The sequence below is a fragment of the Nicotiana sylvestris genome, chromosome 2 (assembly GCF_000393655.2).
Source record: "Nicotiana sylvestris chromosome 2, ASM39365v2, whole genome shotgun sequence".
NCBI classification, from domain to species: Eukaryota; Viridiplantae; Streptophyta; class Magnoliopsida; order Solanales; family Solanaceae; genus Nicotiana; species Nicotiana sylvestris.
In genome coordinates, this window is record NC_091058.1 from 198,573,487 (window position 1) to 198,645,575 (window position 72,089).

The following is a 72,089-nucleotide window of genomic DNA, read 5'->3' on the forward strand; positions in this document are numbered from 1 at the left end:
TTAAATCAAGTGATGACCTTTTGGGTCTCACATCCTCCACCTCTAAAACAATCGTTCGTCCTCGAACGGACATAGAAAAGAAGTACCCGGTTGGGGGAAAAGATGGGGATATCGGCTCCGCATATTGGACTCGGACTCCTAGTAGCTGCCTCGGCAGGCTGACCTCTCCATTGCACACAAACTGAAGGGAAATTCTTAGATCTTAACTGACAAACCTGCCGGTGTAGAAAAGTCACTGGCTCCTCCTCATAGGTCAAGTCCTTGTCCAATTGGACAATGCTGAAGTCTAACACATGGGATAGATTGCAGTGATACTTCCGAAGCATGGACACATGAAACACTGGATGCACAGCTGATAAACTCGGCGGCAACGCAAGTCTGTAAGCCACCTCTCCCACTCGATCAAGAATCTCAAAAGGACCAATAAATCTAGGGCTTAGATTGCCCTTCTTCCCAAATCTCATCACGCCCTTCATGGGTGACACCTGAAGCAACACCCGCTCTCCGACCATGAATGCCACATCACCAACCTTACGGTCGGCATAACTCTTCTGCCTGGACTGAGCTGTACGAAGCCTATCCTGAATGATCTTAACCGTATCCAAGGCATCCTGAACTAAATCTGTACCCAAAAACCGAGCCTCTCCCGGCTCAAAACATCCAATCGGAAACCAACACCGCCTACCATATAATGCCTCATAGGGAGCCATCTGGATGCTCGACTAATAATTGTTGTTGTGGGCAAACTCCGCTAATGGCAAGAAATGATCTCAAGAACCTCCAAAGTCAATAACACATGCTCAGAGCATATCCTCCAATATCTGAATAGTATGCTCGGACTGTCCGTCCATTTGAGGATGAAATGATGTGCTCAACTAGACCCGTGTACCCAACTCATGCTGCACTACCCTCCAGAAATGCAAGGTAAATTGCGTACCCCGATCAGAAATAATAGACACGGGAACACCATGAAGACAAACGATCTACGGGATATAAATCTCTGCCAACCGCTCAGAAGAATAGAAAACTATCATATGAATGAAATGCGCTGACTTGGTCAGCCTATCCACAATAACCCATACTGTATTGAACTTCCTCTGAGTCCGTGGGAGTCCAAAAACAAAGTCCATAGTTATATGCTCCCACTTCCACTCAGGAATCTCAATCTTTTGAAACAAACTACCAGGTCTCTGATACTCGTACTTTACATGCTGACAATTCAAACACCGAGCTACATACACGACAATATCCTTCTTCATCCTCCTCCACCAATAATGTTGCCGCAAGTCTTGATACATCTTAGCGGCGCCCGAATGCATAGGATACTAGGAAATATGGGCCTCCTCTAGAATCAACTCACGAAGTCCATCCATATTAGGCACACAAACACGACCTTGCATCCTCAAAACTCCATCATCTCCGACTGTAACCTGCTTGGCACCTCCATGCTGCAATGTGTCTCTAAGGACAAGCAAATAAGGATCATCATACTACCGATCTCGAATATGCTCAAATACTGAAGAACGAGTGACTGTGCAAGCTAAAACACGGTTGGGCTCAGAAACATCCAACCTCACGAACTGATTGCTAAAACCTGAACATCCAAAACAAGCAGCCTCTCACCGATCGGAATATATGCAAGGCTGCCCATATTGGCTGACTTTCTACTCAAGGCATCGGCCACTACATTGGCCTTCCCTGGATGATACAAGATGGTGATATCATAGTCTTTCAACAGCTCCAACCACTTCTTCTGCCTCAAATTTAGCTCCTTCTACTTGAACAAGTATTGCAAACTCTTTGATCCGTGAACGCCTCACATGACACGCCATATAAGTAATGTCTCCGAATCTTCAGTGCATGAACAATGCGTGCTAGCTCCAAATTATGAAATGGATAATTCTTCTCATGAATCTTCAACTGTCGCGAAGCATATGCAATAACCTTGCCATTCTGCATCAACACCGTACCAAGCCCAATACGAGGTGCATCACAATATACCGTATACGGTCCTGAACCTGTGGGCAATACCAATACTGGCACCGTAGTCAAAGCTGCCTTGAGCTTCTAAAAGCTTGCCTCATACTCGTCCGACCACCTGAACTGGGCACCCTTCTGGGTCAACCTGATTATCGGGGCTGCAACAGATGAAAACCCCTCCACAAACTAGCGGTAATAGCCCGCCAAACCCAAGAAGCTCTGGATCTCTGTAGTTGATGTGGGTCTAGGCCAGTCCTTGACTGCCGCAATCTTCTTAGGATCCACCTGAATACCCTCTGTTGATACAACATGACCCAAGAATGTAACTGAACTCAACCAAAACTCACAATTCGAAAACTTAGCATATAACTGATTGTCCCTCAAAGGCTGGAGAATGACTCGAAGATGCTGCTCATGCTCCTCCCAGCTGGGAGAATAGATCAAAATATCATCAATGAAGACAATCACGAAGGAATCCAAATAAGGCTTGAACACTCGGTTCATCAAATCCATGAAAGTTGCTGGGGCATTTGTCTACCCGAATGACATCACTAAGAACTCATAATGCTCGTACCGAGTGCGAAAAGTTGTCTTAGGGACATCAGATGACCTAATCCTCAACTAATGGTAGCCAGATCTCTAATCAATCTTCTAAAATACCTTGGCACCGTGAAGCTGATCAAACAAATCATCAATAATCGGCAATGGATACTTGTTTTTTATGGTGACTTTGTTCAACTATCGACAATCTATGAACATCCTCATCGACCCATACTTCTTCTTAACGAACAACATCGGCGCACCCCAAGGCGACACTTGGTCTAATAAAGCCTTTATCCAGCAAGTCCTGCAACTATTCTTTTAATTCTTTCAACTCTGGCAGAGCCATACGATATGGCGGAATATAAATGGGATGAGTGCCCAGAGCCAAATCAATGCAAAAGTCAATATCCCTGTCGAGTGACATCCCCGGCAGGTCTGAAGGAAATACCTATGTAAACTCACGAACAACGGGCACAGAATCCATAGAAGGAACCTTAGAACTTGAATCACGAACATACGCCAAATAAGCCAAACATCCTTGTCAACCATACGCCGAGCCTTCATATATGAGATAACCCTGCTGGTAGAATGACCAGGAGTCCCTCTCCACTGCAAACGAGGCAACCTCGGTAATGCTAAGGTCATGGTCTTGGCATGACAATCCAATATAGCATGATAAGGGGATAACCAGTCCATCCCCAAAATGACATCAAAATGCACCATGTCAAGAAGTAGGAGATCTACACAGGTCTCAAGACCCCAATAACGACCACGCAAGCACGATAAACATGATCTACCACAATAGAATCACCCACCGGTGTAGACACATATACAGGAGCACTCAAAGAATCATGAGGCACAACCAGATAAGGGGAAAAATAATATGATACATAAAAATATGTGGACCCTGGATCAAATAGAACTGAGGCATCTCTACTACAAACTGAAACCGTATCTATGATAACTACATCGGAGGCCTCAGCCTCAGGTCTGGCTGGAATAGCATAACATCAGGGCTGGGCCCTACCACTCTGAAATATATCCCTAGGACGACCTCCTACTAGCTGACCTCCACCTCTAGCTGCCTGGCCTCCACCTCTAACGGCCTGACCTCCACCTCTAACACCTCTACCCCTACCTTTGGCTGGCTAAGCGGGCGGTGGAACACCCAGTACTAGAACTATAGCACGAGAATCCTAGTGCTGAGAACTGCTCGAGGCTCGAGGGAAAAACCTAGCAATATGCCTCGTATCGCCACAAGTATAGCAAGACTTAGGCTGATGAGACTGCTGACCCTGAAACTGACCCTAACTGCCTAGATAACCACCCTGGAAACTCTGGAGCGAAGGTACACTAATAGGAGCTGGTGGTGCACTGTAGGGCAACTGATCAGAATACTGCGTATGTAGACCACAGCCACCTAGAGCACCGTGAGAAGCCTAAAGTGCTGACTAAAACGGCCTGGGAGGATGGCATCTACCAAAGGAATCCCTGCCTCTAGATGAGGCACCACTGAATCTGTTGGAATGATGAGGCCTCTTGTCTGACCCCTGATCGCTCCCCTGAGCTAGAACCATCTCAACCTTCCTGGCCACATTGGCTGCATCCTGGAAAGAGATCTCACTGTTTGTTTCCTTAGACATCTGCAGTCTAATAGGCTGAGTGAGTCCCTCAATAAACCTTCTTATCCTCTCTCTCTCTCGGTAGAGAGTATCATAAGAGCATGATGAGCCAAATCAATAAACCTCATCTCGTACTGGGTAACAGTCATAGATCCCTGCTGAAGACGCTCGAACTGTCTACGGTACTCCTCTCTCTGAGTGACGGGAAGGAACTTCTCGAGAAATAGCTACGAGAACTGGTCCCAAGTGAGAGATGGTGACCCAGCTGGTCTGGCCAAACAATAATCCCTCCACCATTTATTGGCGGAACCTTATAGGCGAAAAGTAGCAAAGTCGACCCCATTGGTCTCCAATGTCCCCATGTTCCGAAGAACCTCATAAGTAGTAGCGAACAGCTTGGTGAACCTGTCCAATCTCTACAAAGCATCGGCAGACATAGCTGCTCCATCACCGGTCTGAGCTATTACACTCGGCTGAAATACTCCAACTGGCTGAGCAGTTGGAGTCTAAAACTGGGGAGCCATCTGCTCCGGAGTGCGGGTAGCGGGAGTTTGTGCTCCTCCCCTAGCCTGAGAGACTACTGATTCTACAGGAAGTAAGCCTACCTAGGTGACACTCTCCATAAGGCCCACTAGATGGACTAGAGCATCCTGGAGTACCGGGGTAGCAATGAACCCCTCTGGGACATGAGCTGGGCCCACTGGAACTGTCTAGGCCGAAACCTCATCATCAAACTCTACCTAAGGCTCCGTTGTTGGTGCTGCTACTCTAGGCTGAGGTCTGCCCCTGCCTCGGCCCATAGCACGACCTTGGCCTCATCCTCTGCCCCTCGTAGGAGCTGCTGCTGGGGGATCGGGCTGCTGAAGTGGTATGTGTTCTCGCCATCTATGAAAGAACAGATTAGAAGTTCAATTAGCATTGCGAAACCAAACCGCACAACAGAGATGAATAGAAGTGAAATTGTTCCTAACTCTGTAGCCTCTAGGGATAAGCACAGACGTCTCCATACTAATCCCTCAGACTCTACTAAGCTTGTCTGTGAATTTTGAGACCTAAGCAACCTAGAGCTCTGATACCAACTTGTCACGACCCGATTTACCCATCGACGGGATCATGATGGTGCCTAACATTGAACCCGCTAGGCAAGCCAACGTTATTGATTATTCTACCTTTTTGCTTTTATATTTATCAATTTACCAAGTTAATTCAAGTAAATAGCGGAAATAGAAATGCGAAAGAATAGAATTTTAACAACTTAACTAATACCAATACAAATCCCATAATAACAATCCACTCAGAACTGGTGTCACAATCTCACGGACTATCTATAAAAACTACAAATAGGGTCTAAACAAAGAAAATACATGTCTGTCTCAGAAATAAAGAACAGAAAGAAACAAGATAGGAAGGGGACGCCAAGGCCTGCGGACGCCTGCAGGACTACCTCGGGTCTCCGATGGACTGAAGGCAGCAACCCCTATCTAAGGTCCGTATGCTCCACTACCGGGATCTGCACAAAAGAGTGCAGAGTGTAGTATTAGTACAACCGACCCCATGTACTGAGTAAGTGTCGAGCCTAACCTCGGCGAAGTAGTGACGAGGTAGGACACAACAAACAACATAACCTGCAATTAGACAATATCTAACAGAATAACAGTAATAGAAGCGAATCAAAAGTAAAGGGAAGGGGCAACATGCTTTAGGGGATAACAACATAAGGGAACACGAAAATGACGAAATGAAACAATCAAGACGCTTGAATCAAGAGCAACAAGAAATCACAACAAGTAGGCAAAGAATGCACGACACCACCCTTCGTGCTTTTACTCTCAATTCATACTATGCAATCAATAAAGAAAATGTGCACAGCATCACCGTTCGTGCTTTGTCTCTCTTCCTCACCAAATGAATATTAGAAATGTGCACGGCATCACCCTTCGTGCTTTGTATCTCTTCCTCACCATATGCATCAATATCAATGAAAATGTGCACGACATCACCCTTCGTGCTTTATCACTGTTTCCTCACCATATGCACAAGTATGAATGTTCACGGCATCACCATTCGTGCTTTATCACTCTTTCCTCACTCAAACAATAGTAACAATCAACATCCCGGCAAGGGAATCAACATTTAAGAATAAATACATCCCCGCAAGGGAATCAACAATAAGAATTAAATATGTCCCGGCAAGGAAATCAGCTATAACCAATCTTGTTCCAATAATTTACTTCACAAATGAACCTCAACTAGAGCCAATGCTCAACAATCGACAAATACTACGAAAAATGATCATAAGTCTTACTCAACATGTGTAATCAACAATTTAGGCATTTATAGTACTTATCAAGAATCACAATGATCACAATTTAAGACTCACGGTCATGCTTGACACCAATGTATAGATACTCGTCACCACACCTATACGTCGTATACTACACTAGCATATAGAAAATAAGGCACAACACATATTCCCTCAAGCTAAAGTTAGACCATACACTTACCTCGATTCCACGGCCACAAATCAAGCCTCAACTATCGCTTTCCCTCTAGAATTCACCTCCAATTCACTTGTATCTAGTCATAACTAGTTTAATAACATCAATAAATGCTAAAGAACTCACACCCAATGCTTAATTATAGTTTTCCCAATATTTTTTCCAAAAACCCAAAAATCGACTCTGGGCCCGCTTGGTCAAAACTTGAGATTCGGACCAAAATCCGATTACCCATTCACCCCCGAGCCCAGATATACAACTGGTTTTGGAATCCGACCACAATTGAGGTCTAAATTCCCAAATTTCGAAATTCCCAATTTTCGCCCAAAACCCCATGAAAATCCCTAGATTTTGTGATGAAATCTTGTAAAATAATGATGTAGATGGAAAGAAATTAGTCAAAAGTTGTTTACCTATGATTTAGGGAAGAACCCTTCTTTGAAAAATCGCCCAAGAGAGCTTAGGGTTTGAAAGAGTTTGGAAAATGAGGAAAATCTCGTCTAAGTTTCAATTTACCCAGGCGCAGTTAACCCATTTGCGATGCCAGGTTCGCAAATGCGGCCAAGGCTTCGCAATTGCGAAGGTTGGTCTGGCCTGATTTCTTCGCAAATCGAACCATCGTTTGCAATTGCGATTATTGTTGGATCGCATTTGCGACATGGAACTTCGCAAATGCGGAGGTCCTCCTCTCCCCCCTCCCCCCCCCGCCCCGCCCAGTCATCGCAAATGCGGTGGTTATTCGCAATTGCGAAGTGTGCAGACCTGCAACACACCAGCTGCTGCTCCTAAGTTCAAAACACTCTGCGGCCTATCCATAACTCACCCGAGCCCTCGGGGCTCCAAACCAAACATGCATGCAAGTCCAAAAATTATCATACGGACTTGCTCGTATGATCAAATTATCAAAATAACATCAACAACTATGAATTTAGCTTCAAAATCAATGAAATTCTCAAGAACACCTAAAGTTACTATTTTCACAACCGAGGGTCCAATTTATATCAAATCAAGTCCGTTTCCTACCAAATTTCACAGATTAGACTTAAACATTATTTTAGACCTGTTCCGGGCTCCGGAACCAATATACGGGCCCGATACCATCACATTCAAGCATTATTCAATTTCAAAACTTCCTATATTTTTTAGTTAAATAATTTTCTTCAAAAATTTATTTCTCGGGCTAGGGACCTCGGAAATCAATTCCGGGCATACGCCCAAGTCCCATATTTTTTTACGGACCTTCCGGAATTGTCAAATCTCGGGTCCGGATCCGTTTACCCAAATTATTGACGGAAGTTATCTTAATTCAATTTTAAAGTCATAATTAGCATTTTTCTCAAATTTTTCACACAAGGGCTTTCCGGATGTACACGCGGACTGCTCACGCAAATTAAGGTGAGACAAAGGAGGTTTTTAAGGCCTCGGAATACAGAATTTTTTTTTTTGTTTTCTAATTTTTATTTGAGAGAATTTAGCAAGTAAAATGTTAGATGATCAACTTTTAATTTGGTAATTGATTCTACTAGTGAAAAAAATCTTATGCACGTTATAAAATGAGATATTTATAGTGTTTTAAGGATGAGTTGATTAGACAATTTTATATCAAATAGGCGGCAGCTACATTTTGTAAAATTACTGTACAAATCGAATATTAGAATAATATTTTTCATGTAATAAGGTGACATAGGTACAAACAAAAAAGTAGATATAAAAAAAATTATCGAGTAATTTATCAGGTAGATGATATAGGATAAATTTTTACACATTGCACAATGTTTTTCAATTGATTTGGTGTAACGTATTTAGAAACGTGGTATTTATGCTCTCTTCCTCGAACATTTACAGCTAAACAGTGCCATCTTTCAACAGTGTTTAGTTAAATTTTCAAACATATGAACGCGACATACATGACCATAAGTAAATAAATTAGTTAGAACTACATAGAAAATCTTGACTTAATAATTTATCTTTTTGCTTTTCTGGGCACTTCTAATTTTAAAAAATTTAAAGAAACCTCAACAATATTATATTGCTAAACTAGTATTATATACTAATGAAGTTCCTCATTTAAAAAATTTAAAGAAGATCTGTTTGATGTATTTCTTGAAAACCGTGTTGCTGCTCTTTCTTGCTCTATGTCTCCTAATCATGGATGGAAAAATAGTTTACAGTCCATGATATCTTTGCTTGAAGAGCTATATATACCGTGAATACATAGATAAGAAATTTTGAAAGAAGGACCATGACACCGATGATGATGAGGAGGAAGAGCAAGGAAGCATTACGAGTGAAGGATCTATCTTTAGCGAGAAAGGTGACCGGATCAATGATCAAGGAGTACAAAACAATAGGAGAAGTAAGTTGCGGAAGAAGTACGTCCTTCAAACCTTAAATGATAACAAGAAAAGATCACAGGACAATAGAAGTTATCAAATGAGGAACAAGTTGAGATCAGGTGGAAAGGCGACATTTCAGGATTTCTTTATCAATAGATTCGAAAGGATCCAGGAGCAGCTAATATTTTATCTGACAAGTTTGTACACATATCTGATTTAGTTCTCCAAATTATAGAGTCTGTTACTTCAAGGCAAAAGGTTTCTGTTGGTTGTGTATCTCCTTACAAGGCTCAAGTTTTTGCGATTCAACAACAACTTGGACAGAAGTATGGCACATATGTTAACAGCCGCTTCTCAGTGAATGTACGCTCTGTTGATGTTTCTCGAGACGGTGAAGAGGACGTGATAATTATCTCCACTGTTCGTTGTAATGGGAGTGGATCAGTAGGTTTCCTTTCTAATCATCAGAGAGCAAATGCAGCACTGACTCAAGCAAGGTACTACTTTGCTGGACAACAATATTACCTGTAAAATAATTGGCTATTCTTATCTTATACTCCATCTGCCCTTATTTATGTGTCACTCTTTCTTCTTTAGTCTAGCCGAAAATGAATGACACCTTTATATATTTAGAAACAATCTATACTCAAACTTCTCATTTTGCTCTTAACGAGATGATTATTTTGTAGCCACATAAATATCTTACTTGTTTCATGCCACAAGTTTCAAAAGTCTTTTTTTTCCTTTATTAACTCCATTCACCATTAAACACCATTACATAAACGGGGACGGAGAGTGTAGTTGTTTTTTAGCTGTCATTCAGTGAAAATACAGGTTCTTACTTGCTTCCTTGGTTTTGTATGCAGACACTGGCTTTGGGTATTAGGGAATGCCACAACTTTGGTTAAAAGTGGTTCCATTTGGAAGCATTTAGTCATTTTTTTTTTTTTTAAATTTTTAAACCCCTCCCAAATTAGGAGGATCTATAGTGTTTCCACACTTCCCCTCCATGGTGACTCCAAGTCTGGGGGTTGTTTCTATGATGTCAATGAAGACAAGAGTTTGACTCAAGCCATTTTGGGTGCTACCATTGATCTTGGCCAGATTGAAACATTACTCAGGACGGACTCCCCTCTATGTAAAGCAACCAAGTGGAAGGTAAGCTGCTTCATCTGGCTTATAATTGATTTTTAAAGTTTCTTTTCTTTGAGTCAGTTGGATTACGTCGGAAAATAATGTAAAGGTCTTATCATAACCCCCTAAGCATATACTAGCAACTGCTGCGTAAATCCAGTGGCGGAGCCAGAATTTAAAATTTATGGGTATATAGAGTTTGGATTAAAACTGCTGGGTTCGACCAAACCATAACGTATGTTCTATCTTCCCCGTGTAAATCATTGGGGAAAAGTATTTTTTGCATGTTTGTTTGTTTCATGAATATTGATGGCCAAACAACAGATCTGTTGAATATTGATTTTGCTAGTAAGCCGAATATATTGATAGTTCTGGTGTTTGGTAGTCTTTACTTTGAGTTCTTGTTCTGTTATTTTGTTTGCAATTTGGAGAAATGACAGGTTCCTTGCTGTTATAAACTAACAGATTCTCTTTAGTGAGAATTTCTCAAAATCGATGGCCAGAATTATGGATGCCAAGATCTGTAAAGAAGTGATCTCACTTCTGGTGAAGCTTTCTAGTGGTTGGCCCAAGTCAGAAAAGCGCAACAAATTCAGCAATAGTGGTGGGGATTCATCTGAACTATTAGAGAGCTACAGTGTCAAGCACCTGATATGCTGCTAGAGAACTCTACATACATTCAAGTGAACTCTACATACATTCAATCTGGGACATCTTACCAGGATCTCAGCTACCAAAATTGACGAAGGACCTTGACATCCATTTCTACAGTTATTCAGTGCATATGATGAATTGTTGCAAATGCAGGCGCGTAGAGGGTTACAGATTTGTCTTCTGATTTGAATTGCTACATTTTCGGATTGTTGAAGAACTATTGAGATGCTGACTTCACAAGTCTTCAGACCAGTACTTGGCACGTGAACATGTAGCTATGTGTCTGTGGGATGAACCAGGATGTTCAAGAAGTTCCAATTCAGTGTAGGGTGTATACTAGAGGGTTCTTACTACTTCATGAATAAGAGAACAACAGAAGCTTCTGGTTTACACTTAATTTTTTGGTAGCTCACTTTTACAACAATTACCCTGTTATGGTTGCTGCTTGTTTCTTATTATCTTGCTGGTGGTATTGCTGTTGTTACTGCTTTCTTTTTCTTTCCTTGAGCCGAGGGTCTATCAGAAACATACTCTCTGCCCTCAAAGGTAGCGGTAAGGTCTGTGTACACACTACCATACCCAGACCCCACTCGTGAGATTATACTGTGTTTGTTGTTGTTGTTGTTGTTCACTTTTACAACAATATGATGAGTTATTTATTCCATATCAGATGACTTGTAGCAACCATGTAACTCCTTATGTTTACCAGTAATTTTCAGGAAGCCCAAGAATGGTTAGAGCATCCTGCTGAAGATTCTTGTAGAGCATCTTGAACATAACAAGTTCTATCTACCACTGCTGATCGCTACAGCATAACGTAGGTAAATTATCAAAAGGATATATACAATGGCATAAAGCCGCTGCCATGACTATCATGTTTGTACAGCTAGTCTTTTTCTTAGAGTAGTTCTAAAAAACTTCAGAATATCTTAGCACAACAAATACCTGAACATGACATTGTCTGTTTTGTACAGTTTGTGACGGCCATTGCTTGGAAAGCTAGGGGTCGCGTGGAAATGGCATCGGTTTTTGGCTCTTTTTGGTGTGTTTGTTGTGTTAATACTACAATGCTGGTTGTTGTTTGCTACCTTTTGATTCAGTTTTGTAGCACCTTCTTCCATCCAATATATGATCTTCCATTGCCACTTTTTGCTTCCATGTTCTCTGCAGGAGGCGGAGCCAGTGTACATGTTACGGCTTCAGCCAAACCCAGTAACTTTTGTCTAAACCCTATATTTATCTTAAGAAATTCATTGAATATGTAGAAATTTTTAATTTAGAACCAAGTAACTTAAAAGAACAAGAATTCCGAACCCTGTAACTTTATATCTTGGCTCTGCCTTTGGTTCTCTACCTAGTTTTTGTTTGAGTTGTACAGTCAATATATATTATCTGAATAACTATGTTGATCGAGTCATACCGGAAATATAGCAAAAGTTTAGATTAGTGTCACAGGGGATATCAAAGACAATAACCAATTCTAAGAAATCAAGTCTAAATTAAATTGTAATGGGCTTCCATGTCAAAATAGAAAAGTTATCCTATAATATTATATAAGCATATTCCAACTGCATATTTGTGCATTTGAACATTTGATGCTCTGTTAGTCCATGTGCAAAAGGGATTTCCTGGAGGAAGCATCCATTGGGTTGCTATTTACAATGTGGAATAAGCATATTTTACATCCTTTTTTCAATCAACTGCACCTCAATCACGAGTTTGTTGGAATCCCTTCTTTTTTGTGATAGTAATTCCTGTAACTTCTCAACCTTAACCAAATTGCCATAAGCTGATCTGTGGTGTAGACACCTCCAACCAAGTGATGTTATTCAATACTGCTCTGTGGGAAAAATAAGTTGTGTGTAAACAATATTTTTCTAAAAAAAATGTGTATGCGTTATGCCTACATCATTTGCAATATAATGTCAAGCATTAATTTTGATTGAAAGCAAAACCTTTAAACTAAATCTTGTCATATAATGTTTGGCAATGCATTATAATCACCAAGAACAACAGTGGAAATAAGTCTTTATAATTTGTACTCTAGCTTGAAGCTGACAAGAACTAAGCGATGCCACCAACTTCAGGCAACTGAGAACGTTGTATTCCTATACAGTTGTGGTTGTAAAAATCGCCTTTGGGGTGTGTGTGTGTGTGCACGCACGTGTTTTTAGTGTTCGTGAAACTAAATGTGGCAAGCTTTGGTAGCCATTCTCACCAACCAGGAAAAATTGGAGATATCGCCATTCTTTTGTTTGGAGAAGACATGTAGACATCTGGCATACAATGTGGAAATAATGTTTTGTGAGAAGTGAAGGATGACCAGTTGGTGGGATAGCTAGACTGATTTTGGTCCTTTGGCTGAAAGATTATTTGATCTCACAAAGCCTATAATAACTTGGATAGACACAAACATTTAACAAGGCCTAAAGGAAAACACACATCATATACTTGTACTTTTGGAAAATAAAATAAGAATGTCTTATCAAAATGTCCATATCTTGTAAATCTGTTCTTCATATGGTAATGGATGTCTTATCAAAATGTCCATATCTTGTAAATCTGTTCTTCATATGGTAATGGTATCTATGATTAACGAAAGCTTAAAAGCAGAGAAAAGAAAAGAAGTGGCTTCTTCAATCCACAAGTTAACAGGATTCAGCTGTGGACTTGTCTCTTCACATAGGCACGGGCACATAGTGTCACAATGAGGTTTTACCTACAAATATAACATTATGATCCAAGCGCATGCATTGAGATACATCATACCTGATCAGAACTCGTCAATATCTATCATTAAGTCAAGCTAAATGTTCAAGAGCTTAGATACATGTTTATTTACAGGCATAAGCTCTGCACAATTTGATTAGAACAGAATGGCCCATTCACCACCCCAAAACCCCAGGTTTGTCTCCCCTTTCCCCCAACCTTCTCCCCCTATATCCTGTATTAGCAAACTGGGAAAACTATGTTACTGCTCTCAATAGCTGGTGCAAAAAATGATGTCATGTACGAACAACAATAAATTGTATAAAGCATCAATTCCGGATCGGCGAGATTATGTCTCCTCAGCCTTGGGGATTTCAGCCAATGCATCTACGGCTCTTACTTTTTGCGGAACAAAATCTGCATAGGTAGCATCCCATAGATAAAGAATGAATCAGCAGAAATGTCGAAAATTTGGGAGAGCCAAATCATTGGTTATTGGGAAAACAGTAATCGATACCTGAAAGAAAGTCAAATCTGTGTCTTTTGGAAACAACTGAAGCTGAAACACAAAAAAATGTCTCGAGTCACTGAGAATGCAAATAAAATGACTTCTCGAGAACAAAATTGGTTATACTCATAAACGCAGCCCGAACCAAGTCTAAAAATAAGATGTTACAGAATACTGCATAGATTATATCTAAGCTGCTCCTTGTAGTTCTCTAAAATTGACACAAAAATCAAAAATCAAGAATATTACTTTTTTGTTTTCCGTGATGAATAAGAATACCAAATCCTTCCTTTTTGTCCATTAATCCTTCCTTTTTGTCCATTTTTTGTTTTTTTATTAAATAAACTTCTTGTTCATTTTAAATTTTCTTCCTCAAGTTTTTCATTTAAGTTTGTAGTACACTAGGGGTGGCGATTTGAGACATGACATTTGAACTCAACACGAGAACCTGAAATAAGTGGGTTGTTCTTTCTCTTTCTTTTATTTTATTTTTTTCTTTGGAGTGTGTTAGCCCATGAATCGGGGTTAAGAAGATAACAGAAGGGCAGGCCTTAGGTGGGATCGAAACCCTGCACCTATGTGTATTAAAGTAAAACAATAATGTCTTGATTCCAAACTAGTTGGTGGCAACTATATGATCTATATCTAGTCAGATCCATATAGGATGAGACTTAAGAAAAAAAGTAAATATTATTGAAACCAAAGACGACGACAACAACAACAACTCATTATAATTCCACTAGTGGATCTGGGGACGGTAGTGTGTACGCAGACCTTACCCCTACCCTGGGATAGAGAGGTTGTTTCCGATAGACCCTCGACATCCCTCCCTCCAAGAACTCCCCACCTTGCACTTAGGGTGACTCGAAATCACAACCTCTTGTGTAGAATAATTGTGTCATAATTAAGAATCCAAAGTTATAACAACATCAATAATGAATCGATTCTAAATCTAGTTGGGGCCAGCTATATCATCTATATATGTTCCTCTACAGTCTCCATAGTCTCCACTAAAAGTAAATACTGTTGAACATCAAAAATAATCGAAGAATGCAGTGTAGAATAACCGTAATTCTTATGTCATAATTAAGGATCCCAAAAATTAAGATATTTTCTTATTTCATGCAACTTACAACTCCTATATATGAACCTTTTTATTTGGTATCAAACTTTTTAATAAGATTTTTTTCTCTTTTATTGTCTCATTTTATTGCATCAGAGCCTCTATAAACTTACTTAATACACCTAAGTAGCTTTTGCCAACCTCTAGTGACCTTATGCCACCTGTTTGGCCCAAGTTTTTGCTCATATCTATAAGTTAATCATATAATCTGTGTCTCAGTCAAGGGAACGTGACCTGAACCCCCACCCACCCCCACCCCACCCCCCACCCCCCGGTAAGAATTCTGGCTAATTAATCTAATAGAAAGTATTACATTCTTCTCATTTTGGTAACCATTACAAAATTACGGTACCTCCTCCACTGACCATGGTCTCTTCCAGCCACTACTTTGATCATTTTATCAACTTCTCACAAAAAATATCTCCACAACTTGTTCCACCTCATTTTCTCCATGGTATCAAAGTTTAGACATTCAATATGCTCCTCTATAATGAATATCCGAGCATTGTTCTGAAAAAATCTTCTCTTTTTTTATATGGTCAAATGCCGATACAGAATATCGGACTTCTAGTCAATTTTTTGACTAATTCCTGAAACTTTTTCATGTACTCTTCAACTGCCAATTTAAGCAATGTCAATGATACCTTGGCAATTTGCATCACTGCACCTCTTTGAGCTGATTGAGAATAAATTGTTTACATGTTTGCTGCAAGATGCACCTGTTTTCACGAGCAATTACCAACAACTTTTAGAGGGAACAAGGTTCCACTACTGCTTTTAACTTTGGTGATTGTTCACTATTAGGACGATCCTATTCAACTAGTTGTTAGCTGTTCTGGTCAACTTTTAGTATTTTTATCAAAATATGTGAACTCAAGTTGTTTCACCATCTTTAGTTTGACGATTGTGTTCAATGTGAAGAGAGCAAACAACATTGCAGAGAATTCTTAAAGTTCCTACTTCTACTGAAAATTTCATTTTAGTTCACTAAGCAGTAGCATCATTAAACAAAAACCCCAGAAACTACCCAATGTGCAATACATTGGACTTCTTATTTGAGTTCTATCCATTGATAGTGTTATTTCTCTGGCCATAAAACATCATTACTCTACTACTTTATTAGCTTATCCCTACCAAGTCTTTGCACTTCCATGTGATAGTAAGTAATCCTTAGTCCACTTCTAAGGAATGCTCTCTATTTTAGAAACCTTGAAATAAAATTCAACAAGACTTATTATGTCATATCAACTTTTATACAGAATAAAGACTACTGTCAAAACCTTCACCAGTAATTTCACGTAAAAGCTTAGATTTCCGAAATTTGAAGTATAGATATATGCAAGTGGTATAGTGAGCTGTTAATCAATTTTTGGTGTTTCCAACTTTTTTTTTATAAGGTAAATTGTACTAATCAAAAGGGAGAGAACTCCCGTATACAGGAAGTATACCAAAAAGTATACATCAGAACATGATTCTCTACAAAAGACGCCCAATCTTCTATAGAAAGTTTCATCTAGTGAATTGGCAGACAGTCACTTTCCCACTTCCCAAAGAAGTGGGGTGGACTTGGAGTAAAAAATCTTAGGGTATTCAACAGAGCTTTGTTGGGGAAGTGGTTGTGGAGATTCGGGGATAGAAGAGCATGCTCTATGGAGGGAACTCATAGTAGAAAAGTACGATTCCACAGGAGGGGGTTGGAGGACCAAGGCACTGACAGCACCTTTCGGGTGTGACATGTGGAGGAGCATCATGAAGAATTGGGAAGCCTTCAGTGGCAACATCACTTATAGGGTAGGAGATGGAGGGAGAATCAGCTTTTGGAATCATAGGTGGTGTGGAGAGGATACTCTGAGGGTCTCCTTCCCCCACGTCTTCAGAGTTTCAAACCAGAAGGAATTGATGGTCCAACAGATTCGTAAGGAGCATGAAGGGGTAGTATGGGACCTCTCATTTAGAAGGAACATGCAAGATTGGGAAATTGCGGAGCTCCAAGATTTGTTGACACTGCTATATGGGCAAGACAGGCCCCAGCCATCTTGTGATTCTTGGAGATGGGGTTTGCGTGGCAATGGTTTGTTCACCGTAAAGTCCTTTTACCAGAGTATGTTGGTGAGAGAGGGGCCACTTTTCCATACTCCTCGATTTGGATTACTAAGGCGCCTACGAAGGTGTGCTTTTTTGCATGGCTAACGGCGAGGGGAGTGATTTTGACTGCTGAAAATCTGCGAAAGAGAAGAATTACACTTGTTAGTTGGTGCTACATGTGTAAAAGCTCAGGGGGAGAAGTTGATCATCTTTTGTTGCATTGCCCTGTGTCCTCGGCTTTGTGGAGGGCAATCCTGAATCTTTTTGGTGTTCAATAGGTGATGCCAAGCAATGTAAAGAAAATACTATATGGATGGGCCGGTTTCCGTCGAAGAAGAAAGCAAAAGGCGTGGAAGTTCGCCCCGTTAGCTCTCATGTGGATAGTTTGGGGGAGAGAAATAGGAGAGCTTTTGAGGGGATTGAATCTCCTTTTTCACATCTTAAGAATAATCTTTTATCCTTGATCGGTTTTTGGTGTTTCCAACTTTATGAATGGTAAAATAAACAATTTTGTACTGGAAAGATAGAAGGTAAGATAGAGCCCAGGTGCAAAGCATAGTACAACATTGAGTAAAGGCCTACCAGTTACAATAATACTCCCAGAAACACATTTTATTTGACCTAGTTACTGTTTTGAAAGTTAACAGTACCTTTTCCTAACTTCACTATTCCTTTATCCTTTTTATTTCAAGAAAATAATTCACAGTTCTATTTTTTGCAGTTATAAACATAAAAGTTTTTTCCCCAAAAGAAATAGATAAATTGAGGAATAATTTTAGAGGCCTCCTCTAGGTTTTATTTACCTTCGTGTGGTTTGAGATATTACACTAACCTCCCTTACTGCATTGGTCTTCTCTAACATTGTGATGACCTGATAGGTCATTTATAGTTTTAACCCTTAATTCTGTGTATTGAAACCTCAAATAGCTCCGTTTAGCCTTCCTCGATTTGCGGGCGCAGTCTGTGTCTTTTCCGGAAGGTTTTTATGTGAAAAATTGATTAAAATGTGAAATCGTCCTTAAAACTCATTTGAGTTGACTTTGGTCAACTTTTGAGCAAACGGACCCGGATTAGTGTTTTGACGGTCCCGGTGGATCCGTATCGTAATTTGGGACTTGGGCATATGCCTGGAATCGAATTTGGAAGTCCCTAGATCGAGTGATCGTAATTTGTTGAAAATTTGAAGTTCAAAGGTCTAAAGAATTTATAAATTTGACCGAAGTGTGACTTTATTGGTACTGGGTCCGAATTTTGGTTCCGGAACTTGGAATAGGTTCATTACTGTATTTATGACTTGTCTGCAAAATTTGGTGCAAAACGAAATCGATTTATCGTGATTCGGATGTGCGGTTGTTAAAATGAAAGTTCTTAAGTGCTTTGAAAAAATTCACTCGTTTTGGTGTTTTGATCGCGCGAGCGAGTTCATATGATATTTTTGCACTTGTGTGCATGTTTGGTTTGAAGCGTTTCCGATTAGCTTCGGAGTAGTTTGGACTTGGGACAAATAGCTGGTGAAAAACTGTTTCTGGTGCAGGTCTCAGACCTCACATTTGCGAGGTTTGGATTCGCATTTGCGATGTTACAATGCCTCTGTCAGGCTCGCAATTGCGAAGTGGGGTTGGGTCAACAAAGTTCGCATTTGGGATCAAAATAGTCGCAATTGTGAGAAGTCCAAGTTCGCATTTGTGAACAAACCATCGCAATTGCGATGGCAGCAGAAGTGTGAGATCTTCGCATTTGCGAAAGATTTTTTGCATTTGTGGGGTTCGCAATTGCAGACCCCACTATGTGGGATTTTACTGGGTAGTTGTTGTTGTTGTTGCGGGGTTCGCAATTGCGAACCCCAGGTCGCAATTGCGACATCTGCGCCTGGACATAAGAAGGGAAAACGGGATTTTAACTCCTCTCAACCATAAAAACCTTAGAGGCGATTTTCCCAAGAGATTTCTTCCTCAATTCATTGGTAAGTGACTCTAACCTACTTCCTTTCAATAACTCACCACATTTCATAAGATTTCAACCTTAAATCTAGGATTTTCATGGTAGAAATTGGGGATTTGGGTAGACTTAGGAATTTTGGTAAAATTGGAATTTAGGCCACGAAGTGAGGTCGGATTTCGAAACAAAGTGCATAACTGGGCTCGGGGGCAAATGGTTGATCGGGTTTTGGTTTGAACCTCGGGTTTGACCAAGCGGGCCCAGGGGCTGACTTTTGTTGACCTTTTCAATAATAATCTAAATTGAACCTCTTTCAGTCATGAGTAGTTTCTAAAATTTAATTTGAATCATTTGGTTAATAATTTGCTAGATTTGGTTGGTTTGGAGGCTTGTTCGAAAGGCAAGGCCATGATTGAATTTTGAGTGGATTGCGGAGTGAGGTAAGCGTCGGGTTTAACCTTGATTTGAGGAAATTAGGAACCCTTAAACTATGTGTTATGTGAAATTCATGTGTAGTGGCATATAGATCAGGTGACGAGTGTATATACACCACCAAAGTACTAGTTTCTTTGCTTTTTCGTATTTCATTTTCTTTCCATACCTTAACTCTTACACAATTTAAATGCTTCCCATGCCTTTACTTGCTACTTGCCATTTATTATTCTAGTGTTAAAAATATTAGGTTCTTCCATGCTTCCTTGATTGACTGCTACTTGCCTTAATTGACTTACTTGCACCCTTTACTTGTCATTTATTGGACTTGTCTTGCCGTTTAATATTAATTATGGTGAATCCTCGATTTGGCACGAGATTTCCTTTCTGGTTCAGCTTCATATTCGTTAATCGTAGATGTTCTTGTGATTCGAGTTATTAATTTGATTGTACTCATTGATTTATTTATATTGATATGGTGGAATCGGGTTGCGCGCCGCAACAGGTGAAATAAAGGTGGATTGATATGGTGAAATAAGGGTGAATTTATACTAATATGGTGGGATCGGGTTATGCACCGCAACAGGTGAAATAAGAGTGTATTAATAAGGTGAAATAAGGGTGAATTACGATATTGATTCTGATTATATGGTGGGATCGGGTTGCGTGATGCAACATATATATTTACTTATTATTATCAATATCTATATGGTGGAATAAGGGAGGATAGTGTTGTACGGTGAGATCAGGTTGCGTGTCGCAACAGTTTATGTGTTTCTATTGCTTATTTTGTTGTATTGGCTTCGATACTTTCATACGAGACTCTAAGGATTGTATTTCTGGCATTCACTGGTTTTCTGTGATGACTGAGCTATTTTTCTTAAGTTAACTGCCTTATTTCGTTACGTATTTTCCTTTCCCGTCTTTATTTTATAAAGCGTACAGGTTATAGTGTAAGTATCTGTCTTAGCCTCGTCATTACTTTGTCGAGGTTAGGCTCGACACTTACAAAGTACATGGGGTCGGTTGTACTCATACTACACTCTGCACTTCTTGTGCAGATTTTGGAGTCGGTCCTAGCGGCGATCAGTAGCGTGCTCGGCTTGAGTATCAGTGTGGAGACTTGAGGTACAACTGCTCGGCGTTCGCAGCCCTGAAGTACCCTCGCACTTTATCTTAGCTGTGTATTTTTCTTTCAAATAGCTTTACTTTTATTCAGACCTTTATCTGTAGTATTCTAATAGCGCGTGCACTTGTGACACCAGATTCGGGCTGTATTAGAGATTTCAGTTGTTATATTTTCCGCTCTTTACTTCAGAGTTTATTTCAGCTATTTCAATTTCTTTATTATTATTTAACTTGAACTGTTAAAAATGGATAAATACTCTAATGTTGGCTTGCCTAGCGAGTGAAATGTTAGGCGCCATCACGATTCCGAAGGTGAGAATTCCGGGTCGTGACAAATATCATTATTCCCCAAGATAAGAAATATCTGAACCTTTTAACTACAATATCACAAGGTACCAACATCTTCTCTCTTTTTTCTCCTGTCCAAACAGGGTTTGTGTTGCAAACTTGACATGTTTATTGCCATAAAAGAGCAGTTCTGGAATGTTGTAGAAACTTTATCACTCAAACCAATCTAGTTTTTTGAAAAATCAAATAAAGGAAGCTGGTGTATATCCCAACACACAAGGAAACTTAGTATCACAAACACAAATCTGGAGGGAGGTCTCTAAGATTTTTTCATAATTAATACTTAATACTAGACTGAAAATTCAAGTCAACCACATAGACCAATCTAGGCCATATAGTTTGAGATAGGATAAATTTTAACACGTGAAAAGTATGAAAGTGAGATAGGTTATGATATGCAAACTCAACTCATCTTTCATTTATAAGAAATGCAGTGATAAGCATCTAAAGACTTCAAAGTGGCAAGTTATTAAAAATGATGAAAATGGAAAATCAATAAAGATAAGGTATGTCGAAATAACAGTTTGAGATAGGATAAATTTTAACACGTGAAAAGTATGAAAGTGAGAAAGGTTATGATATGCAAACTCAACTCATCTTTCATATATAAGAAATGCAGTGTTAACCATCTAAAGACTTCAAAGTGGCAAGTTATTAAAAATGATGAAAATGGAAAATCAATAAAGATAAGGTATGTCGAAATAACAGGAGGTGATTAAAGAACAAATTCAGTAATGCAAAGCACAAAACCACAAGCACTAAGTGAATCAGGAATATCATGTAAAATGTAACAGAAAACACTAGCTGTTACACAAGGAAAGAAGGTCCTACTAACTTTAAAAGCAATGGACTGAGAGAGACTCACAGAGATGGTCATATCCAACATAATTGTTACGATCCAGAAAAGAACAAGCATAAGCCTCCCTGCAAAATACTTCAAGAAATTTCTCCTGCATGGAGCAACCAAAATCTGTAAGACATCGTAAATATGTAAAGCAAGATAACATGCAGAGCAAAGCAGACATACTGCTACTACTACTCCTGGTACAGAATTAAAGAAAGTAATTTTCCTTGTCAATAAATAAATAAATAAAGTAAAGAATGTAACTTCCACAAGCTTCGAAATTGATCAACTCAAATGCAAATGCTTTATCCTTCTCCTTTGCTTCTTCCCTTCATCTCTCCTAATTACACAACCTACGAAAAGTAGGGCTCAGAGCACAATCCAAACGCAGCTTACTTAACCTAAAACCTTGAGCTTAGGCTTGACTTAATCTAAGTCCATTACAAACTTACTCCTCAATGCATTAGAAACGTGTATACTTCACCAACCCAACTGTGTGCTAAAAGGAGTATGCCATGGCTTGGTGTAGCTAAGAATATGGTATCTCCAAGGATCATCTATAGCTTAAGAATGTGAATAATATTTACAGATATGTCACATATTACTTGTGGCTTCAATAAGTTCCTACTCCCATTTGTGATATTAGGTCAGATCATGTATGCCTCTAGCAGCCTAAATTTCGCACTGATAAGTTGCTCCGGTAATCTCGTATAATTCAATCAAAAGCTACACCTCAATCTCAAATTAGTTGAGATCAGCTTCACGAGTCCTATGAATTCATTCCACAGACACACCTATCTATAACAACATCTTCATATATCAGACATTGACTATAAAAGTTATGTTTTTCTCGGAACCGATTTTTATATTAATGTTATAATATATGTCCTTTATAACAGCACTTCACTATAGCAGCCAAAAATACCGGAACAAACGAGACTGATATAGAAAGTTTGACTGTATTCTATTCAAGTTCATTTTATTACAATGCCAAATAAAGGGCATATAAGGAGTTCTTAGTTCTCTAAATTTAAGTTGCTCCAACACGGCATTTTAGGTGTTGTACCCTTTGTCGATACGACACTAGTATGGGTGTGGGTATGGGATCCGTACCGAATCTGATCAAACAATTTTGAGCACTTTGACCACAACGGACAAAAAAATCGAGACGAGATACAATTTGATTCCCAAAATCAAAACCAAAACTATGGTAAATTTGAAGAAAATAGCATACCTTATCTAGGGAATCAATCATTTACTTATCTAAACGAGTTGGTATCACCTACATGAATTGCTTTCACTGTGTCTATCCTTAGCCAAGTCAATGTTCATTCCGAGATATTGTAGGTCTACTTCGTATCATTTGTCACCTTCAGTCATCATATTATTGGACCTATGGGTCGGTGTAAAAACAAGTTTACATCAGACATAATCAAAACTACCTTAGTGACATTCTTGTTTTATCCTCTATCTGTGCTATTTGCATCTTCTATTGGATATGATCATCTCTAATTTTGTGTATTCAACAGAAAGTTCATCTTAATAGCCGTATTTCTTTCTTTCATCATATATAGAGAGAGAAATATAAACTCCAGTGACCTCCACCATCTCCCCTCCCCTTTGTTCTTTCTTTCTTTGATTTTACAGGTACATCAAGAGCTGACAGAGGAAGGCATCCTTGACAGAAAACTAACTTGGACGACATACTCCCTGCCTTCATTGCTGCCACTTCGTCTCTTCTGTATTATTTTGTTCCAGATCTTGGTCTCCATAGGTATTGTGCAATCCGACTACACCATTAGATTCAACGTTGTCCAAGTACTATCGTTCCTCTATTTTGGCCTTGCCGGCTCTCGATATTCAAAATGGCAACAACTACAGGAGTATCAAGCTGCTAAGCCCCGCTATGAAAGTTTGAGAGAAAGTGGTGGAGACAAGGGTAAGAAAGGGTGTATCTATTTTCGAGAACCAATACAGATTCATATCGGGGCAATCGACTATGAAAACCATTCACCTTGTAAGGAGATTGGCAGAGCAGTATAAGGAGAGGAAGAGGAAGAGGAACTTACATATGGTGTTCATTGACCTAGAAAAAGCATAAGACAAAATCCAAGGGAGGTTCTATGGAGATGTTTGGAGGCTAGAGGTGTACCTGTAGCATACACTAGGACGATTAAAGACATGTATCATAGAGTCAAGACCCGGGTAAGGATAGCGGGAGGGGAATCGAAACACTTCCTAGTTATGATGGGTTTGCACCAGGATCAGCTCTTAGCCTGTTTTTATTTGCATTGGTGATGGATGAAATGGCGCGACACATTCAAGGGAAATGACATGGTGCATGTTATTTGCAGAAGACATAATACTGATTGACGATACGCGAGGCGGAGTTGACACTAGGCTGGAGGTTTGGAGACAAACTCTAGAGTCTAAAGATTTCAGGTTGAGCAGGACTAAGACGGAATATTTGGAATGCAAGTTCAATGACGTAACTCATGAGGCTAGCGTGGAAGTGAAGCTTGATACACAATTTATCCCCAAGAGAGGGAGTTTCAAGTATCTTGGGTCAATAATCCAAGGTAATAGGGAGATTAATGAGGATGTCACACATCGTATTGGAGAGGCTCGCATGTGGTGTCTTGTGCGATAAGAATGTGCCACCAAGAATTAAAGGTAAGTTCTGCAAAGTGGTGGTTAGACTGAAGATGTTTCTATGGAGCGGAATATTGGCCAGTCCAGAACTCTCATGTCCAGAAGATGAAAGTAGCGAAAATGAGGATACTAAGGTGGACATGTGCGCATACTAGGAGAGACACGATTAGGAACGGAGATATTCAGGACAAGGTAGGAGTGGCCCCTGTTGTGGACAAGATGTGGGAAGCAAGGCTTAGATGGTTCGGGCATGTAAAGAAGAGATGCACATATGCTCCAGTAGGGAGGTGTGAAAGCTTAGACATAGAGACCCTGAAAAGAGGTAGATGTTAGCCATGGAGGCCTTGAAGAGAGATAGAGGTAGGTCAAAGAAGTATTGGAGAGAGGAGATTAGGCAGGACATGACACAGCTTCAGCTTAACGAGGACATGACCCTTGAGAATAGGGTAAGGAGGTCGAGAATTAGGGTAGAAGGTTAGTAGGTAGCCGGCATATTTCTTTTCCACACCCGTGGTATTTGTAGTATTCTTGTATTTTCTGATTATTTGATTTCTATTACTACGTGTTGTTTCTTCTGCTTCAATTATTTTAGTATCTTGTTGTTGTTACTGCTTGTTGTCATTGCTTCTTTTTCCTACTTTGTTTGAGAATAGAGTCTATTGGAAATAGCTTATCTACTTTTACACGGTAGGGATAAGGTCTGCTTACACACTACCCTCCACAAACCCCACTTGTAGGATCACAGTGGGGTGTTTGTTGTTGTCGTTAATAGCCGCTACGCCATTCATCTAGTAGATATATTGGTCCTTAACGGCCCAACATTCACTATTTTATAATATTTCTTGTCTTCCCATCACATACCACACTCGTACTACTTTTATTTTATTTATTTCTCCACCTTTTATGTCATACTCCTGTAAGACTGAACTTATATATCTAACTCTCCACATTTAGGCTAAACGATTTTGTCCAATCTTACTTCACCTCTATTTACTTGTGATATTGGGCAGATCACATATGCCTCCAACAGTTATCCCAAAGTCTCTAATTATCTCCAAAATCAGTGAGCAATGAAGGTTTTAGACTGTACTTGAGTCAATCACTCACTTCTTTAATGAAGGTCCTCAAAGTCACAAAGAATAACTTTTGAAAGATTATATGAAAAATGCATTAGCAGGGACTCTTTATAAAATAACAGATGTCGATAAGACAATGAACAATATGTACAGTGACGAATATAACACAACTGAATAAGGACTATAGGGCCATACCGTAGCTTTGTTAACTACAAATGTTGCTTCTTGGGACATCCTCATATCAGAATTTTCGTCCTTTATTATTCGATGGATTCGATTATGAGGAAACTGATAAAGAGCACTTCCACTCTTCTCATCTTCCTCCTCTTCATCATCTTCCCTTTTCTTCTTTGCCTTTAATTTCTTCAAAGGGGTGTCACCATTGCTCCTTGCTCCATTTTCTACCTTCCCATTACTTGTTTTACCCTTGTTTTCCTCCTTCTCCCTTTTCATCTTCTCTTTCGTAGCTCGACTTGTAGACCCATTACTATTTGCCCTTTTCACTCCCTTTTCTTCGGCTTCTTCATCTCCTTCCTTCTTATTCTCTGTTCTCTTCATCTTTTTCTCTTCTTTTTTCGACCTACTCGAATCGCCATTGCTCTTAGCCTTTTTTGCTGCTTTTCCTCCTCCTTCTCCTTCTTCTGCCCTTTTCTTCTTCTTCTTACTCTCCTCCTTCTCATTTTCACTTCCACGACTTGAATCGCCATTGCTCTTCGCCTTTTTGGCTACTTTTTGTCCTCCTTCCTCTTCATTTTTCTTCTTCTTGTTCTCAATTTTGCCACCACGAGTCGAATCTCCATTGCTCTTTGCATTTTTGCTTATTCTTCCCTTTTCATTCTTCTCCTTCATCTTTTTCTCGGCATTATCCTTTTCCCTTTTAGCTGTTTTTGCAACATTCTGCTCCTCCTCTTCTTCTTCCTTCCCATTTTTGACCTTCTTCTTCCTCATATATATTTTCAAATTTTCACTCTCACTTTGCTTTGCCGTTTTTGCTTCAATTTCTCTATTTTCATCTCCTTTCTTCCCCTTTCTCCTATAAACCTTCTTCTGTACTTCCAATTCCTCGTTCCTGCCTCGGCGATTAGTATTATTACCAACTTTGCCCTCTGCGGCATTTTCTTCTTCTTTTTCTTCGTCGTCCGTATCTCTTACGTATTCCTCGTGAACATTTTCTACGCCGTCGTTTTCTTCTTCTTCTTTTTCGTCTTGTTGTGATTCGGTACTGGAAGATGGAACGACGAAAATCTCCGGCTCGTCTCCGTCATTTTTGTCGGATTTTCCGTTACTCCTTTTCGCTTTAGGCATTACTGAGGACTTGTTAGGGTTCGTACTCTGTGATGGAGATTGATTTTTTGACGTCGGTGAAATGGCTGCCACCGTTTGCGACGGAGGTCCGCGGCGGAAGAAGGGTACTAGCTACTGATTTGATTTTCACACGCGTTATAACAAGGGCTTTTGGTCCGAGTGAAGAAACTTCACACGTGGCTTTAACGAAATTGTGGGCCTGCTCCCTATAGAGAAACATTTATCCGTATTAAAATAGGAAAATTTCATGTATTTTTCGTAAAGCACCATCTTTTAGTCCTAATTAGTCATTTATAGATACCCTTTGTTATATTACGTTTTATAGATACCTTTTATGTTTTTATACAATGTATTTCATGTATTTAAACGATTGTATTCATTAATACAAAAAAAAAAATAGGCGTAAAAACGGGAAATCCAGCTAAGTGTTATCTGTATTTAACTGTATTCAAACGAAATTTTAGCTGTATTTAACTGTATTCAAGCAAAATTTCAGTGAAATACAGTAACTTTTTTGCGCAAATTCTAGGAACTTAAACTTGTTAAAAACGGAAGGAAATCAAATCACATGATAGTCTCCTAATTTAACTCAAAGAACTAAAACGTGTACACACTAATTTGTATTTTGCTCAAAGAAAGCAACTCCAAAACGTGAAAAGAAGGAAAAACCAGAGCAACATATCTGATCGAACTTCTCAATTCTCTTCTCCTTTTTTTCTATTGAATACAATAAAATACAATTGAATACAGCTGAATAAAACTCTTGAATGCAACAAAATACAACTAACTTCTGCTGAATAAAATAGTTGAATATAACTAACTATAACTGAATACAACTGAATACAGTTGTATAAAACACTTGAATACTACTGCCAAATAAAATAGTTAATTACAACTGATTAAAACTGAATACAAGAGAATAATCACAACTTTTTAATACATCTAAAATATATAAATGAATGCTGTTGAATACATGTGAATACAGTTTCACCTCTTTTATTTGTAAACATGACTTTCGACAAAATCAAGGTTGAAAACCCTATCGTTGAGATGGACGGTTAGATCTCTTTCTCCTCTACTTTCTCTATCTCTATATTTCTTCCTTTTTTCTTGCTGAAATTTGTTGTTTTATAGATCTGTTTTTGTATGCCAAATAATAATAAATATTGATTATGCTGTGAAAATACAGAGAGGACAAAGAATTGGAGTAACGTGGGTATGTGGGAGAAGAGAGTAGAGGTGATAATGGCGGAGAAATAGAGATTTAGGGTGGGGGAAGATTTATGAAACGTGGGTTTATGGGAGAAGAGGGTAAAGTGCATGGAAGAAGAGAGAGAGAAGCTGGTCAGAGGAGATATACGCTAATTAGGTGAGAGAAAATATAAAAAATGAGAGAGAAAAATATTTTGTAGCATATATGGTGCCTTAATTGTAGGATGGAACTATATTTAGATTTTTTGCTATAAACTATAAAAGGTATTTATAGGATGTAATATTTTAAAATGGTATTTATTTAATATAAATAGGGTACTAACCTATTCCTTAGGTGGTAAAATTTCCCTAAAACAACTGGGTTGCCTCCTTTTCAACTTTATAGCCCATATTTCAATTTATAATTGAGTAGCCCAAAAATAAGAGGCACATATCCGAAAAAAGGGGTGTTATTTCCATTTTTTGGGAGTTAGAAGCGGGATTTTGTATCTTTCAGCGAGATGTTCTCTCATTCTTTCCATTCTTCTTCCCCAAATCTACAAAAATGAGATCTTGCGATCAATGCAGCTCCAAAAACCCTAGAAATTCTTCTTCATCTCGAATTAACAGCAAATCAAACACGAAAAGTGAATTTTTTTGCTGCAAATCAGCGCAATTTTCATTTTTGCTGCAATTTTGATTTTAACTTTTTGTTCGATGGAGCTTTTTCCAGTTTACGTTCTTCATAATGGTGAATGGGAAGAAAACAAGTTTATCAATTTCGTCAGCGATTGTGTAATAATCGAGTCGACATTCAGCTACAACAATTTAGTTGCATCTATTTCGGAACAGATTAGGATCGATATTGAGTTAAACACAATAGAGATTAACTTTCTCCCAAATGATGGTTTGCCACCGATCCTGATTTACAACGATACAGGTGTTAAGGTGTATATCGAATTAAAGAAGAAAAACTTGAATTTCACTGAATACCCCTTGTTTGTGACAGTGAAAGAGATTTATGATAATCGTTTGGTTGCTACAAGTTTCAGTTGTTTGGTTGCTACAAGTTCCAGTTATTTGGTTGCTACAAGTTCCAATTCTATAGATGTATCCACAATTGATAGCACTGAGATTATGCCTGATATCCAATTAATTGAAAACATGAAACTTAGTGAAAACACGGGTATAATAGATAATATGTTGAACGAATTTGTTGAGGAGGATCAAGTTTATAAAGATAAAGAGACAGTTATAAATGTGATGAAAAACTTGGTTGTACGCGAGAGGTTCCAATTCAAGGTGAAGAGATCAAGTGCAACAAGGTATGTCAATAATTGTATATTATGTTATATATATGTATAAATATGTATAAAGTAGTATATATTTGTATATAATGTATTAAAATTAGTATATATCTAGTTATATTTTTGTATACAAGTGTATTTAGAAGTTGAATGATCTTTAATCCTAGGTATCACCTTATGTGTATGGATGACAATTGTGCTTGGAGTTTCAAATCTTCAGCCGTTTTCAAGGCAAACATATTCAAAGTGAGAAGTTACAATAATAATCACACATGCAGTTATGGTGAAAGTTACTTAACACAACGTCAAGCTACTTCGGGTGTAATTGCTAGTATAGTCAAGGACAAGTATATTAATCCAAAAAAAGTTTACACCGCAAATGATATAATAGAGGACATACAAAAGCAACACGGGATTGAAGTGAGCTACATGAAAGCATGGAGAGCTAAAGAGATAGCAATGGCAATGATAAGAGGGAGTCCTAGTGATTCATATAAGGAGTTGCCAAAGTATTTTTATATGTTGGAGCATACAAATCCAGGAATGGTTACAAAGTTGCACAAATCAGAAGATTGATGTTTTCTTTATGCATATGTTTCGCTATATGCATCTATCGAGGGCTGGGAGCATTGCAGATCAATAATGGTTGTTGACGGAAGTTTCCTTAAAGCAGCATATAAGGGTACCATATTGATTGCTTGCACGCAGGATGGAGCTGGTGAACTGACTGCATCTACCTTGTTTCTGCAGTTTGTATAATGTTGTAGTTTTATGTATAAAAGTGTATAGTATTTCACAGCTGCTGTTTTTATAAAATTTTCAGTTTGTATAAGGTTGTATAATTGTGTATAACTATGTATAAGATTTGTATAATTGTCTGAATCCTAATATCTATTTTTTATAAACAGGAAAAATCCTTCCACTTGCATATGCAATTGTAGATTCAGAGAATAACAAATCTTGGGAGTGGTTCTTTGTCCAGATAAAGGGTACTTTTGGTGTTAGGGAAGGGATGTGTATAGTTTCAGCTAGAAACGAAAGCATCTTCAATGCCACAAAAGCTGTGTTCCCAGAAGTACCACATTGTATTTGCACGTTTCACTTGTGGAAGAATGTAAAGCGCACATTCAAGAAACATCATAAACAATTGAAGGATATCTTCTTTGCTTTGGCTAGAGCTTACACGATAGAGAAGTTTGAGTACCATATGACAGAGATGTGCAAAATTGATCCGAGGGTACAACCTTACTAGTTCGAAATTGGCTACGAAAGGTGGTCTAGGGCATATTCCAAAGTGAAAAGGTCGATGGTAATGACTTCCAATATTGCAGAGTCAATTAATGCAGCAAACAAAGATGCTAGAGAGTTACAAGTAATGCGATTGCTGGAGTACATGACAAATTTGCTACAACAGTGAAACAACAAAAACAGAAAAAGTGCAATGGAGACATCTACAGAGCTTGGCAAAAAGTACGACAAACTCATTCTGGAAAATCTGATTGCATCGGAGCAAATGACGGTAAAATAAATCAAATATAATGATGCTTGGTACTGCTGACTTGCATTTTACTGCTTGTATAAGGATGTATAACTCTGTATAATAATGTATAATGTTCTTTAACTTTTTTTTAAAAAAAAAAACTTTTGCAAGTGAGGCCTGCTATGGAGCAGTTATATACTGTGTTTGAAGGGGTAAGGCGAAACATAGTGTGCCTTGAAGAGGGAACATGCAGTTGCAGAAAATTTCAAATGGATGAACTTTCATGTCCTCATGCTTGGGCGGTTTTGAAGAACCAATAGCTAAAACCTGGCCAGTATTGCTCTTTTTACTACAAGAAGGATAAACTCCTTAGAACTTATGAATTTTTAGTGAATCCGATGCCAGATGAGAGTTTATGGGTAATCCCAACAGAGGTGCTGGAAGATGTGGTCCTACCACCTAAAGGGAGAAGGAATGCAGGAAGGCCAAGAAAGGAAAGACTCAAACCTGCTTCAAAGAAAGAGTCTAAGAGGGCGTTTTCATGTTCTATATGTGGACAATATGGTCACAATAGAAAAACATGTAGGAATCGACCAAAATAAATAGTTGAAAACATAACACTTCATATTACATTTGTTGTCATGTTGAGTAGTTAAGTTTCACAAATAATAGAGTTACAAATGTTGAGTAGTAATGTTTAACAAGCAATTCATATGTTTCATTATTATCCAATAACAATGTCTTGTTGTTTCTAATGGTGCTAAATATATTGATAGATTGTACTAATATAAAACTGAACTGCAAACAATCAATGGTATTATATGTATACAGATGTATAAATGAGAGTATAAGTTTGTATAAATTTGTATAACTATGTATATTATTGTATACATATATATAAACCCTGCTACATTAACAAAACTGCAACCATAATGAAAATATATACTTTGTTAAAGGACAAAAGCAACTGAAATATTCATTAAAATGTAATTCATTCACAGCCACAATGTGTAATGACTACCACAAATTACACAAAAATAAAAACATCTATAATATCCTTAAGGTTAAGTAGCAGAATAGTACTTAGACAAAACTGTCGCACCTCCTTTTTCCGCCCCCGCGAGGGTGCGTGGGAGTTTTCTCCAATTAAAGGACAGTCGAAATGGGATTTGTTTGTTTGTTTCAGAGTCGCCACTTGGGAATTTTAAGGCGTCCCAAGTCACCAATTTTAATCCCTGAATCGAGGAGAATATGACTCTGTTTATTATTCTGTGAACCAGAAATTCTGAGTAAGGAATTCTGTTAATCCGGAAGAAGGTGTTAGGCATTTCCGAATTCCGTGGTTCTAGCACGGTCGCTTAACTGTTTTTATTCTTGGCTTAATTATCTCGATTTTATATTTTTTATTGCATGATTTTGTTATCGCTTCTGTTTAGATTGTTTATAATTAAAGACCCTTCTTCGAATCGAATCACGCATACGTGTATCCGTTTTATATATTATATATATTTTAACGTGAAAATCGTGTCACGCGTACGTATACACAATGATATTGATAATATAATAATTATTTTTTTTTCGAAATTTTTTTTATTATAAAAAAAAAGACTAGTTCGAAATTGTGCTTAAAATAAAATTAAGAACGTTCGCCGCTCTTGTATAATTAAATATTGAACCGCACATCTCGAGTTATATGAAATTAATATTGATATTCTCCGAAGAGCCCCCTTTGTATTAAATGTTCGTTCGAAGTTGCGCGAACGCATAATCCGAATTGCTTTTAGAAATATAATCAGGTTACGCGAACGCATCCCTAATCACGCAAAATGTTCTTAATAGTAGTATAGATTTTCCATAAATTGTTGAATGTTGACCGCAAATTATATTTTTTGCGTAAGAATTATATTTCTCCAAGCCATTCAAATTTAAAAGGGTAAAAATAAACGTGGGATTAATAATACCATTTTTCCGTAAATACAATATATGCATACCCAAAAAGTGAATTGCATATAAAACTAGGAAAAAAGAATTAATTTGATAAACAAACTAATAGTTTTCGAAGAAATTATATCTCCTTCTCATCTACTTGTTTTTAGTCCAAAGTTATAATTATTCGGTTAATTTGCTTATGATGACAGATAAAATCAAACCAATTTTTATTCTCGGCCTACGCATGCTATTTATAGTCACTAAATGTACCTTTGGTAAGAATTATTGACATTATTTTTTATACATTATTTTTAAGAAGTGAATTAAAATAGGAGGACCCTTTGTTGGTAAGAAAGAGAATTATTCTACAAGTTGATTCAATAAAATGACATCACATGCAACGTAGTGGAACGTCCGAACCATTCATCATATTCCAAAATCATAAACGAGACGGATTATATCAATTCACATTTCTACCATGGTATTTCACATAACCGTTATTATGCCATATCTGATCGAAATACCATTAACATTATCTAGCCTTAAACAAAATCTGATATTTGACAAAATAGGCTAATAATATAATTTTTGATATTTCTACACTATTCTTTACTTAGCTAATGACATCCCAAGATAAAATTAATGGCCAACTTTCTGCCATGTTCCCTATTTTGACAATTCAAATATAATTATACTAATGAGATTTCGAAATGGATCATTATTACAAAGCTTTTATACGAATTTCAAAATAAGACAATTAACTTATAGTCATCGTGTCGAACTCACTACTAGTTAACCAACATGAAACAAAGCTGAAATTTAAACTAACGAACTTAAATGAATAAAAGACAAAATTACAATTCGAGCTTCATTTATTTGTCATGTAGAAAGCTTTGCATGACATGAGTTTACAGATATATACCTGATATTGGAAGCAAAAGAAAATGAAGATGAGAATCAGCAGCAGTAATAACAATACAGCAACAACAACTGTCCAGCAACAGTAACAACCCAGTAACAGACCAGTGGAGTAGTAATCCCAAAAACAAAAGCTTTTAAGCTTTGAATGAAACAACAACCATTAATACTAATTTCAAACAAAGAAAGAAAGCAGAAGATTTTTTAGTTTTTATTTTTATTTTGAAAGCTTAAATATTTTTTCGGAATTTTTCTTTCTCTTAAATGTTCAGCCCTTTTTTCTCTCTTCTATTCTCTGTCCGATTTTCTCTCTATCTGTGTGTGTATTTTTTCTCGTATCTTTTCTGTTCTCTATGTCTTGTGTTCAAGACTTCTTCTTATAACCCATCCCATAAACCTTTCAATTGATTAAAATCCATATTTTTTCTCTACCCAACCCATTATCTTTCCACTCATCCCCGTTACATTAAATAAACATATCACACCACCCCATTATATTTTGTCCCTCATGCTTCATTTAAAATAATGCAAGATTCCCCCTTTAAATTAAATCTTGTCCCCCCTTTATATTAAACAACTATATCACAACCCACCCCATTTCATTTTGTCCCCCATGCTTCAAATAAACAATTTCAAAATGTACAATTCCTAAACTACCCCTCACGACCTTACTGAAATTACCAAACTACCCCTGAACGTACTACAAATTACCAAACTACCCATCAGCTATAACACATCATTTAATCAAACATAACCAAAATATAGACAATATGATTAATTTCTAACAATGTTCAAACAACAAATTTCATGAACATGATTTCTTCAACATTTCAACAACAAAGCACATGAACACAAATTGAACAACAAAGAACAACTAAAATTTGATTGAACAATATTTTAGCAACAAACAATCCTATTTTCGGATTCAACAACAACAACAAACAAGTATATTTAGATTTCTAAATTCAATAATATTGAACTTAAAATCAACTACTCTAACAACATTACAACAAACAATTCCTATAAACAAGATTATGAGACAAATTCAAGAAATAATCATAAATGATAAACAAAAAATCAAACTATACACATTTCGGATTCAAGATCAAACAAACATAATATGAACATGAATTAAATCTAAAAATAAAAACGATGGATTCAAATGATTAAAACCAACATACTTCCCTTATTACAACTAAATTCTTTTAGGCAAATGACAAAACAAAAACCTAAGAAGAAACAATTATGAACTTAAGCTTGAACTTAACAATATTAACAATTTCCGGAAAATACATAAAATACATGAAACAAATTGAAGAAACAATTAATTAAACTTCAATTTGTATCTAACTAATATTAAACTAACAAATATTCATTTAAACAATAATACAAACATGAAATAAACATGAAAACAACTAATTAAACTTCTATTTTGAAATCTGAAAATTAATTTTAACAAAGCACATGAACATGAACAAACTAGAAAAATGATTTCAACGATAAACAACGAACAAAACAAGAATCAAATATTTAACGATTTTAACTTTTAGAAATATAAAAACGAAATATGGACAAAATAAAACTCAAAAACAACTAACCGGAGATGAATCAACGAAGAACTTTGATTGTAAACAAATCTGTCCGAGCCTCGACCAAAGCTCGAACAAATGACGACGAAGACGAAGAGAAGATGAAGCAGCCCGTAGCTACTGCCACGACGAGCAGCAGCAGCAGTCCGTCCAACACCTGCTGCGACGAGCAGTAGCAGAACTACGCCGAGACAGCAGCGGCGGCGGCGACAGGCAACAGCAGTGGCGGCGACAGGCAGCAGCAGCGCGGACAGCCATGGACGACGACATGGTCGACGTCGAAGCTCGTCCATGGCTGTGTTCGTTTGGTTGTTTGGTTGAGACAGAAGCAGCAGCGACGGGGCTTCGAACAACAGAAGGAACAAACAACGGGCTGGTCGACGCACAAGCAGAAGCAACTGGTGGCGACGACGGACTGTTTTGCCGGAGAAGATGAAGCTCGACCAAACGACGACGAACTAGAGCAACAATGGTGGACGAAGAAGATGAAGTGCTTGGGCAGCAGCTGTTTGGACGATGAGGGTGTGTCGAAGAAGAAGGTAAAGGGCAGCCATGGATGCTTGGTTGGAGCTTTGGAGGAAGAAGAAGAAGATAGGAGAGGGGGGGATGGTTTAGATTTTAGGGTTTTCTTCTTTTAGTTTTTGTAAAATGTAAGACAAAGGGGTTTGGGTCTTTTGGGTTATGGACTGGGTCGACCCAGTTCGAAATGGACTGGGTCGTAGGGAAGATTGGGCCATTTTTTGGGCCTATGGCTTGAAATCGAAGAAGAGGCCCAATTCCGACTTTCTTTATATTTTCGCTCTTTTTTCTTCTTTTATTTCTCTAAAACTAAATTATAAAAATACTTAAACTATTATTAAGAATTAAATTAAGTTATAAAAGCGCAAATTAACTCCCAATAACAATTAACGCACAATTAAGTAATAATTAAGCATAAAATTGTATATTTGGACATTAAATGCTAAAAATGCAAACGATGCCTATTTTTGTAATTTTTAATTTTTGTAAAACAAATTTAATTACTAACAACTGTAGAATTAAATCCTACATGCAAAATGCGACATATTTTTGTATTTTTTATTAATTTATCAAATAAACACGCACAGACAAATACAAATAATTATTCAAAATGTCACAAAATATCACAAAATTGCACACCAAAGAAAAATCATTTTATTTTTGGATTTTTTGGGAGTAATTCTCATATTGGGCAAAAATCACGTGCTTACAGCTGCCCCTCTTTGCCCGAAGACACGAAGGGTTTTCGTGCAAAGATAAAGCGAGCGATTTTTTGCCCATCCGAGTACTCCGTGTGAAGCATTTTTTGAAAAAGATTTGACCGAACCTTTGCTTCAAAGGTTTCCTACATATCCTGGGCTAAACAGGAATCAGGTCAATGTAGTTCGGGAAGTTTTGGTAGCTGGGACTACCGGGGAACTGCATTGTTACTGTTGTTGCATGCTATTACCACTGCTTACCGATCTCCTTGTTACACCATGCTTAAAAGAAAACAAGAAGCTAGGCTAGAGTACAATTTGTTTTTGTTGCCTTGCTTCCTTGTCTGCTTGCATTTCCTCCGGTGCTTTTCTTCTTTTGGACACATGCACTTGAGTTTGTGCTGTGACCTCTTGTTGCAACCTTCTGTTTCCCGGTGCCGGGGAATTTTATTGTTTCCTGCTGGGGATTCCTATTGTAACCCTCTGTTTTATTGTCCTCTGACTTGATCTTGAAATGTATGCCTCTGTTATCTGGGCGGGCTCCCAACTTCAATACTTGAAAATTAAAGACTTGAAATGTATGCCTCTGTTATCTGGGCGGGCTCCCAAGTTCAATGCTTGAAATGTAAAGACTGCAATGTATGCCTCTATTGTTTGTGCGGGCTCCCAACTTCGACGCTTGAAATATAAAGACTGAAATGTATGCCTCTGTTATCTGGGCGGGCTCCCAACTTCAATGCTTGAAATGTAAAGACTGAAATGTATGCCTCTGTTCTATGGGCGGGCTCCCAACTTCAACAACTGAAATGTAAAGACTGAAATGTATGCCTCTGTTATCTGGGTGGGCTCCCCACATCAACAACAACTTTTAAAAATAAGCGCCATTCCTCTCTTCAGGCGGGCTCCTGACTTCAACAACAACTTTGAAAATATTCGTCATTCCTCTCTTCAGGCGGGCTCCTGACTTCAACAACAACTTTTAAAAACGCCTTTCCTCTCTTCAGGCGGGCTCCTGACTTCAACCAATACATCGCCATTTCCTTTCTTTAGGCTGGCAAGATTTCAACAACTTTTAAAAATGCCTTTCCTCTCTTCAGGCGGGCTCCTGACTTCAAACCATACATCGCCATTCCTTTCTTTAGGTTGGCAAGATTTCAACAACTTTTTTAAAAACGCCTTTCCTCTCTTCAGGCGGGCTCCTGACTTCAACAACAACTTTGAAAATAATCGCCATTCCTCTCTTCAGGCGGGCTCCTGACTTCAACCAATACATCGCCATTCCTTTCTTTAGGTTGGCAAGATTTCAACAACTTTTAAAAACGCCTTTCCTCTCTTCAGGCGGGCTCCTGACTTCAACAACAACTTTGAAAATAATCGCCATTCCTCTCTTCAGGCGGCAAGATTTCAACAACTTTTAAAATTTTTAAAAATGCCTTTCCTCTCTTCAGGCGGGCTCCTGACAACAACTTTGAAAATAATCGTCATTCCTCTCTTCAGGCGGGCTCCTGACTTCAAACCATACATCGCCATTCCTTTCTTTAGGTTGGCAAGATTTCAACAACTTTTAAAAACGCCTTTCCTCTCTTCAGGCGGGCTCCTGACTTCAAACCATACATCGCCATTCCTTTCTTTAGGTTGGCAAGATTTCAACAATTTTTTTTAAAAATGCCTTTCCTCTCTTCAGGCGGGCTCCTGACAACAACTTTGAAAATAATCGCCATTCCTCTCTTCAGGCGGGCTCCTGACTTCAAACCATACATCGCCATTCCTTTCTTTAGGTTGGCAAGATTTCAACAACTCTTTAAAACGCCTTTCCTCTCTTCAGGCGGGCTCCTGACTTCAACAACAACGCCATTCCTTTCTTTAGGTTGGCAAGATTTCAACAATTTTTTTAAAAATGTCTTTCCTCTCTTCAGGCGGGCTCCTGACTTCAACCAATACATCACCATTCCTTTGTTTAGGTTGGCAAGATTTCAACAACTCTTTAATAACGCCTTTCCTCTCTTCAGGCGGGCTCCTGACTTCAACAACAACTTTGAAAATAATCGCCATTCCTCTCTTAAGGCGGGCTCCTGACTTCAACCAATACATCGCCATTCCTTTCTTTAGGTTGGCAAGATTTCAACAACTTTTAAAAATGCCTTTCTTCTCTTCAGGCGGGCTCCTGACTTCAACCACAACTTTGAAAATAAATCGCCATTCCTCTCTTCAGGCGGGCTCCTGATTTCTTCTTTAATTATTCATCCTTATTCTCCAGGTGGACGCCTGATTTCTTCTTAATTCTCATCCTCATTCTCCAGGTGGACGCCTGATTTCTTCTTTAATTCTTCATCCTCATTCTCCAGGTGGACGCCTGACTTCTTCTTTTCATCCTCATTCTCCAGGTGGACGCCTGACTTCTTCTTTTCATCCTCATTCTCCAGGTGGACGCCTGATTTCTTCTTTTCATCCTCATTCTCCAGGTGGACGCCTGATTTCTTCTTAATTCTCGTCCTCATTCTCCAGGTGAACGCCTGATTTCTTCTTCTTTTTTTTTTCCGCTCTGCTTTGTTCTTGCTTGCTAGGGATAATACCATTGCGGGAGTCTTCTTTCTTCCCCTCCTTCAAATTCACTTTTTTTTTCAACACTGTTGGGGATATAAGTGTTATATTTTTGGGATAACGTTGTTGAGGATAACACTGCTGGGGAATTTTATCCCTTCAAATCGATGCTTCATTCTTCTGGAAGCTGTTGGGGATGATAATGGCTTTTTGCTTTTCTGAGCACAAATGTCATCCCTTTGTTCTGTCTGCTGGGGATCAACTTCCTTCATCGGAAACTTATTATGTCGGGGGCAACACTAGTTCAATGACCACTTCCCTTGAGACTGGTGTTATCTTTATTCTTCCTCGAATGGGTACCTGACTTCCAGAAAATTTTCCAAATGAAAGGAAAATTTTCTGCCCCAGTTTTACATTCTCCCTTATGGCATGCATTTCTGTCATCAATGCCATTCCCTTTACCTGTTTCAAATCAAACAAAATTTGTTAGTTTAAAATGTGGTGGTTGGTTGTGATACTCCCATTGGGATGATTTTCCCTTTTCCCTTCCTTGCTCTGCGTTCCACAACTTGTTGGGGATGATATTATTTGCTGGGGATAATCCTTTTCTGTTAGGGATATCCCTCTTCTTTCGTGGCATGGCTCGGAAACTTGCATTTTCTCGACCTTTTAGTCTCGCATGAATTTCCCAAATCATGCTTATTGTTTTTCTTGTTTTGTCCACGGGCTCTGGTCTTGAGGTTTAATAACCTTTGATTTCGGCAAGGATATCCCTCTTGACACTCGTCAATCCTTTTGCTGGGGATATCTTTCTTGACACTGGCCTCGCGCTTGTTCCTTCCTGACTATATCACTTGGATGTATTAGTCAGATCTTATCTTGGAAAGCTGATGGCCTATTTTGAAATCATTTCCCACTGGTTCTGACCAAACAGACTCTACTGGGGAATTTTTCTATGAAAGGAAAAGATAAAAGGGAACAGAATAAAAGACAACGGAAAAAGATGACTCTTTAACAAAAGAAACTATAAATAAAACCCTATCAAACGCAGACACCGACTCTAATGGTCATGACATGCCTATGTGGCCTATCCTTCGTCAATCATCTTTCAAGATCTTCAATTGGCAATTCCCCATCTGATTCTTAATCTTATTCGACTTGTAGTGCCCGAAGGGTTTTCACTATCAAGCCTCTCTCATTTTGGGTTTTTCTCTCAGCTTTCATCGCCTTATGGTGTCCGTGAAGATTTTCACCGATAAGACTCTCTCATTTATATCACTTTCCAGCTGGGGATTTGGAGTGTTGCCGGTATGACTCTCTCTGTTGGAGATTAGAGTTCTTTCTGCTGTGGAACAGAATGTTATGTTCGCCGGTAAGACTCTCATTTGTCTGACTTGGCATCTTTTGCAGACTGGTTAGAAGGTCTTTCTTTGGACCGTAATGTGGGTTTTTTTTGGATAGGTTTAGAAAGAAAGGGTATAAAAGGCTCAAAAACAAAATAAATTTGGGGTTTAACATTACAACCTTCGGAACCAATTTTGCTTACAACGAGCACAACTCTTGCCCCAGTTTCTTGCTTGGGGATTATTTATTTATTTATTTATTTTTAACACCATGCACATTATGACCATTATGGCCATTATGACCGAGCCGTGAGGCGCCTACGTATCCTCTTTGAGGAATCAGGTCAAACGTAGTTCCCAATTCCTCTTTTTCATTTGACTTTCTTTTGTTTTTTTTTTTCGTTTTTTTTTTTGATTTTTTCTTTACCTTCGAGACTCGTATTTCCTAGTCGTTGCTATTGATTCCGAACGAGGGGTATGAAAGAAAATAAATAAGGCTCAAAAGGTGTAACGAAGGATAAAGTGTTTAGGTAGCAGAATAAAATGCCTTCGTCATTCCAGTCTTCAAAACATGTCAAGTGCAAACAACACAATTGAACATAGATTTATAGTCTCTTCCGATGGTGCTGGACTTGACAATTATGTTAAACACTTGCTTTTTCATTTGTCATTTCTAAAGCACTGCTGGGCGACACTCTCACTCTCATGCACGACCCTCATGCCAATTTGGCGAATCTTGCATTTAACGGTTTTCTTTATGTTTTACTTGCCCCAGTTCCACATGACTCGGGCTTCAAATAATCTCAAACCGTTCTTATTTCCTTTAAATGCTTTGATCACCTTCCGAGGGTTTTATGATTAACTTTTAAGATTAGGCCCAATATGTGCGCATGTCATGTCACGAGAATCGGCGCTGAACAAAAAATGATAAAAGGACTAAACAAAAGATGACTGGAAACAACAAAAGACCGACTTTTGTATTAGACTACCGGCGAAATGGTTTGAATAATAAAACAAACAAAACAACCAGAATAAAATCCTAACACAGCCTTGACAAAACTTAAACAAATTGATATGACAAACTGGAAAGATAAGAAGGTTTGACACAAGACAATATTCGGATTACAACCCTAAGAATAATCCGGACAACAGAAATGACAACAAAATAAGACACCACCAGCTTCTCTTTTGCTAACCAAGGAACGGAGCGTCCTCCCACTTTATCAAAATTGGCATCTTTAGCCACTAAGCTTTGCATTAGTATTGCCAAGAGCATTATTAGCTTCCACGTCATCAACCTCCATCAACAAGTTCTCGATAGGGTTCGAGTGCTCCATGTCACTGTTATCGATCACAATCCGCCCTTCTTGGATCATTTTCTCTACTTCCTTTTTCAAATTACGACAACTCTCAATGTTGTGCCCTATGACATTGGAGTGATACGCGCATTGCGCTGCCGGATCAAAGTTTCTTGCATGTGGATCTGGAGTATATGCGGGGAGCGGCTCAATCAAGCCAGCATGCTTTAGCCTTTCAAACAGACTTGCATAAGATACTCCGATAGGGGTGAGAGCCTTTCCTCGTTTCAGCAACCTTTCGTTCCTAAATGCTTGATTGGGCCGGAAACCTGATCCAGGGGGCTTCCGGTAGGCTTGTGAGGGTGGATAGGCCTTCTGTGGAGCTGGGTATTTGGAAAGTGAAGCCCGTCTTTGGGAATCTCGTGGAGAGAAGTAGCATTGGGGAGGGGAGTAGCGTGGACGAGTGATGGAGCTACTCGGGTAGCTGTCATAAGTGGGTTGGGATGGAGAGTATGGGGGATGGGTAATGCCAGAGTTTGAAAAGCTTGGCGGTGGTGGGGGTGGTGCTTTCCCAGTTATCCATGCTTGATACATGTCTGCCACATGTTGTCTCAGCATTTTCACTTCTTCTACCAACCCATTGTTCTGTTCAACCAATTGTTGTCGGTCATCAGTACCGACCCACCCTGTTCTGAGGTTCTGTGTCATTTGCTTTGCAGTGAGGAGTTACCACAACCAACCACTTTTCTATATATGAACACAGCAAAGGGAAGTCATCACATTAGTGTCAGGGCATTTGACAGATAATCATATATTAGAGATGCAATGCACCTAAGCAGTTAAACCGTTCTATCAGAGATGCGATGCACTTGCACTTTCCTTTATTTTTCTTTCCCCCTTTTTTTTCTTTTTCAGTGGTGGTCGAATCTTATGGAGATTGCCTACGTATCATGACCCCGCATGAATCAGACCTTGCGTAGTTCGGACCAATAAAATATAAACAATACTAAACATTTTTTATCAATTTTCATATTAAAACAAATTGGGTTTCAATGGTTTTGAAGATGACCTACAAACTTGAAAATCAAACGACCCACATATTATAATCAAAAGATTTACAAACTCCAAAACAAACGGCCAGCTTCCTTTCTCCGTTTGACAAATGCAACGAACGGTTATTTTTGCAAACGTGACCCCTTCCAAATTTTGAGGCCGGAGAGGATTATTTTATGACACTTTGCAAACTTGTCCGTTCTTTTACGAAAATAGCCTTTCGACAACTGAGAGATACTCTAAGGCTATTTCGGCAAGAACGGTTTAAGACGCGGCCGAAGCTGGCTTGACTTATTTTTGACAAAACTCAAAGGTATTCACCTGACCGCTGACTCTTTGTTTTTTTTCTTTTAAAATTATAATAAAAACCTGGTGTTGCAAACACGGCCCTTCAGCGCCTCGGGGACGAAGGTTTTTTTTAAGGCTGTGTGGGTCAATTGGACCAAATCTAAAATAATGACCCAAAGGTGGCTGTTTATACAAAGTCAGCCTTCCGGCGTCCCTTTCGGGAACATTCGGCTATTTATGACAAAACAACATCACCTGACTTATTTATGACTCTTTTTACCGTTTTCCAAATTAGAAAACTCGATATTGCAAACACGGCCTTTCAACGTCTCGGGAACGAAGATTTTTAAGGCTGTGTGGGTCAACTGGACCAAATCTTAAAAAAATGACCCAAAGGTGGCTGTTTATGCAAAGTCAGCCTTCCGGCGTCCCTTTCGGGAACATTCGACTATTTTTGACAAAAACAGCATCACCCAACTTCTCTATGATTAAATTAAAATTTGACATATTTTTTTTATTATTATTTATTTGTTTTTGGCTTTTTAGCACAAGGTGGGGTTGGACCCGATGATGGTTGCCTACGTATCTCACATCCGGTGAGAATCAAACCCGCGTAGTTCGGGTAGGTCATGAATAAAGTAAGTAAACTAATTTTAAATTATTATTATTATTTGATTTTGTAAAAGAACTGCTTTAAAAGAAGAAAGGAAGTATATATATATTTTTTTTTATTTTTGATTGATTTTCTTTTTGAAAAAAAGACTTCTAAGAATTCCTTTTCTTTTGATTTGAACTTTGAGAATTTCAAAAGTAAAAGGAAGATATTTTTTTTGTTTTTTCTTATTCTAAGAAGAAAGAAAATATTATTATTTTTTGAAATTTTACCTTTAATAAAAGAAATGCTTTCTAAAAAAAAATATTTTTTGAATTTTGAATTTTCTTTTCAATTTTTAAAGAAGAAGGAAAATATTTTCGAATTTGTTTTATTTTATTATATATATATATATATTTTTTTTTTATAATTAAAAAGACTTTCTAAAGAAGTCAATAATGGAAAATATTTTTGGATGTTTTGTTTTGAAAATTGGGAGTCTAAAAAAAACTTTTCTAGACTTTTTGGCAGGACAAATATTTTTGCAACAAATAAAGATATATATATACATTTTTGGAAATAAAGAGAAACTTTTTGGATTTATATATATATATATATATGCAACAAATAATAAAACCACTTTCAACGCGACTCTTTTTATTTTATTATTTTTATTTTTATTTTGGTATCTAAACAAATAAATAAATAAAAACCCATTTTAAAAACAAGACTTTTTTTCATTTTCATTTTTTATGGCAAGACAAACTATTTTTTTTTCTAATTTGTTTTTTTAAAAAACAAGACAGAACAACGACTCTTTTTTTTCTTTCTATTTTTCCTTTGCTTTTTATAAAACAAACTAATAAAACATTTTTTTTCATTTTCTCAAAATTTCGGCAGAGTTTTGACAGTTATTTGGGCATTGGTTTTTTTTTTCAAAAATAAACAGTCAATTCCCTAACCGCTATTTTTTTTTTCAATTTTAAAATATTATTCCTGATATTCAAAAGTCAGTCAACACACAAATCCGGATCAAATAAACGCGCAAGTAGCAGCAAGTAAGATGCATCAGGATGGTCATTTTTTTTGGTACACCTATCCTAGACAGACTCAACCCCTGTGTTGAGTCTCCAAAGTCAAATGCACGTGATGCAAACAAACGCTCCTACTAGGGATCCGGCATGAAGCTGAGTTATTCTAAGTGAAAAAAACCTGAGGCATATTGATCTAGCCCTGGCTTACCCAAACGGACAGTTTGAGCCGAAGCGGGGGCAACGTACCGGGAGCACGAAAGTCTACCCGGCCTAGTTACTTGTCCCAACTTCGTCTTATTTGGTATGACTTTAACAGAAAGGTGGGCCACGCGCACGTGTGCACCATAAATTTAGAAGACTCAGAAAGAAGGGGGTTTCGTAGCAGTTGTATATATTCATAATTCAAATAATATTAAAGCGGTAAAAGTGTCATTTAGCACATTGGGCATATATCATGTAAAAAAATCAGATAATAAATAAAGCCAACTATAACAATTATTTTAAGCTCGAATTCTAACCCTGAACCAGTGGTTCTGGGTTAGTTTTATCCCCAGCAGAGTCGCCAGAGCTGTCGCACCTCCTTTTTCCGCCCCCGCGAGGGTGCGTGGGAGTTTTCTCCAATTAAAGGACAGTCGAAATGAGATTTGTTTGTTTGTTTCAGAGTCGCCACTTGGGAATTTTAAGGCGTCCCAAGTCACCAATTTTAATCCCTGAATCGAGGAGAATATGACTCTGTTTATTATTCTGCGAACCAGAAATCCTGAGTAAGGAATTCTGTTAATCCGGAAGAAGGTGTTAGGCATTTCCGAATTCCGTGGTTCTAGCACGGTCGCTTAACTGTTTTTATTCTTGGCTTAATTATCTCGATTTTACATTTTTATTGCATGATTTTGTTATCGCTTCTGTTTAGATTGTTTATAATTAAAGACCCTTCTTCGAATCGAATCACGCATACGTGTATCCGTTTTATATATTATATATATTTTAACGTGAAAAATCGTGTCACGCGTACGTATACACAATGATATTGATAATATAATAATTATTTTTTTTTCGAAATTTTTTTATTATAAAAAAAAAGACTAGTTCGAAATTGTGCTTAAAATAAAATTAAGAACGTTCGTCGCTCTTGTATAATTAAATATTGAACCGCACATCTCGAGTTATATGAAATTAATATTGATATTCTCCGAAGAGCCCCCTTTTTATTAAATGTTCGTTCGAAGTTGCGCGAACGCATAATTCGAATTGCTTTTAGAAATATAATCAGGTTACGCGAACGCATCCCTAATCACGCAAAATGTTCTTAATAGTAGTATAGATTTTCCATAAATTGTTGAATGTTGACCGCAAATTATATTTTTTGCGTAAGAATTATATTTCTCCAAGCCATTCAAATTTAAAAGGGTAAAAATAAACGTGGGATTAATAATACCATTTTTCCGTAAATACAATATATGCATACCCAAAAAGTGAATTGCATATAAAACTAGGAAAAAGAATTAATTTGATAAACAAACTAATAGTTTTCGAAGAAATTATATCTCCTTCTCATCTACTTGTTTTTAGTCCAAAGTTATAATTATTCGGTTAATTTGCTTATGATGACAGATAAAATCAAACCAATTTTTATTCTCGGCCTACGCATGCTATTTATAGTCACTAAATGTACCTTTGGTAAGAATTATTGACATTATTTTTTATACATTATTTTTAAGAAGTGAATTAAAATAGGAGGACCCTTTGTTGGTAAGAAAGAGAATTATTCTACAAGTTGATTCAATAAAATGACATCACATGCAACGTAGTGGAACGTCCGAACCATTCATCATATTCCAAAATCATAAACGAGACGGATTATATCAATTCACATTTCTACCATGGTATTTCACATAACCGTTATTATGCCATATCTGATCGAAATACCATTAACATTATCTAGCCTTAAACAAAATCTGATATTTGACAAAATAGGCTAATAATATAATTTTTGATATTTCTACACTATTCTTTACTTAGCTAATGACATCCCAAGATAAAATTAATGGCCAACTTTCTGCCATGTTCCCTATTTTGACAATTCAAATATAATTATACTAATGAGATTTCGAAATGGATAACATTATTACAAAACTTTTATACGAATTTCAAAATAAGACAATTAACTTATAGCCATCGTGTCGAACTCACTACTAGTTAACCAACATGAAACAAAGCTGAAATTTAAACTAACGAACTTAAATGAATAAAAGACAAAATTACAATTCGAGTTTCATTTATTTGTCATGTAGAAAGCTTTGCATGACATGAGTTTACAGATATATACCTGATATTGGAAGCAAAAGAAAATGAAGATGAGAATCAGCAGCAGTAATAACAATACAGTAACAACAACTGCCCAGCAATAGTAACAACCCAGTAACAGACCAGTGAAGTAGTAATCCCAAAAACAAAAGCTTTTAAGCTTTGAATGAAACAACAACCATTAATACTAATTTCAAATAAAGAAAGAAAGCAGAAGATTTTTTAGTTTTTATTTTTATTTTGAAAGCTTAAATATTTTTTCGGAATTTTTCTTTCTCTTAAATGTTCAGCCCTTTTTTCTCTCTTCTATTCTCTGTCCGTTTTTTCTCTCTATCTGTGTGTGTATTTCTTCTCGTATCTTTTCTGTTCTCTATGTCTTGTGTTCAAGACTTCTTCTTATAACCCATCCCATAAACCTTTCAATTAATTAAAATCCATATTTTTTCTCTACCCAACCCATTATCTTTTCACTAATCCTCATTACATTAAATAAACATATCGCACCACCCCATTATATTTTGTCCCCCATGCTTCATTTAAAATAATGCAAGATTTCCCCTTTAAATTAAATCTTGTCCCCCCTTTATATTAAACAACTATATCACAACCCACCCCATTTCATTTTGTCCCCCATGCTTCAAATAAACAATTTCAAAATGTACAATTCCTAAACTACCCCTCACGACCTTACTGAAATTACCAAACTACCCCTGAACGTACTACAAATTTACCAAACTACCCATCAGCTATAACACATCAATTAATCAAACATAACCAAAATATAGACAATATGATTAATTTCTAACAATGTTCAAACAACAAATTTCATGAACATGATTTCTTCAACATTTCAACAACAAAGCACATGAACACAAATTGAACAACAAAGAACAACTAAAATTTGATTGAACAATATTTTAGCAACAAACAATCCTATTTTCGGATTCAACAACAACAACAAACAAGTATATTTAGATTTCTAAATTTAATAATATTGAACTTAAAATCAACTACTCTAACAACATTACAACAAACAATTCCTATAAACAAGATTATGAGACAAATTCAAGAAATAATCATAAATGATAAACAAAAAATCAAACTATACATATTTCGGATTCAAGATCACACAAACATAATATGAACATGAATTAAATCTAAAAATAAAAACGATGGATTCAAATGATTAAAACCAACATACTTCCCTTATTACAACTAAATTCTTTTAGGCAAATGACAAAACAAAAACCTAAGAAGAAACAATTATGAACTTAAGCTTGAACTTAACAATATTAACAATTTCCGGAAAATACATAAAATACATGAAACAAATTGAAGAAACAATTAATTAAACTTCAATTTGTATCTAACTAATATTAAACTAACAAATATTCATTTAAACAATAATACAAACATGAAATAAACATGAAAACAACTAATTAAACTTCTATTTTGAAATCTGAAAATTAATTTTAACAAAGCACATGAACATGAACAAACTAGAAAAATGATTTCAACGATAAACAACGAACAAAACAAGAATCAAATATTTAACGATTTTAACTTTTAGAAATATAAAAACGAAATATGGACAAAATAAAACTCAAAAACAACTAACCGGAGATGAATCAACGAAGAACTTTGATTGTAAACAAATCTGTCCGAGCCTCGACCAAAGCTCGAACAAATGACGACGAAGACGAAGAGAAGATGAAGCAGCCCGTAGCTACTGCCACGACGAGCAACAACAGCAGTCCGTCCAACACCTGCTGCGACGAGCAGCAGCAGCACTACGTCGAGACAGCAGCGGCGGCGGCGACAGGCAACAACAGCGGCGACGACAGGCAGCAGCAGCGCGGACAGCCATGGACAACGACATGGTCGACGTCGAAGCTCGTCCATGGCTGTGTTCGTTTGGTTGTTTGGTTGAGACAGAAGCAACAGCGACGGGGCTTCGAACAACAGAAGGAACAAACAACGGGCTGGTCGACGCACAAGCAGAAGCAACTGGTGGCGACGACGGACTGTTTTGCCGGAGAAGATGAAGCTCGACCAAACGACGACGAACTAGAGCAACAATGGTGGACGAAGAAGATGAAGTGCTTGGGCAGCAGCTGTTTGGACGATGAGGGTGTGTCGAAGAAGAAGGTAAAGGGCAGCCATGGATGCTTGGTTGGAGCTTTGGAGGAAGAAGAAGAAGATAGGAGAGGGGGGGATGGTTTAGATTTTAGGGTTTTCTTCTTTTAGTTTTTGTAAAATGTAAGACAAAGGGGTTTGGGTCTTTTGGGTTATGGACTGGGTCGACCCAGTTCGAAATGGACTGGGTCGTAGGGAAGATTGGGCCATTTTTTGGGCCTATGGCTTGAAATCGAAGAAGAGGCCCAATTCCGACTTTCTTTATATTTTCGCTCTTTTTTCTTCTTTTATTTCTCTAAAACTAAATTATAAAAATACTTAAACTATTATTAAGAATTAAATTAAGTTATAAAAGCGCAAATTAACTCCCAATAACAATTAACGCACAATTAAGTAATAATTAAGCATAAAATTGTATATTTGGACATTAAATGCTAAAAATGCAAACGATGCCTATTTTTGTAATTTTTAATTTTTGTAAAACAAATTTAATTACTAACAACTGTAGAATTAAATCCTACATGCAAAATGCGACTTATTTTTGTATTTTTTATTAATTTATCAAATAAACACGCACAGACAAATACAAATAATTATTCAAAATGTCACAAAATATCACAAAATTGCACACCAAAGAACAATCATTTTATTTTTGGATTTTTTGGGAGTAATTCTCATGTTGGGCAAAAATCACGTGCTTACAAAAACTAGACAACAACTCCTGATACATAGAAAAACTACAGTAAAATGGAAAAAACAGAACTACTTTCTCGGTCGTCCCCTCTCCCTCTTCCTAAAAAGTCTCCCTGTGATTTCAACACCACTAATTGTACCGGACTGTTTGTTTTTTCCTTCCATAATCCCACAATAGAGATCCCCACCTGGTGCGAAGTGTCTCAATGTCAAAATTATCTTTTCGAATTTCCTTACCAAGGATGAAATACTCAGCAAATCCAGTAACAAAAGCACCACAGTCATTGTAATTAAAAAGAAACAAATCAGATTCAAATAGGTACACTAATAGTAAAATAGTAAGACAATTGAGATTAACCTACCATTTGATCTGTTGGGGCACATTATTAACCAGATTAATCTGCAAAGCATCAGAATAGGATTTATCGGTATATGCACCATTGTTCCAATCAATGCCCTTCTTCTCGACATAAAAATCAGAACTCTTCAAGAGGTAAGGTATCAGAATTGCATAAGGTAATGCAGCATCCAAAGCAAGTCTATCATTAATAGCTCCACGGTTAGAGTCAAGATATGGATGCACCTATCTATGAACGTAAACAACCCCAAAACCCAATGGCCCAATTTTGCTTTTCCGCGCTCTACATAGATAGGGAATAAGACGTGGTCAATAGTGTGCCACAGTACATTTGCATCACAATAATATTCTCTAATGTACTCTTCTATCTCATGTCCTTCAGGAATCACTGAAGGATCTTGATTCACTTTGAAATCTTTATACAGGAAGTTGATTTTGTTACCAAAGGCAAAGTTGGTTGTAGTAAACCACATGTCAACACTCAGCCCATATTTTCCCCTCTTCCTCAAATAATAAAAGAGGACATCCAAGTGTTGAGACAAGAAATAAAACAGAACAACCATCACTACCAGATTTTTGAAATATAGAAATTTATACACTATTATACAGAGGTATACATATTTATACAAGGTTATACAATCTTATACTGTGATTATACAAAGCTATGTATGCACTATGAGGGTCTCAAACAATAAAGATAAGCAACAAATAAAAAAAACATTAGAACAGAAAGTTATTAAATACCGTGTCAATCAAAGGTCGACCACAATACGCAAGTGAGTGGAACCAATCCTTCGTGGTCACATGACACGAGCCAAAAGTAAAAGCTTCCGCAAGCTTATTTACTTCATCGATATATATATTCTTGGCACTTCAAATCAAAAAAATAAAAAGTAATCAGAACTACCTTTATTGACAAGTATAAAATCAGAACATGAAAGATTAAAGAAAGTGAAGATATTTTCGCCTCGTATCCACCCCATTATCAATAAACGCGCAAAACTCTTTAGCCAATGGCAACAATGGATCAAAATCATCAATTTCGATCGTGAAAGAATGTTTGATATAAAAAATGAGCTTGTGTGCCGATCCTGATGCCCCCGAATCAAAAACTGGCAAATATGGAGATTTGGCATATTTTCCTGGTATTTTCTGTCGAACTGACTGTTCAGGAAAAATGTAATCATCTTCTACGTCTATGATGGATGGTTTGTGAAGCACAATTTGGGACATCTGTAGCGCAGCTAAATCTTCATCGCCAATGTCATCCCAAAATGTGTCACCCTTGACATCACCTGCTGCCCCTTAGACAGAGAAAACCAATAATAAAAAACTTTCAAAATGAAGAAATGAAAAATCAGACAAAAAAGATAAAATGCAGAACGAATACCATGATTAACACCATCAGTAACTCCCTCGTCAACTAGCACGCTATCTTGATTCACTTGATCGACAAAGTCAGGAACATCATATTGATAGCTATCAAATTCGCCGAGACCAGATGTATTGTCATCAGACGCGTGCTGACGAATCTAATAAAAACAATAGAAAGAGAAGGCATATTGAGTGATGATTCAGAGAAGGCATAACTATTGAGTGATTTGGTTTTATCAGTAAAAAAGTACCTTACCATCAGTAACATCCTCTCTCGTTTGCTTGGTTTCCTTCATATTCAGAAAACTGAACATTTTTTCAAAGGAAGAAACTACATAATTGGTGAGTGTCGTAACTGTATCAGTCAACTACAAAAAAAAAGTAAATCAACAACCATGTTATAACCAAAAAATCATGTATATACAAAAAGTACCGATAAAGTACAGAAAAGCTAAAGCTCTAGTACCTTTCCAATAGCAGTCCTCAACTTCTCAACTTCAGCATTCAACAGATCAATACGCACCAAAGGATCATAACTCGGGTTAGGCTGTCGATCCATATTCTGAGGAAAAGGTCGTTTAGACTGTTGTTCTGTATTCTGAGGATAAGGTCGTTTAGACTGCTGCTCCATATTCTGAGGATAAGGTGGAGATGCAGCGACAGAATCATCAGTGTGAAAGGCAGGCACCTCCCCTGATGCAACATCATCGGCATTAACTTCAAAAGGCGTGCCGATGTTCAGAGTGGACATCTCTTCACGAGTAGGGAAAATGTTCCTATAGTTCAACTACAAGAAGAAAAATTGGATAACAATAGTAAAAAAAAGGAAATTGTGACAGATTCATAAATATACGTACTTACAGAAAAACTGAAATCATATATGAAGAAGTATTATGGTACAAAATGTTTACCTTGTCGATACTACACACGATCACCCCGCCAGTCAAATCCGCATATGTTGGAGTTTCAGTGACTTTCCAATTATGAATGCGTGGCACATTTGTGCCAACACGAACAACTAGATGTTTGTCAACCATAAAGCAACACTCAAAAAATCATATTTGTAATGCAAGTGGCAAACTTCCAGGCATGTACATTGTCAAATAGTCACACTGTCTGTCCCTTATTGTCTTTAAAATATCTTCAAATGACTTTTTTCCCCAAGCATATGTCTGATATTGACCACTTTCAATGATATCAAAATCAACTTTGTTGATACCATGATTTTTGGCATCTGAGAATATGAAATGATGGACAAACACCATCAAGGCCATCTTGAACGCATCTTCGTCCGATTTCCAGTCCTTTTTCTTGAAGCGATCAAGAAGCTGCCCCCTCGTTATAGCCTTTTTTACATCTCCTGGAAAATACTCTTTTAGCAACCTATTAACATCTAGTTTGTCATAGAAAGTGGCATCATCTTCTACACACTTCAAACCAGTGATAACAACAAACTCTCCAATGCCAAAATGCAGCAAATAACCATTAATTTTCACCCACAACTCCATTTCCCGTCCTGGGACGACTTTCCTCAATAGTATACAATGAATAAGTTAATTTTGAATTTTAAATCAAGGGAGGTTCAAGAAGTACCCAAAACAACTAGCACAGAACATTTGAAGTTGCGTGTCAGTCAACCATTGCTTCAAAATGCTCACAATATCAGTCTCGGTATAGGAACTAATCCTGTTGTGGAAATGATCAACTGGTTGTATATAGAAGTCCCCAACCTTGCATATGGAAAAATAACAAGAAATAGATCAGGAACAAAAACTATACTAAAAAATTATATAAATATGTATAAATTAGTGTAGCAGTACTTCTATAAAGATATATAAACAACTGTATAACTTTATGTGAAATTGTATAAGCATGTATAAAATTAATAGCAACACAGGAAATACCTTCACCTTAGCTTTTCTCTCATTCAATTTGCAGTGAATAGCAAACCTTTGTTCTTTCGATATGCAATCAAGACCACTGTCACCATCGTCCTTGATCTTTCTCCTTTTTGGTTTAACACTGGGGCCTACATCATCTTCATTAACTAAATCAACTTTCAGCTTTTCTTTTGATTTTTCAGGTCTCCCACATTTCTTACTCCTTATTCTAACGATGTTAACCGGAGTAGGAGTATTACTCGTTTGCGAACGAGTCATTCGACTGCTCTCTTGGTGCAACTTTTTTGTAGGAGCAGGAGACTCAAAATCATCATCATCGGGAGCCTGGACATGCGTATTCACTTTAGAAGCAGGGGTTGAGGGCAAGTCCCTCGATGATTTAACTGGAGTGGGAGTATTCCTCGTTTGCGAACGAGTCATTCGACTGCTCTCTTGTTGCGAGTTTTTAGGAGGAGCAGGAGACTCAAAATCATCATCATCTTGGGCCTGGATATGCACATTAGCTTCAGAATCAGGGCTTGAGGGCAAGTCCCTTAATCTTTTCGCATAATCGAACTTAACGCCTTTTCCAACAAGCTTCATTTTGCTTTTAGAAATAGGTATTTTTGAATGCATTTTCTACAATAAAACAAACAAACAAAGATTTAACAAAAGCGAAGACAAGTAAAAGAAAACACAAAAATCAAACCAAAAATAAAGGTCATGAATACAAAGCAGAGGCCAATTTTTCCAAATTGTAACAAAAATCAAAAACTAAAAAATTCTACCCTAAAAGTCGAAATAACAAAGCATACAAACTGAAACATCAACTTTAAGCCCAGAACGAAGATAGAAGGAACACAAAATCAAACGAAAAATACAACAACATTGTAAAGAAAATAGGCATAATCAGAAAAGCAAAAAACATTAAAAATAAAACAAAATTCAAAACCAAAACTGTGGTAAAATCATAAAATGAAACGAAAATTATCTGAAAATAAGAGTGAAAGCTCGAAAAAGTACTTGAACCCAACAATGGAGGTCGGTTACCTCGTCTTTGAGAAAAGCGTGAGGAAGAGAGAGAAGAAATAAAGAAGTTGAAATTTAAAATATTAAAACCATTGTTTTAAGTTGTGGGCTACCGGGTGAAAACTAAATTTCATAACATAAACAACCTGGGCTAAACCAGGTAAGGGCTTCAAATATAAGCTATTTTCGAATGGGTTGTATGGCCCAAGTGATATATGATGTAATTTCTTCTATTAAAATCAGATTTTAATGGAATATTTTCTTTTGAGCAAACAGGAAATATTTATATTAATGCTACATATTGTTTAGTACATCACAGTCATACCCTATGTCATTTAGTACACATTGATTACCTAGGTTTGTTAGTACATTGCAAGCATCATATGCTAAGTACTTAACAAAAACACATTGTTCTTTTTTATCATTCCTTACAAAAGTTTCAACATAAAATGGTTGTACATAATATTTCTTCCCCTTATTTGAGCATTAGACTCCTATGCCAGTTGGTGTACTATATTATTCCCTTGCCTGAATATGTGTCGAAGGATCACGTCCTTATCCTGGTGCATTAACAACCTGCATTCATTAACAATATCATCATATAGTCTATTGCCTTGTTGTATAGCATGAATTACCTCAGTGGAGTCTGTTTCAATATCCAGTGAGAATATTCCCCATTCTCGATCTGTTTGGAGACCTTCGAGGAGTGCCTTAATTTATGCCTCAAGTGAGCCATTTGCATGAGTAGATTTTGTTAAACCTACCGCCCAACTCCTTTTTGTATTCCTGAATACACCTCCCAAGTCACTTTTTTTATTGTTGTTCTTGCAGCTTGCATCTATATTTTACTTGTACCACCCTTTCGTTGGTTTATGCCATTTTAAATTAATAGTGATCTTCCTTAGAGAGTTGTGGCTGTTTTCGGTAAGGAGTTTAAATTCGGTTGCTTTTTGCTTTATTTAGTCTATGTTAATGGGGATGTCAGTGTTGTTTTGATTATTGCTATTTCTATTTAACCAAATATTCCAGAGGGCAAACGGAAAGAAAGACTTCCAATTAATATAATTATCCTTTAGTATGCAGTCAAATTCTTTTATTTGAAGAAGCCAGTTGTTGCCCGTTGGTTTATAGAAGTCTGACCATCCCATATTTTCCCAAAAAGGGATAAGTGGTTTTGCTAAAGATAATATGAGTGATGGATTCTTCTTCTTTTCTTTTGCAAATAGGGCACATAGGATCTATGTTAATACCTATATTAGCTAGGTATGCTCTACATGGTAACCTATTCTGTAGGCATTGCCATAAGAAGAATTTTATCTTATTGGGACAATTTAATTCCCAAATTCATTTTGACTCTGATTGGTTGTTTAAAGGGGGATTAATTAGGCCATAGCAAGATTTTGTAGTGAAAAATCCCTTTATCGTTAATGACCATATAGGATTGTCACAAGTTGAGCCCTTTGTACAAATTCTGACATTTGAAATGCTTTCTTTGATGTTATTTGGGATATTAATAGAAAATTTAGTGAAATCCCATTTATGATTATTATAGATATCCCTAATTTTTAAAGAGTGATCATTAATCGAGAAAGGGTCTTCAATCGAATTCCTAAAGCTTTTTATATTGGGAATCCATTTAGTATGCAATGTGTTCATATTAGTTTGATAGTGGGGTGACCATGTAATACCTTTTGAACAAATCTCCCACCCTTTTAGGATGCCTCTCCAAATGAAGGAGTGCTTGGACTTAGTTGTAACCATACGAGGTGATAATAAGTCTTGCCCAAGGAGTTGTAGCATTTGTGAGTAGTCTTCATACTTGGCCAGCTAAGATGCACATATTTTTTGCACCAGCATTGCAAATTCCTAGGCCCCCACTGGATTTTTGTTGGTAAACATTTGACTATTTTATTAGGTGATTTTTTTTTTTTGTGGTAGTGCCCCATATAAAATCCCTTTAGACTTTATCAATATTTTTAAGGGTTTTCCTTGGTAGTAGGGTATGTTGCATATAGTGGTTTCGTATTGAATTTAGGCACGAGTGAGCTAGTATTGTTCTTCCCGCTATATTAATAAATCTCATTTTCGAGGAAGCTAGTTTTGCCCTCATTTTATCAATTATGAATTGATAATTAGCCGGTCTTGGATTTTAATTTAATATTGGGAATCCTAGGTAGGTACCAAAAGTCTCACCTTTCTATTGTAAAGGCTTGGCCAAACATGTTATTAGTAACATCTCTATATTGTGTTGGAATCTGAATACCTCCACCCCTCTATCTTTCTATTGTAAACTTTTTCTCAAAGGCGAACGACATTTCGCTAAGAGCCATCGTGCTTTTAATATAATATATATTACGTTTAACTCTGGGATAATTTCAAATGTCCCTCACTTCGTAATGCTATTCTTTGATTTCCTAAAATTTACCTACATTCTTGATTTCTTTGTAATAATCATTTTGACCTATTTATCGTTACTATACAAATTATAATTAGACATATTTAACCATACTAATTAATATACTCATTTGTTTTTTAGAATAGTTAATTCTTCATTGTAGCATTTGTAGAAAATCTACTGTCCTAATAGACGTAATTTTTATTAAATTTTAAAGTATACAGTCCTATCAAAGCGTTGAAATTTTCCTCTTAAATTATATTAGTTAGTTTTATTTAATATGTAAGTAAGAAAATAGTTGAAAACGCGAATTTCGTTACACCTTCCAACAATGATGATATCGTATTTAACTTTCTGTAACCATTAAGAAATTGAAGTCTGCACCTAATAAATGGGACAACATGTTACTTAAACTTAATCAAAATACAATAGAAAAAAAATAAACGTGAATCTTTAAACTCTTATGGAGAAAATGTGTTCTTTTCCATTGTAAAGTAATGTCCATTTTTTTACCGGTTAAGTAGTAAAATGTTGAATAACTCTTTAGTTTAAATTATTTATAAAAAAGTTAGTCCTTACATTTCAAGTCGAAACGGCAATTTAAGAAGAATAGTGAAAATTTTCTAGAAGTTGGTAAAAGAATGTTGAAGTCGAAACGTTTTTTAATATCTAGTTTAGAATTGTTGTTTAAGTTCTTTCGTGTTCAAATCAATAAATTGTAAAAGGAAAGAATTTATGTAATGTAAAATGTTACTTGGATTTTGCCCTAAATATTAGGATTTCCTACCTAACTCAAATAAGGAAAGATTTTAATTAGCTATATTTTAATTGATTTTAAATTTCTAAATATTAGGAAAATGGTAAAATAACTATTTTATCTAGTATGAAAATTAATTTTAAAGGGTATAAAAGGCGAACGACATTTCGCTAAGGGCCTTCGTACTTTTAATATAGTATAGATAGATAGATATGTTTCCTTTGAAATAATTTTTTTACAAAAAAGTGTCCTAAATATAAATAAAAAAGAAAATTATCCTTTTAAGAAGAAACAAAGTTGTCTTTAGAGTATTTAACAATTCCTAATTTACATTAAAAGAAGAAATATATTGAGTATAATTACAATTTTGTCTAAAATGAATTATGAAATACACTTTGATTTATATGGTTAAAAGAAAAATAGAACATTCGTAAAATTTTAATATAAATTAAAAAAAAAAGGTAAAAAGATACCGAAAATTCCTACCATAAATAAATGAAAAAAATAATTTTCAAGAAGAAATCAAATTGTCTTTAATTTCTAAAATCTAGGTTAAATAAAAGAGAAAGATATCTTTTCAAGAAGAAATCAATTATTTGCAATTCCAAATGCTCCACAACTTTACTACTTAGTAATAAAAACTTACGAATGGTTTATTTACGTTTTTAATTACTCCTAGCTTTTTGATTTTTAAAGATGTTACGTTTTTATATTGAACATATAATTTATTTTAATTTTTTATTTTTTGGAAAGTGTCAAGTTCATGTAATTCAATATAAGAAAGAATCATCCTTGCTTCCTTATATGTTACGGGTCGGCCGATCGTTTTGAGAGTTATAGCCTCGACCCCCTATTTATTGCTTCCCATGTATCTATTTCTGCTATTGTGACTTGCCGGGAGGTTTCGTTTTGATTTTTGGAGTGTTTTGGGACACTTAGTGTCCCTAAACAGAGGCTTAAGTCTTAGGATTTGGACCGTAGTTGGAACTGTGTCAAGACGACTTTGGAATAGAGTTCCGTCGATTTTGTTAGCTCCGTTGGATGATTTTGGGCTTAGGGGTGTGTCCGGATTGTATTTTGGAGGTCTGTAGCTTAATTAGGCTTGAAATGGCGAAAGTCGAATTTTTGAAGATTTTGTCTGGTAGTGGAGTTTTGATATCAGGGTCATATTCTGATTCCGGAAGTTAGAATAGGTCTGTAATGTTGAATATGACTTGTGTTCAAAATTTGAGGTTATTGGACATGGTTTGATAGATTTCGGCATCGTTGTGAAAATTTAAAGTTTCAAGTTCTTTAAGTTTGAATTGGAGGGTGATTCGTGATTTTAGCGTTGTTTGATGTGATTTGAGGGCTCGACTAAGTTCGTATGGTGTTTTAGGATTTGTTGGTATGTTTGGTTGAGGTCCCGGGGGCCTCGGGTGGATTCCAGTGGTTAATAGACTAGTAATATTAATCATGTGAGGCAAACAGTTTTTTGAAAAAAGAATTTTTGATTTTGTAGCGTTTATGCTTTGTCCTGACAGATTACAAAAGTAATCTAAACCTATTTTAATAGCTTGACATGATTTGTTATTTGCTTTAGCCATTAATGTCAGGTCAACTGCAAAAAACAAGTGAAAAATTTGGGTTTCTTTTTCCTATAGTGATAGGATCTAATTTACGAATATCTACTTGATGATTAATATACCTAGACAACATTTCCATACATAGGATAAAAATATAAGGTGATATAGGATCACCTTGCCTTATCCCTCGACTTGGTTCAAAATATTTTGTGATAGAACCATTAACTAGTATTGCTATAAAGCTGGTTGTAATACAATTCAATAATAGCTTGGAGAATTTGGGAGAGAAATTAAAGTATCTAAGAATGCGGTATACAAAGGACCATTCTAAACGATCAAAAGCCTTTTCAAGATCATATGGCCTTGTTTACCTTTTATTTTTTTTGAGATTGGAAACTAGTTTCTGAATAATGATTGCATTATCTGAGACTTTTCTATGCTTCATGAAACTAGTCTGGAAAGGACTAATAATTTGCTCTAGGAAGGGTCTGAGACGGTTTGCAAGAATTTTGGTAATTGTTCTGTAAATAGTATTACAAAGGCCAATAGGTCTAAAGTTTTTGATATTATTGGCATTAGGCATTTTTGGGATAAGGTAAAGATAGGTTTTGTTTATATCTTTAGGAATTTCTTGATTTTTATAAATATCATGACAAAGATTCTTGACAAATTGCCCTATGATGTTCCAATATTTTTGGAAGAAAAAAGGTTGAGGCCATCTAGCCCTGGGGCTTTAAAAGGCTTAACTGAAAAATTTACCCTCTTGATTTCACTATATGATAGAGGACTGTCTAGATTAGTAAGGTCTAATTTATGATGACTAGGATGACTTCTTACTATACTATTCCAATTTGTAGAAGAATGAGAGGTGGCAAAAATATCAGTAAAGTAATTTAAAACGTGTGACATGATCAAGTGGTGTTCGTTAAGCCAATTTTCAGCATCATCTTTAAAGTAGGTGATTCTATTTCTCCTTCTTCTATTTGATGTTGATATGTGGAAAAATCTAGTGTTAGCATCTCCTTCATTAAGCCACATTATCCTAGATCTCATTTTCCATTAATCCTCCTCTATTTTAAAGATGCTACTGAAATCCTTCTTTAGATTATATTCTATTAATATCCGAAGGAAATCACTATGAGTATAGTTACTAGATTTTTGAATTCCTTGAAGCCTTGCTAGAATTTTCCTTTTCTTTCCTATTATGTCACCAAAAGTCTTATCCTTCCAAGGCTTAACACTATCCACAAAGTTTTTACTGTAGTCTACTCCATACCAATTGTTTCTATTAAGTGTTTGACACTCAGGATGCTTACACCAAAAAGTTTCTAATTAGAAAGGTTGTTTATGACCTTGTCTATTTCTAGGAATTAGTTCTAATAAAATAGGATTATGGTAGGAAGATGAATTACTGAACAACTCAGAAATAATTCTATCCACTCTTCATTTTCTAAAATTTTATCTAGTCTTTCTATAACAAGGCCTTTTATTCTTTGACTATAATTTGAGCACGTATATTTGTAACCTTTATAGCCAATATCCAATAGGTTAGAATTATTAATTTTTGACGATAGGAAGTTAGCTCTATTATTTTTATTTTTTTGGTAACTATAAACTTTATTTACCAAAAAGCACATTTACAACACAAGAAAAGAAAAACAAACTATCTTAAAGAGCCACTGGCAGGCGTGGGATTGGTGTATTGGTTGTTGTGTATTTAAAGAGCCACTGGCAGGCGTGGGATTAGAGTTACCAGTGGTGAGAGAGAGATTGATAGCTAGGGTAATGATTGGATCTTAAATTTGCATGTCGCTTGAATGGCCAAGAGTTTGTTTTATAGCTAGATATTCCACGGATATAGTACCAATTCCGTGTTCTAGGGGTGAAGCCATTTGTTCTTCACTAGAATCTTTAGAGGACATTTGGACGACATGCTTTTAGGGGGGGGGTATCTTTTAGGTATTTATTTGGCAACATATCTTTACTAGATTGGTTTATAGAGGGATTATTTTAAGCTTTTTGGTTTAATTGGTTGATAGGAAGGGCGGAGTTATAATTAGCGTAGGAATTAATTAAATTCTTAGGGGGATTTAGTTGCATGGCACTGTTTTGGCTAGCATTAAAATTTGACACGTTAGTGTCCAACGTATCCATGTCATCCACTTGAGTGCACAAGTGTTCATCTGCATGGAAAATTCCTATATTATTTTGTTTTTTATTGTTAGTTATTTTATTCAAAACCATTTGCTCGCTATCAAGAAGTGAGAAGTTGTTTTGGACTGGGACGGTGATATTCTCAATAGCCAAGCTAGCAGGAGCTTTTACACTTCTATTTTCCAGTTTTTTGTAGGATCTTTTGATTTATATTGCAAGATTTGAGTATTCATGTACTTACCCGTATTTGCATTGAACAATTTAATCGTGATACCTGGGCCACTGTGGTTCTCCATTAAATTGTTGAAGCTTTTTGGATTGCCTTTTGGAGCTTGCCTATTACTTTTATTGAAAGAAACTGTTTTCTATTCCCCTCTAGATCTTGCGCTTTTGTAGTTGATTGTTCTTGTCTAAGTATGAACTTTCCTCAATACCTTTTTGAATACAAGAACATTGGCTTATTTAATGTCCAAGTCTTCCACAGTTTTTGCATAGAAAGTTTTCACCTTCATAGTGAATATATTGCTTGTGGCGGCCAATATAAATAAAAGGCTGCACTGAAAATTCTAATGGTAGTTCCACACAAAGCCTGACATAACGATCCCGTACTGTGGTTGATGTGCATACGCCCAATGGCATTTCCAAATTTTTCTAGGATTTTTCCATCGTAAAATTCTGTTGGTCGTTGTGGTAACCTAATCCATACCACTGAAACAATTAAATTTTCTTTTGTGGCTACAAAGTTTGACTTCCACTTTGTAATAGAAAGGTAATGGCTATTAATGAACCGTGGACCTTGATGAATGGCGTTCTCCATATTTTCTTTTCTGATGAACTTGATGATAAAATAGTCTTCCTCTAGGTCAATTAATGAAAAATCGATATAGCTCTTGAATCTTCTTTTTTTATGTAATGATGTAGTATGTGTTTTCCAAAGAGCTTTACAATAATAGAAAACTTTCAGGTTTCATAAACTCTCTGCCTATCTTCCTCTATTAGGGAGATTGTGTTAATACCTCGTGTGCTAGTGTTCATTAACTGCTCGAACGTTCCATCGTCTAAGGGAGTTTCTGCCAATCCCATATGGAATTGGTTCAGATTGGATGCAAAGATCATTGGATCTGAGGATATTAGCATGTCTTTGAATGCCGCTTTATTCTCCACGCCACACTTTATGGATTTTGTTTGTTCAGGATCGGGTGATTTTTGGTGGTGTTGTGTTTGAAATTGGGGATTCATTTTAGAGAGAGAGTCAATTTCGGTAGTAACTTCACGATATCACTTGATTTTAATGGAATATCTACTGTTCCTCGATTCTAATTTCTGTGACGATATTTGGCTGAGTTTAAGAATATAAATATTTATGAAGCTATAATTATTTTATTAAATATATAATAAGAAGTTTAAAATTATATTAGTATTAAAAAATTATAATATTCTTTTTATAAAGGCTAAGGGAAAAACTTATAACATATAAATTGCAATAGAAAAGGTAAAATTAAAAATATTCTATATGAATGAAAGGTAAAAGAATGTAAAATTTTAATTTAATTGAGTTATTCTGCCATTGGAATAACTTGTTTTTTTTTAAGACTACGTAATGAAAAAACAAAGATCTCACTCCATATTTAAACGATACTGAATTAGATCACGTCCTGCTTATTTTATTCCCCTCTTATTATATGGTAAGAATCCTATTCGTTTAATTAAGTATGAAACAAATAAGGTATGAAATTCAGGCAGATTAAGACAAATTGAGTTTCCTTTTTTCTTTCTTTTCTTTTGCACTAGAACATGATTACATCGATTTATTAGAAATTATCTTTACATGAATTCGGATACGAATATAGTTCCTCATTATTCAACATAGGTTTTTGTAACACTTTTCTAATTATAGGTGTATTTTGAAGTATTCGACATATCAATAGTGAAAGTATATCTATTTAGCATGCTTTATTCGCTTTCCAGGCAACATATGATTATCAATAAAGACTATTAGTATTTGATATGTACGCCAAATCAATAAAGGTAAGAAGTATTTCTTAATCATTATAACTTTGTTCACCGCATTTATGAATTGTCATAAAATTTCTTTTTTACCGCACACCCATCTATCCCAATTCCTACCTCCTAGGAATCAATACCTATTCTCTGCTTTCCCCTTTTGATTACTCAAAAACCTATTACTAGTCTCATATTAATAGTCATGGTTACTAAAAATGATTCTCAAATTATTTATCATTTTAGAAGTTCAATACAAAATTAATTATTTTTTCTTTTTTCCCCTTAGTAATAATTGTTCTTAAAGATAGAGATAACACATAAATAGAATAAATATTCAATGAAGAGAGATGATATCTTAGACATAAATAAGGATAGAATAGTTTAATCTCTTTTCTAATTAATATTTCTTAAGGGACGTTACAGGAAAAACACGACACATTAACTTCTGACTCAACCCCTTCCCCCTCCCTCAAAAGGCTACCTCTTGCAACCCCAAAAATTTATACAAATCTGCTATTGCGTCTCAAATCACAAATTAATTAATTATGACCAGCTACATGATTCCTAAAGGTCAAGATCAGATAACTTTAATTTTTAGTAGCTTAACTTGGCATAAATTTTACTTACCCATCTACAATCCTCCAGCGTTATAATCCTTCTTAATCACTTCATAACAATACAATACAAAATCTCATGTCCCTTAATTCACATTATTATGATTCCATCTACAGTTATAATACCTGTGTGTGTGAGTGAGAGAGAGAGAGCGAGAGAGCAAAATGACTACTTCCAATCCATCTTTGGGTTTTGCATACAATGAGTTCAAAAGGTGCATCTCTTTTCTGGTTTCATCACTCCTTAATAGTATCATAGTAACTGTCTAACTGACAAGTTCCAACGTCAGATGATCTTTTCAAGTGAAGAATATATACAAATCTTGTATAATGAATGCAATAAGTACCTAGATCCACCCCGTTAAACCATATTTTTCAGCAACGTTGTACATTACTAGCTTGTCCCAAGCATGACCAAATAGACGCTCTCCTCCAATGGAGAAGGTAAGAGCCCAAGTTGAGAGAAGAACAGCAAACACCGCGAAACCAATTGCTGACCTGACAACATCTACAAACCATAGATTTCGAAACCTCAATGTTAGAAAAAGTGCTTGCAGCCCAAGTTAAAACAATAACTCATAACAGTCAACACCATGAAACCAATTGCTGACATAACATCTATAGGTCAAACATTCTAACCTCAGCGATTGAGAATTGTAATACGCACAGTAGACAAGAGTGGAGATAGCTATACAAAAGAGTCGAAGTTCCTCAAGAACGTGATAAGCCTAGTCATATATATTTTTCCAACAATTGCATGACTTGTAAGAAAGTCCTAGATCATTATTAACTGTTAAAATTAGGACTTATAATGGAATTTCTGATGAAAAAATGCTCACCTGCCCAGCACCTGACACTTAAGGTGAGCTTTGAAAACTGTGAGTGAGTGTGTGTGTGAGAGAGAGATGGAAAATGAGACGAGAAAGTGTTTTTTTTTTTTTTTATAAATTCAGAGTGAACAACGAAAAATATCATAGTATTTGGGCAAGAAGACCACCAAAACCAACTGAAACATAGGAGTTATCACAGCAAGTGCTGGAGATCCCTAGCAGAAGCATCCAAACCTCAACAGTCAATTCCACTTGCACTGGCCCTCCACTATGAATAGAGAGTGGCCAAAAAACATCCCTTTTAAGGTTAATCCTTGATAGCGGCTAATTGCGACAACTGACAGCCATAAGGATCTCTTCTAAGTTGTTAAAGCACTGCATCTAAATTATAAAGAGCATTGCTTTTGCACACAGGATGCTGGAACGTCCATTTACATTTATATGCATAAGCATATAGCTTGATTGATGAAGTGATATTTCTAGTGTTCAATGACAGGACAAGAATCATGATTATATGGGCTCAGGGACATCTAAAGGTGATATCCAGTCAAGATAGGGGGTTAGCAAACATGGTGCTTCTTTTTCAGAGTTTTAGGATTTAGTAGGATTTTCTTACGTTTTTATTAAGTTTCCAAGTCCTGTTAAAGAAAATTACTGTTGTCAAAATGCAAGGGTAACTACACATTACCTAAGTTGCTCGAACTCGAGTGCGGGTATCCGATACGGGTGCGGATCTAGAGGTCGTATCCTTCGTGATCTAAATTTTAAGATTCGTGGGTGCGGATACGGGTGTAGGGATTCGTCTAAAAATAATTCAAATATCTAAAAATAGAGTTATAAAGTTATATCTAAATTATGAGACATTATGTGGAAAACTTGAAAGGTATTGATCAAGAGGAAAATCCGAGAAGGAGATAAAAGGAAACGGAATGACATAAAAATTTCTACTCGTTTTCTTCAATTTCACCCTAACTTTTATTTTTGATGGGCTTAAGGTCTCTTAGTCTATGTTTTGATGATCTAACAAACTTTTTGTATAGAACCAGATAAAGGACCTGATGCATGCCTGGTACAATCATTCAGTAATGGACTCGAGATAATCTGGGCAGTGTGCCTTTGGATTCACAAGAACCAGTTTAGGGACCTGATCCCTTGGTGCTTCTCTGACAGAAGTATAAGTCAACTCTACAGCTGGAAAGCAACTGCAGAAAGTGACTGCCTGCAACTGTGCACGCAACAGTGCAACAGTCACTTCCCATTGGGAAGAGGTCGTACCAACCAAGAATAGACATCATCCTTGGGATGTCGTTTGAAGTATAATAACATGGTGTAAGGCAACAACATACTCACTTGAGCATTCAGTGATATTCTCTCAAGCATTGAAGATCTCATCTAGCATTGAAGTCACAAGTGTGTCAAGAACAAGAAGACAACTCCACTACGGACCAGTTTCACTATGAGTTTATGTGTGTCCTTAGTTGAGTTGTAATCTTGTGTTTTGTTCTTCATTGTAACTCCTATCTTGCTTTCTTAGAAACTTTGTTTTAGGAAACTCAAAATCATAAACCATCTGAGTTTGTGTTGTGACTAGAGTTAGTCATAGGTTGAAGTCTTTGTAACTAGTGATTGACAAAGTGGCTTGTGATAAGTGTATTACAAGTTAGAGTGATTGAAGTCTTTGTAATAGAGTCATTACAAAGTGGCTTGTAATAGTGTAGTTACAAGTTAGTGAAGTTGAAATCTTACCAGTGTAGGTCGTGATTTTTGTCCCCTTAAGTTGGGATTTTTCCACGTAAAAATCTTGTGTCTTATTTACATACTGTTTCAGTAGTTAGCACTGAGGGAACCGATATAGCATCAGGTCTCTATACAGTTGGTGGACTCATATAAACTATCAGTTTTGATTTCAAAAATCATTGTATCTGTCCCGAATTTCTCCGTTGATTTTGGTCAAAGTCCCCAAATCGATTGACCAAATCCAGTACGGATCCCACACCCACACCTAGGTCGTGTCGACACGGGTGCGACACTGAAAGTGAAGAGTTTGAGCAACTTAGCACATTACTGTCAAATTGGCCGTTTTTCATCCAAAAATTAGCACCTTTATATAAAGTCCTAGATATCAGCTATGGAGATATTAATTGCATTCAACACCTATACAATCTATCATCCATCTAAAGTCAAAGAAAGGCTACTGTATATGCTTTTTAGACCAAGGGGAGCTAATAGTTGTTAAATACACATTTGCACAATAAAAGATCTTGAGTTACAAAATGGACATGACACACTTCTGGGGAAAAAATTGGACTTTATTCTTTCGAGTATTCTGTCACCACAGTCCATTCCTTATTTGCATTTGCATTGGACATAGGTTGTTGACATGGCATATCCACCACTTCTAATGGTGGAAGAATCAAAAAGAATATTCCTATCCACCTCCCATACAATTAACTCTTAGGAACAAAAAAGAAGCACTAAAAACTAGGACAGACAACAAGGTAACTGTCATCTTCTTTTCCTTATGGTAAGAGTGGCCCTGAGCCAGCTTGCGAAAGTAACTGTCATCTCTTACCATCTCATTCCTCTAAACTACATGGATTTTAAACACCTACGGGTCATTTGGTTGGTCTTCTAAAAGAGTTAATCCATGTATAACCATGTATAAAATCCAGTATAATCCGTATAAAATCTTGCACAACTTATACAGTGCTTGATAAGATTTTACTCCTCCTTATACATAATACTCGCATAAAATATTGAGGGAATCTATGTATAATCTTATGCGGGGTAGAATGTAGAATAAGAATACGTGTATTAATAATACATTGATAAAACTAATAAATGAAAAAATTACCCCAATGAAGGAATGAGAATTTCAGCTCGCCATTCTCACTTGTTTGGTTTATGAGAATTTCAGAAACAAAATTGGATAGGAGGATCTTTTATTTTCCCTTCCTTTATCTTTGTTTCTGCATTTTCCAGGCAAGGAATTAAGGAATGAGAATTTTACATGTAATTCGAAGTGTGTCAGATGAATCTCATAGGACAGACATTTGATATTGAAATTCATGGAAGCCAGTCACGGGCTTCAATGGGATTCTTGATGCCTGGTGGAACACTCACCATAATGTGTGTTAATTTTTTATAAAATAAATCAAACATTCAAAAATAATTAATCCTTGTATAGTAATCCCTGCGTAACTAATACTTTCATAATTAATCCCTGCATTAACTAATACCCGCATAATTAATCCCTGTTTAACTAATAACCGCATAACTAATCCCGCATAATTAATACCCGCATAGCTAATCCTGCATAACTTATATCCGAACCAAACCACCCCTTAGGATTCTCAATAGTGTTGCCGAGCAACCAACATTTAAAGAACTACAAAGAAGGCTCTCATGTTTCGCATAAAATAAATGCATCCCTTTTAGAAAATATTACTGATAATCCCATAACTCTTTGAGGTACAACAAGCTGCTTTCCCCATGTATCGCACATACATAAAACCGTCTGTCAACTTATCACACACTTAATCCCAGTAATATTTGTTTTGGTAAGTGTAACTTTTGTTCATAATACCAGCATAAAGGAATGCTGGGGAAGTTACAACCCGGATGATGCATTCATTACAACTTGTGTAATGAGCTAATAAAGTCACTTAACCCCTAAAAAATTATTTCTTAACTGCAATTCAATCCAAGCTTTCTCAAACATGCTATATTTAACCAATCTATTTCATATTTCTCATAAAAGGAATTATACTTTTTAAAAACGCTTCGTATACACTGATAAGTTAAGCACCAGTTACCAATGTTTTGCTTCTCAAACGTGTGCTCTGAGAGCTGCCTAAACATCCTAGGGACCGATATGGTACTACTTATAACATCTGGAAAATGCTTCTTGATCCAACTAAATATAATTCGTTTACATCGAAAACATGACAATCTTAGGAGAATATTGGGGTATGTTACATCTGGAAAATGTTCTATCATCCAACTAAACATAGTGCAGATACAGCTGTAAAAGTCTCTCTACATTTTAAACAAAGAAGTGAACTCATTTTCCTACGGACCTTCCGGGATCGTCAAATCACGGGTCCGGGTCCGTTTACCTAAAATGTTGACCGAAGTCAAATTTATTCATTTCGAGGTCAAAACTTAGCAATTTTCACAAGATTTTACATTTAAGCTTTCCGGCTACGCGCCCGGACTGCGCACACAAATCGAGGCGACTCTAAATGAGGTTTTCAGGGTCTCGGAGACACAGATTTCAATTAGAAACAGGTGATGACATTGTAAAGATACCAAAAATTTCTATCCGATTTCAATGCGAATCACACCCAAGGCCCCCCGGGACTCCATCCAAATATACCAATACATCCTACAACATCATACGAACTTAGTCGAAGCCTCAAATTACATCAAACAACAACAGAAACACGAATCGCGCCCGAGGGGCTGGTATTGTTCTGAGATGTTGCCCGAGCGACGAAATTGTTGATACTGTGCCCGAGGGGCAAACCTTTATGTGTTTAATTTTCATAATTGACTGTCAATTACCTGTTAAAATGTTGAGAAAAGTGTTATGGTGTACATAAAAAAAGTGTGGTTGGTATTGTAAAAAAGAGAGTTAAGAGAAAGAAAAAATCTAAGTCTCGAACTTTTTCTCTACAAAAGAGAGTATTATTTTTGTTGAAGGAAACATGAATGGCATTTCGTTTGTGTTTCTTGAATATCAAGTGCTTAATGGTCATCACTCTTAACATTGACTTCATCGCCAAAGAAATTGATTTTAAGTTTCTAGAGCTTAACCAATTGTTACTCTTAACCCCTTTTCAGCAACCCCACCCCCTGCCCGCGAACCTCATAGGTTGTCAACTTTTCACCCTGTTCAACAAGCTTCCTAAATCTATTGAGCTGTAGGCGTTTAACTCAAATTTGGACCATCTAAGCATCTATTGCCTCAATAATGCATTTCAACAAGTACCATATCAACACAACACTATCACATATCCACCACACCAGACTATTGGACAACTAGCCAAACTGTTTCTCAATAGAAATTAACATTCATCAGTTCATTTTCTCAGATAATACTAATCTGAGAACAAAGTGAAAGATTCGATAAAACTTGCAATTCAAGACACAAAAAATAGAAGCAGGAATTAACAGAACATGAAAAGATTCAAATTGTGATCCGGACGGGGTAAGATTTGTCTTCACTATCTCAGCACTGATCCACACAACTATCAGTTCAAGCTTAGCAAGCGCAAAGCAAAAACAAAAACAAAAAACAAAACAGGATGTGTTTCCTTTCAGTAACTTAATGCCGAAGCTGGCCAAATTAGTCCCTTCCCCTCCAAAAGCAAATAGTACACACAGCTCATAAGAACCTAGCTCATCCGAACCCAATACTTTAATGCGGAGCATAGATAAAAACCCATCAAAATTTCAACGAATATTATATTTGGACTCATAATCTTATTACTAGTCATCAAGTTTAAGTCATGGATTCGCCTATGAGTACACACTCATCAAAACAGTGTAAGCAAATAAGTTCTCTTTCTGTCCCAATTAATTTGGAAAATTTTACTTGCAAAGTCAAACAATGTTTCTCTAACTACATTGTTTCAAACATTTTTCAAATTCTTTTTACCTATGAATTTTGATCTACAGAACTTTTTAAGTATTTTTGGAATATGTACATTTTGCTTGAACAACACCTAAGAAATCATGTCCTATTTCACAAAATTAGATGTGCTGGCCCTTATACTTGTGAGCACGTGATTTTTGCCCCACATGAATTACTCCTACAGAAACCCAAAGAATTAGATTTTTTTTTTTAATTGTTTGTTATTTTAGGAATTATTGTAGAATTTTTTCTAATTATTTGCATTTTTCTGTGCATGTTTAATGTTTAATTTTATTTAATTCATGAAAAATACAAAAATACATTACATTTGCATTTAGAATTTATTTTTACATTTTTAGGTTAATTAGTAAATTAGTTGTTTTACAAAAAATGAAAAAATCACAAAAAAAAACCCATTTTGTATTTTTACTTTTGATTTTACATTTTATAGTTTTTCTTTTAATTTAGGAGTTATTTAATTTTTGTAAAGACTATGACTAGTAATTAATCTAATTTGGCAGGTTAATTTAGTTAAGAATTAATTTAGGTTTTTATTTTTTATTTGAAAAGAAAAGGAAATTGGAATTAGAAAAAGAAAGGAAGAAAATCAAAAGAATTGTTGTGATTTGGGCCAATTTGTATTAGCCCAAATGATCAAATCCCCTGAAACCCGTTCAAGTCCAGGCCCAAATCACCCCATACCCGGTCCATCCCATTCAATTAGCCAAACGACGTCGTGTTGAGGTCTATGATCCCAACCGTTGATCTTCACTAATCGAACGGCTGGGAACTGGCTTACCTAAATATATTTAACTGTTCGAATAGCCTTAACCCCCCCTCGTTTCATTTCTTCACTCGTCCTCTCTAACCTTCAGAGACCTGAAGAACCCTAGAACGCCGCCCTAAAATCCTCACTCTCTCTGGTGGCGGCGCCACCTCTAATCCGCCTCAAAACTACACCATATAACCCCTAGCCCGTCCTCTTTCCATCACCCAAAACCACTTCCCTCGAATCCCTCTACATCTTTTCGAATCTTGAATCTAAGGTTGAAGCCCTAAACCCCAAATCGCCTTACCCTTGAATCTGTGGCATGCAAGACCTAGACCTCCGAGTTTTCGAGTTTCAGAAGTCTGATATAACACAAAATTAATGATGTTCGCTTGTTCTTGACAAAGAACAAGTGATTAGCATTGGTTTTTGTTAAATCGGAGCGTCCAATGTTGGTTTCAAGTTAATGAGGTAAATTTTCTTTCATTTTTCTGTCCGTTTCTGTTGTTTCACCTCCTATTCCTCTTCTTTTCTTCTCCTCTTCTTTAAGTAGTTTTTTTTTATTCTGACTGGAAATTAATAAAGGTTCAAACCTAGGTTTTTCCCTTTGGATTGGTTTGTGGTCGAATTTGTTCCATTTGTTTTCCAGTTTTCTTTTCAACTTTTAAAAGTTGTTCGTTGATTTTGTTTGAGTTATTCATTTGCCTGCTTAGCTGTTATTCATGTCATGTTAAGTTTCTGATTTTTGTCCTTCTTGTTTTAGTCTTATAGTTAGTTTAATTAGGTTTGTTTCGACTTGGTAATGAAGTTAATTCTAGCTTATTTGTTAGTTTAAAAGAAAATCAGTCATTTAGTTAGGTTTTGGTTTTGAAATCATTTAAGTTGTTTCTTCTT

At 36.7% G+C, this 72,089-nt stretch overlaps 3 protein-coding genes across 3 annotated transcripts; 2 read left to right on the forward strand and 1 right to left on the reverse strand.

Annotated features, from left to right (window-relative positions):
* The first annotated feature begins 8,885 nt into the window (after nt 1-8,885).
* On the forward strand, nt 8,886-12,079 carry LOC104246434 (uncharacterized). The gene is made up of 5 exons (XM_009802247.1): nt 8,886-8,999; nt 9,136-9,476; nt 9,846-10,137; nt 10,579-11,588; nt 11,742-12,079. Exons 1-4 carry the CDS (start codon nt 8,886-8,888, stop codon nt 10,774-10,776), a joined length of 945 nt encoding a protein of 314 aa, XP_009800549.1. The 3' UTR covers nt 10,777-11,588; nt 11,742-12,079.
* Nucleotides 12,080-13,537: 1,458 nt separating this feature from the next.
* On the reverse strand, nt 13,538-27,066 carry LOC104246424 (uncharacterized). Its single transcript, XM_009802236.2, has 4 exons — nt 25,806-27,066; nt 21,904-21,988; nt 13,994-14,035; nt 13,538-13,893 (listed from the first exon to the last, which is right to left on the reverse strand). Exons 1-4 carry the CDS (start codon nt 26,913-26,915, stop codon nt 13,826-13,828), a joined length of 1,305 nt encoding a protein of 434 aa, XP_009800538.1. The 5' UTR covers nt 26,916-27,066; the 3' UTR covers nt 13,538-13,825.
* Nucleotides 27,067-28,823: 1,757 nt separating this feature from the next.
* On the forward strand, nt 28,824-29,989 carry LOC138886138 (uncharacterized). The gene is made up of 2 exons (XM_070167173.1): nt 28,824-29,431; nt 29,581-29,989. Exons 1-2 carry the CDS (start codon nt 28,824-28,826, stop codon nt 29,987-29,989), a joined length of 1,017 nt encoding a protein of 338 aa, XP_070023274.1.
* The last annotated feature ends 42,100 nt before the right edge of the window (nt 29,990-72,089 follow it).

What these genes read in the sequence shown, in the direction of transcription:
- LOC104246434 (XM_009802247.1), top strand. Translation starts at nt 8,886, where the DNA reads ATGACACCGATGATGATGAGGAGGAAGAGCAAGGAAGCATTACGAGTG. An exon ending in AGTACAAAACAATAGGAGAA is followed by an intron (nt 9,000 to 9,135) that starts GTAAGTTGCGGA and finishes CTTTATCAATAG; the next exon opens with ATTCGAAAGGATCCAGGAGC. An exon ending in GCAGCACTGACTCAAGCAAG is followed by an intron (nt 9,477 to 9,845) that starts GTACTACTTTGC and finishes TTTTGTATGCAG; the next exon opens with ACACTGGCTTTGGGTATTAG.
- LOC104246424 (XM_009802236.2), bottom strand. Translation starts at nt 26,915, where the DNA reads ATGCCTAAAGCGAAAAGGAGTAACGGAAAATCCGACAAAAATGACGGA. An exon ending in TTGTAGTTAACAAAGCTACG is followed by an intron (nt 21,989 to 25,805) that starts GTATGGCCCTAT and finishes TGCTCCATGCAG; the next exon opens with GAGAAATTTCTTGAAGTATT. An exon ending in CAGATTTGACTTTCTTTCAG is followed by an intron (nt 13,894 to 13,993) that starts GTATCGATTACT and finishes CTACCTATGCAG; the next exon opens with ATTTTGTTCCGCAAAAAGTA.
- LOC138886138 (XM_070167173.1), top strand. Translation starts at nt 28,824, where the DNA reads ATGGAGCTTTTTCCAGTTTACGTTCTTCATAATGGTGAATGGGAAGAA. An exon ending in AAGAGATCAAGTGCAACAAG is followed by an intron (nt 29,432 to 29,580) that starts GTATGTCAATAA and finishes CTTTAATCCTAG; the next exon opens with GTATCACCTTATGTGTATGG.